The sequence below is a fragment of the Pteronotus mesoamericanus genome, unplaced genomic scaffold (genome assembly GCF_021234165.1).
Source record: "Pteronotus mesoamericanus isolate MK-2021 breed Mesoamerican mustached bat unplaced genomic scaffold, CSHL_Meso_final contig_65, whole genome shotgun sequence".
Classification (NCBI taxonomy): Eukaryota; Metazoa; Chordata; class Mammalia; order Chiroptera; family Mormoopidae; genus Pteronotus; species Pteronotus mesoamericanus.
This window is the reverse complement of record NW_026555228.1, coordinates 6,696,231-6,768,319: the sequence shown is the minus strand read 5'-3', so window position 1 is coordinate 6,768,319 and position 72,089 is coordinate 6,696,231. Positions and strand designations below refer to the sequence as shown.

Sequence of the window (72,089 nt, the reverse complement as noted above, 5' to 3'; positions counted from 1 at the left end):
GAATCAAGGAGAGAGTGGGTAGGGATCTGGGACTCAAAGGGAAGGAAGACAATTAGCAGGAAGATGAAAAGAGCAAATGTTTAGTATACAAATATTTGTCATGCCATGCAGAAACTGTGATACAGAGATGAATTTGAACAAACAGAACCTGCCACGCACCCTCAGCCCGCCACACCTATCCTATACTCTCTGTCATTATCTCTGGTGATAGTTCTATTTCTGGAGCAGGCTTTCTAAATTCTTTTAGGCATTCAAGGGAGAGGTAAAAGCTCTTTTGGAGTCTCTTGGGCTTTGATTTTCTTTAGCTCAAATTAGTCCACATCCCGATGTGTCACATTCTGGGGAGACTTGTTCTAACCCCTTCAATGACATCTTAGGTTCTATGGGAAAGTCTGGGAAAATCCAGGTGCTCCGTCAAATATTTCCAGTATTTTTTTTTATAGGTTGCACATAGTGAATAGAAGAGACTTGGTGAAGAAAGAAGAGTAAGAACAATAATGGTTACAAAATCTATCTGGAGTCAATTTTTAGGTAATGGCATTATCTATCAGAGAAGGAAGCTATCTTTCAAGTCTACTTTTCAAGTTGCTTTGACATATGCAACTCATAATTGATCACTTTTTACCTGGTGTCTGAAGTTCTGCTAAAAAATTATCAGAGGCATGCACTTGAATTGTCTTGATTTGCTGGATGGGATAATTACCTGTGATGATTTTTAATTATACTTGTGAGGACTCTACAGGAAGCCGAATATAGTTATGGAGTTAACCTTTTAATTAGTTTGGTTGTTATTAACAGAAGGTAATCAGAAAAAGTGTGGAGGGCAAGGTCAAATTCACCTTCTCAGGCATTACAGTGCAGATGCAGCCCCATGGAAAATACTGCTCATGGGCTAAAGATTTGGGTCCTCCTACATTAAATCCTATAGGTACTAATTTAAGGAAGATGTTTCTAGCTTCTTACAAGTTTTGAAGCTTCTTTGAGTGTACATCAAGGCAATTATGAAAGACCAGCCACTCAGACTTGATATTGGCTTTAAGCCCAGATGCCTAATACCAAAAGGCTCAAGTGTGTAAGGAAGTGTGTGCAAAGTTCATTGAGATACTTTTTGAGACTGTTTGTTTTTTCTTTTGCCACATTTATACATTTATCTTTTCATCTTTGTATCCCCTGTGCCTAGATCAAGGTCTTGCACAGAGTTCACAGGAAACAAATGTTCACAGATTTAAAAAAAAATTATTTTTATTTATTTATTTTTAGAGAGAAGAGAAGAGAGAAAGAGAGGTACAGAAACATTGATATGAGAGATATACATGTATTGGTTGCCTCTCACAGGCCCACAACTGGGCACCTGGCTCGCAACCCAGGCAAGTGCCCTGACTGGGAATCAAACCAGTGACCTGATGGTTCGTAGGCCAGCACTCAATCCACTGAACCGCACCACCCAGGATTGTTCACAGATATTTTTAATGGGCAAGTTCTCCTAAAGTTTTAAATTATATTCACTACATGTAGAGTAGTAATGACCCATTTTTTTTTCCCTGGAGGAAAAAACCGCATGCATTTGACATCAGAATTTTAAGTTCTTATTAAAAATTCATGTTCATATTGAAGGGAACCAGAATTTGCCACCCCAAAATATGCCTCTTTGGCATAAGGATTATCTTGAGCTGGTTATTTTTAAGAAACTGCAAAAAGAGGAGAAGCTCTGAAATTTGAGTAAAAGTTGCATGGAGGTTTCAAATAATTTACCCCAGATCATTGTTAGTACAAGTAGGTTGACAGCAGATGTTGAGATCAAATTTTGGTTTACTGAAGTTTTTCACTGAATGGCTAGGCTCATCTTACACAGTAAGGTCCAGAATTTCATCTAGAAAGACAAGAACTAGTGTTCTGTTAAATTTCAATGTGATAGTTTAGATTTCAGGAAAGGTACAGCCATCCGTATAGTCAATTGTTTTGGTCATGTTTTACAGGTTTGTAATAGGAAGACCCTGTTTCTTATCTACATTGCCCTCTGAGGCACAAGCGTTTTGATGTCAGGGCATTTATCTTATTCATTGTTTCATCTCCTGGACCTTGAACATTGCCTGATACATAGTAGATGCATAATAAGCATTTGTTGAATAAGTGAGGGAAGAAATGCATAAATGAATGGATGACTAAAGAACAGCACAATTATTTTCCCCAACCAATATTCATTCCCTTAATTTGTACTGTGGTGTTGCTAGCTATCAAAATCTTTGAAAATGGAATGTAAACCTTAGTTTTCCAGAACTCTATCTACTGCACAGTGAGAAATATGTTCACTTTCCCCATGTACACGCACATGCACGTTTGCCTACACTGATGAAGAACGTGCACAATTCATTCTCCTGGGGGAGAAATCAATCAAGAGTGTTTGTTTTCACTGTGAACGTCACCAGGAAGAAGATTGTTGCTGCGCGTTTACAGATGAAATGTTTAAGGAGCAGATGTAGATAATTTGGGTTTGTGCTTCTAGATCACAGAAATCTGCAATCACTTTAGAGACAGCAAGTCTATTGTGTTTCTGTTTGTTTTAACCTGACACCTAAGCTTTACTTGTTCCAATATCATTTTAATACTATTCCCTTGCCAAGGTCAGCTGTGAAAATCTCTTGGTGTTGGGAGTAAACATTAATCACAGGCATAACTTTCACTGGAGTGGACGCAAGCCTGGCTACTGTTGACTCTTCAGGCATCTGCTGTAGAGCAGAAAACACTGATTGGGTACTGAGGGTGTATTAGCCATCTCTTGGCTGCCTAATGAATTACCCTGAAACTGAGCAGCTTAATAAAACAAATACTTATTACCTCATAATTCCTGTGAGTCAGGAATATGGACATGGCCTAGCTGATATTCTCGTTCAGAATCTGTGAGAGGGTCAAGAACAAAGTACTGGCTGAGACTACAGTTATCTCAAGGCCTGATGGCTTCTATATTCACGCACATGGTCGTTGGTTGGATTCAGTGTTGGACTGAGGTCCTCTGTCCCTTCATGGCTGTTGACCAGAGGCAGCCCTCAGCTTCTTGCCAAGTGGTCCTTTCCATAGAACAGCTCACAGGACAACTGGACTCATGAGAGTGGGCAAGAAGAACCAGCGAGAGAGCAGAATCAGATTGGAAGTCACAGCTTTTATAATATAATCACTGAAGTGACATTGCATTGCTTTTGCCATGTTCTGTTCCTTAAGAGCCAATCACTTGGTCCAGCCCACACTCAAGGAAAAGGGATCACAGGAGGGCATGAATACATATCAAGAAGGGAGAATCATTGGGAACCATTTTAGAAGCTGTCATCACAGTAGACTTAGATTTCAGTCAAGTAACAGTAGTCAGTAGTGTGACACTGGTACATTATTTTGCTGATTGGTCTTCTTGTTTGCAAAATTAGGGACTGAGCTCCTTTTCGTGTCCACAAGATGTTAATAAATGTATTTTACTTCTGGGATGGATCTATTGGATATTACTAAAGACATTAAATATTATTTAGTGTGTTCATTAGGCTTTTTTACTTCAAGGATTAAGATCTCCCTCAAGATACTACAAGGAAAGTGCTTATCTGTAGTTAGGAACCAGGAATCTGAACTGCAAGGGGAGGCGTCAGGTGACTCTGGGAAGCTACTCCTGCTTGCTTCTCTGAGGAGCCTTTTCCAGGGCATTTTTCCTTTGGTTTGAGTCCACTCCTTTCTACTCTGCTTTATATCTTCCCCTCCACACATAACTTTTGCTGACTAAGTTTCTGTTTTCTCACTATTGTAATTTGTCTTGATCACTCATGACCTGAAATCTACCTTCTGACATTTTATATATGCATCCTTTCAACAACTAAGGAATGAGTTCCATATCTTCCGGTGTAAATTCCTGAAATAGATAATTTTAGTGTTCCAGATCATCTTTCTATGACCAGCTTCCTTGAAGGTGGGAAGGCCCACTGTGATTGTGCCCCCATCCTCTGCTGTTTCAAACACCATATATCTGTGTAGGAACAAATCCAAGGATTACCGCTGGTGGGTCCAAAATGCTTCTGCTTCCATTTGAGCTGTTTTCATTTTTTTATTGATTAAAAAATATTGCACAATAAGATAAAAATCTAGAAAGGAGTTCATGTACATTATCCGTGTCAAATGATGAGTGATTTGTTCAATTGAGGAATTTTGGTAAATATGACATTCTGACCCTCCCCATCCCTCTCCCCGTCCCAATACACTAAGGATAGAATTATCTCAAGTACATTATGTGAGAAGGTTCCAATTCATTTCAGTAATTGAGAATTTCGAGTGATTTCAAACTTTCCAATTGATTTTAGCTATGTTGAAACTTTTAAGTCTCTGTTGGTTTCCCAGCTTCTAGTGGAACTCACAGCAGAAAATCACTGAGAACATATTTACTGTGGAGGGAGCGTGGAGTGTTCCTCTCACACACTTCAGTCTCCTATCCAATTAGGAACCAACATGTTTTTACATTTTCCTCCTGTTGTTGAAAATAAAAGTCTGGCCCCCAACGTAATTTCATGGATGTGTTACCCTTGTAATTAAATGAAGATTCATTAATCCTTTTTTCGTCTTTGCTTATTCATATTTTTCTTTTAAAATCCCTCCAGGCTTCATTTCTTCCAGAAAATGTTTTGCAACTTGATTCCTTAGTTGAATTTAAAATCAATTTATGCTTCTAGCATTCCCCGCCGCCCCCAATTGAGTATTTTGATTATAGTATTCTCGTTTTATGACTGAGAAAACTGAGGCTGACAGTCTAAGTTAGCTCCCCAACATCATACAGCTAGTGAGTGGCAGAGCTGTGATTGGAGTCTGTTTCCTCATTCCAGATTTAAGTACCTTTGTATTTTAATCAATCAATTAACAAGGTATTATTCAGTATCTTTTCAGTTATGGGGTAGGACTTGTTTATGTGCTATAAGATATAGCAAGTGAAATGAGAATTTTTGTTTTAAGAAAAAGCCCTCAAGTCTGTGGGACCTCAATTTCATAGCAACATCTCCCACTGTTGTATGTGTGGGTATCCACTGATCAAATGTGGAAAGTTCTATTATGTTTATTTTATCAAATTCAAATATATCTTCTTGCTATTTAAGCCAGTCCACCATATCCTGTTGCTTCCAGCCCATCCACTCCTCAGACAGCCCAGACTCCTTACTCCCAAATACACCATGCCCTTTCCCCTTTCCACCTTTGTTCATGCTTTCTCTCCTTCTTTTCACCCACTAAAGACATTTGTATTCCCTATCAGGAATCTTTTTCCCTTGTGTGGTTCGCCATCCCCTGTAGTGATCAAGTGATGTTCTTTAGGTTAGCATGTGTGTAACAGGCAAAATGTTTCTTTTATCCTTGCCTTATACTGCTCTCTAATGGTTCATGGGTAAAACCCCAGCCCCTAACTAGATGAGAGGCTCCTTAAGGGCAATAAGGATGATAGTAGTTTCTTTTGTGACCCTCACAATTCCTGGCTCCAAAAATTGAATTTGGACCCTGGCTGGTGTGGCTCAGGTGGTTGAAATTTCATCCTATTAACTGAAAGGTCATGTGTTCAATTCTCAGTCAGGGGCATGTACCTAGGTTCAGGGTTTGGTCCTCAGATGGGGCACATACGAGAGGCAGCCCATTGATGTTTCTCTGTCACATCAAGGCTTCCCTCTCTCTCTCTCTTTGAATTCCCCTCTCTGAGCATGTGCTCGAGTGAGGATAAAAAAAAATAGCAAATTTGGAAATTAGCATAGAAGGAGACTTGAGTTGAGGTGCTGAGCACATAATACAATATACAGATGATGTATTAAAGAGCTGTATACCTGTAACCTATACAATTTTATTAACCAATGTTACCCCAATAAATTCAATTTGGAAAAAGAAGACTCCTATAAGGTTTGTATTGAGGTCACAGAATAGCAGAAATGACAGGGTGAACCTACCCTTGGATAAGACAGACTAACTAGGAAATGTGGCTTAGGAAATATTACTAATTTCTTCACTCACTCATTCACTCGTCTTTTTACTTAATCATCAATGTGCTATTATACTCTAGGTACTGGTCTAACCCTGCTGATAAAGAGAAATGAAAGAACTGAATAACATGATTCTTACCCTCTTGACGCTTGGAGTTGCCCAAGAAAAAGTAAGTTCATACAATTTTGGGTGGATATTTCTACATGTTAACTTCTAAAATTTTTCTTGTTAACTCTTACTTTTCTCCTGCCCGTTTAATTAAATAGGCAGCTGTGTTTTCATTTCTTTGATGGATGTGTATGGAAAGGGTTGAAAAACACAAGTAGGCCACATACTGTTCTGCCTTTAGTTCTTCAAAAGCCTTAGTCATAGGCTCTCTGATATCCTGAGGAGGTTAGCCAGTTATCAGGGAAGGCAAAGAGGACTTACCTTGAATTTCCAGCTATATTTAAAGTTTTAGAAAAGCAGAAAAAAAAGGTTCTTCTCCTTCCTGGGCTAGAAATTAATTTCCATGGAATTATGGGGTTGGAAAAGGGATGACAAAGAGAGAGATCCCAAGGATTTTGGAGTAGCTCAGATTCACAAACTGCCTCCCAGCTGTTATGTTGGCAAAACCCTAAGGGTGTTTGGCTCAAGGGTGTGTTTTACAGATGAAAGTAGAAAACTATGCCCTCATCCCAATGGCAATGCTGTTGGAGATAGGGGATGACTCCGCACAACCCTCCATGGACCATGACTGGAGATTAGATGGTTGTTCTAAGTCCTTCTCACCCCTTCCTTCCAGTCAATGTTTTGTCAGAAGACCCAAGAAGCCCAACACATTTTGGGGAACACGTGGGGAAGTGCGGTTTTAGTAATCCATTAGCCTATTAGAATGGGAATTTTAAATCAGAAATTAAGTTGAAATAGAATAACAATAATGAAGAAGTGGTAGTTTACATACCTTTGCTGCTATGAACTGAAGTATATGTCTGCTCTGTATTTTAGTGTCACATCGCCATCTGTCAAAATGTTCCCTTTGGGCAACCCAAAGATTAATTCGAATTCCCCTTCTTGTAAGCTTAGCAGGGAGTGGTAGAAATAAATATTCTTAAAAACTTTAAGAAGTCACTCACTGGCTGACATGGCGTAACTGGTGTCACTATACTCCGATGGTCCACACTCTCCTCAAATGAAATTCCTTAAACTATTGCCTGAAAATCCATTACCAAACAATTGAGACACAATGTATTAAAAATCTACTGAAACCAAAGCATTTTATAAAATTCAGACTTACTGAGTAGTGATGACCAGTTTAGGGAGTAGCACGTAACTAGTTGTCATGTTCTTTTGGTGGCTTTGAGGGATGTCCTGTGGGCTATTATGATACATGTTTTTTTTGTGTTTTTTTGTTTTTCCTACAAAATCCTCAACCTTTGGACATTTTTGAAAAAACAAAAAGTGTAGCCCAGCTGTTTAAAGTTAGCATAGATGATATCCATTTCTCTCACCTTCTGAGTTGTACACTTGTTTGTATGTATTACCTCAGATATAAGAAGACTCTCTTAGCATGTTTATGGCAGCCACCAGAATGTAGGCCTCCTGTGCATGGCTGGCAATTCCACTTGGAAATCTAGGATATGAATGTGATTCTCACGGGAGATAGGTCATTTTTAAAGTTTTCCACCCCAGCAGATTATACCAATACTGTGTTCTCACATCAGGTATCCCTCCAGCCCAACCCCTGACAAAAGTCTATTAGTCAGCTGTCAAAAGTCAAAACAGAACATATTTATCAAATGGAGGAAGATTTATTCCTAGTTAATGAATATTTCATCTCTAGACCTACATTGTTCTGAACATATCCCTGAGCTCATTCATTATGTATAGAAACTGCTTTGCTTAGAATCACATTTACTCCAAAGGAAGGATTTACACGGCAAACTTGAGTGAACACTCTAATATGGGCACAATCAGCTGCCTTAGTGAAGAGGGAAAGAATATTTACATTTAAAAAAGCTATTTTAAAATTTTATTATGCTTGTCGACTTTATCTGCATTTAGCCTCTCCTTTACGGAAAAATGAAATATTCACAGTCTCATCTTATTATATGAGTTGAGTGTTTAAATACGAGTATTATTGTAATTTACAAGTCATAATCCCATCTTTAGCACATTAGTCTCTCCAAAGGCTTGTTTCTGTTTAAATAAGATTTTGTTCCTCCTGACTCTTCCACCTACGGCCCCATCCCAGAATCAGTGTGTGTGTGTGTGTGTGTGTGTGTGTGTGTGTGTGTGTGTGCGCACGCGCGTGCGCACGTCTATTAGTGTAATATAAGAGAACGTCTATCAAACATATCAAAGAGAACTGAGTGAACCTTGGGCAAGAAATACAAAAGACAAAATAAACAAATGGGACTACATCAAACTAAAAAGTTTTTGCATAGCAAAGAAAACCATCAAGCAAATGAAAAGACAGCCTACTGAATGGGAAAACATTCACCAATGATACATCCAATAAGGGGTTATTATCAAAAATTTATGACAAACTCATACAACTCAACACCTCCCTAAAAAATCCAATTTAAAAATTGGCAGAGAACCTGAGTAGACACTTCTCCAAAGAGGACATATAGATGACCAATAGACATAAGAAAAGATGCTAAATGCCACTAGTTATTAGTGAAATGCAAATTTAAAGCACAATGAGGTATTTCCTCACACCTGTCAGAATGGCTCTCATCAATAAATCAACAAACAAGTGCTGGCAAGGATGTGGAGAAGGAGGAACCCTTTGGACTGTTGGTGGGAATGCAGGCTGGTGTAGCCTCTGTAGAAAACATTGTGAAATTTCCCTAAAAAGTTAAAAATAGAACTGCCTTATGACCCACCTATTGCACTTCTGGGTATATATCCAAAGAAACCCTAAACACTAATTGAAAGTAATATGTGCACCCCTGTGGTCATTGTAGCATTATTTATAATTGTCAAGATTTGGAAGCAACCCAAGTGCCCAGCGATAGATGAATGGATAAATAAGTGGTGCTGCATATACACAATGGAATACCACTCAGCCATAAAAAGAATGAAATCTTACCATTTGTGACAGTATGGATGGACCTAGAGGGTGTTATGTGGAAGGAAATAAGTCAGACAGAAACAGAATGATGCCAGGTACTTTCACTAATATTTGGAATTGAAAGAGCAACATAAGTGAAACAAAATAGAAATATATTCCCAGAAACAGAGAACAGACTTATGGTTTCCAGAGGAGAGGAGGGTTAGGGGACTGGGTTAAAAAGTGAAGGGATAGAGGAGTACAGATCAATAGTTACAGAAGAGTCTCAGGGATATAAAGTACAGCATAGCGAATATGGTCAATAATACTATAATAACTAAGTATCAAGTGAACTGGGTATGGAAGTACTGGGGGAATGCTTTGGAAAATATATGATTGTCTAACCACTATGCTGTATACCTGAAACAAATTCAAAATAATATTGAATGTAAACTGTAATTTTAAAAAAATTGAGCATAGTTTTGAAGATTGTTTTTGGTCTTATTGGGACCTAATACAGTAGTTATTATTTCTTAAATTTTGAAACACTTATAAAAGCAGAGTATACTGCCTTAGTCCAGAGTAGGGAAACACACAGACACCACATATATGACGCATGTAAACTTAGATGACCATCACATCATGCGGCTGCAAACCCGACTTTCCGGCCAGGGTGCTTCAGTATGTTGTCATTTTCTCGCAGGTTTGGGCTCTCAATATTGTGGTTACAGATCATAAACATGGTTTATAATGTAATTTTCTCCAAATTTTGGTTGGTGAAACCAAGTGACCAGGAATATATGAGTTAATTGGGGGGGCTATAATCCAATATGGGAATGTTAATGGCTTCTAATCCTTCCAAATGAAGTCATGTCGTATCCGAGCTAATAGGCCATCTTGAAAAGATCCCAAGAACCAGATCTCTGGGCAATGGTTTACAAACTAGACAGCATCTGTTCAGGTTATTTTTTGTCTCAAGTAAGGAAACAAATTAAAAATTGCTGTTTTGAGAAAAAATGATAATAAAGCATTCTGAGTTTCATGTATTTGTAAAGGGCTAATTCTTACTTTAGTTCTCAAATATGTCTGTTGTCATCTTTGCAGGCTTTTCAAAATACTGCAGTATAACAGAGTCAATAAAGTGCACTAATCTTAAGTGTACAACTTGATGAATTTTTATGACGCAGGCCAAGATAGAGAACATTTCCAGCACCGTGGAAATCTTCCATGTGCCCCTTCCCAGTCAGTACTCTGTCTCCAGAGATAACCAGTGTTCTGACCAGCTATCAGTAGTGATCAGCTTTGTCTATGCATGAAATTCATAAAAAGGAAATCATGTAGTATGTACTATAATGTGCCTGGCATCTTCCACTCATCATTAATTCCGTGAGGGCCATCAGTGTCCCTGTATGTTGTTGCCATTCTCTTTTTATTGTTTTGTAGTATTTTATAATATGAATACACCACAGTTTATCTTTATCCTGTGCAGAGGCATTTCAGGTTTTTCCAGTTTGGACTTTTATAAATAAGGCTGCTATAAATAAGTTTTCACATATATTTGGAACACATATGTACTCATTTTTCTTGGTTCTATACCTAGGAGTTGAATTGGTGCTCACATAGTAGACATGATTAGCTTAAGTAGATACTGTCAGTATCTAAAAGCAGCTTCGCCAATTTACCCTGCCACCGATAATGTGTACGGAAGTTCAATTGCTCTATGTCCATGCTACCACTTTACTATCAATGTTATTAATTTTGGCTATTTTATTTAGTGTCTAGTAATATCTCATTGGGGTTTAAACTTGCCCTTCCCTGAAGATTAAGAAACTGTACACTTTTTCATCCCCTAATCAGCTATTTGAATATTCTCTTTGTAAAATGCCTGTTCAAATCTTTTGCTCATTTGTAAATGTAGTCATTTGTCTTTTTCTTATTGGTTTGTAAGAGTTATTTATATATTCTGAATATGAGTCATTTTGTTTGTATAAAATTTTTTCTTTGTGGTTTTCCTTTTCAATATCTTAAAGGTATCACTTGCTAAAAAAAGTTCTTAATTTTACTCAATTTCAACATTTCAATATTTTCGTTTGTGATTAGTGTTTTATGTACCACTTTAATGAAAAAAATGCATCTTTTCCAGTTTCACTCTTAAAATACAAACATTGAAGAATATAAAATTATACACAAAAATAATGTAAGAATTGAATTCCAGCAAAGAAACCATTAACAAAATGAAAAGACAACACACTGAATAGGAGAAGATATTTTCCAATGATATATCTAATAGGGGGTTAATAGGCAAAACTTATGAAGAACTTATAGAACTTAACACACACACACACACACACACACACACAATCACACACAATCACACAAAAATCCAATTAAAAAATTTGGGAAAGACCTGAATAGACACTTCTCCAAAGAGGACGTACAGATGGCCCATAAGCATATGAAAAGATGCTCAACAGTATTAATCATCAGAGAGATACAAATTAAAATCACAATGAGATAAGACCTTACAGTGGTCAATATGACCATTATTAATAAATCAACAAACAACAAGTGTTGGTGAAGATGTGGAGAAAAGGGATTCTTAGTGCACTGTTAGTGGGAAAGCAGATTGATGTAGCCACTGTCGAAATCAGTATGGAGTTTTCTCAAAATATTAAAAATGGAACTCCCTTATGACCCAGGTATTTTACTTCTGGAATGTATTTGAAGATATCTGAAACACTAATTTGAAAGAATATATGCATTCTTATGTTCATTGCAGCATAATTTGCAATTTCCAAAACTTGGAAGCAGCCCAAGTGCCCATTAATAAATGAGTGGATTAAAAAAGTAGCGGTACATTTACGCAACAGAATACTACTTGGCTCTAAAAAAGAAGGAAATCTTATCTTTTGCAAATAGCATTGATGAATCTGGAGAATATTATGCTAAGTGAAATAAGCCAGTCAGAGAAAGACAAATACCATATGATTTCATATATTTATGGAACTTAATGAAAAAATAATCTAAAAAAATTAGAAACAGATTCACAGATACAGAGAACATTTTGACATTTGTTGGGGGATGGGTGGGCACTGAGTAAAAAATTGATTGGATTAAGCAAAAAAAAATACATAGATACAGAGAATGGTAATTACCAGAGGGAAAGGGGGATGGGGATAAAAGATGGTAAAGTAGGGGTAAGTGGTTGATGGAAGTTGACTTGACTTGAGGTGGTAAACACACAATACAATGTTCAAATTATGTATTATAGAATTGTACACTATATAACTTATTAACCAAGACACCTCAATGAATTCAACATAAATTTTTTTAAAAGATCAACATTCTTATTGATGTGGATAATCAGAAAACTTTAAAGTTCCATGAACTCCACTGAAATGCCTAAAATGTACAAGATGGACAACATGAAATGTTGTTGAGGATGTGGTGCAACCGAGAGAGTCTCCTTCCTGGCGGGAGTGTAAAATAGTACACTGACTTTGGAAACCACTTACCAGTTTTTTTATTAAAGTTAAACACTCACCCGCCCTATGACCATACATTTCTACTTCTGGGTTACTTAAGAGAAAGAAAAACATGTCCTGAAAAAGCCTTGTTCAAGAAATGTTTATAACAGAATTACGTATAATAGCTCCATGTTGGAACACCCCTGGGGTTATCGCCAGACGGACGGAAGTGTACGGGAAAGGCAGAATGAGATTGCTGGCGCCAGGAGAAAATGCCCTCTGTGCCCGAACCCTTGCCCCAGCCCCGACATACAAATCCCAGCATTCTACAAAGCGTCTTGGTGAACAGCGACGTTCCCAAGGCTCTAGGTAGTTACACCTAGACATCGTCCTTTAGACAGGGCATTTACACTTAAAGGAACTACGTGGTAGTTAAAAATCAGGTTCTAGAGGCAGAAATGCCTGGTTTAAAGTCCTAGATCCCTCAGTTAACAAGTTGATCCTGGGGAAGTTGCTCAATATTTTGTGCTTTAGCTTTTTAATAAGTGAGACACTAATTAACTGTGCCTACTTTGTAGGGTTTTGTTTGTTTAAAAGGTTTGCATCACGCTTGGCACATTGTAAGCTTTCAATAAGTGGTAGTCATTATTTCTATTATAAGTCTATATTTTGGGACACAATGATGTTAGCTATTTCTAATATTTGAATTTTGGGGGGTGAATAGTTTTACATAGATGCCATATATACTTATATAGTCACATGTATACACATACACTCAAATACATATGTGTCTATTTCTATCCACAGGTAAACACTTGCATGCATGGGGTTTCTCATGGATGCTAAACGTAGATGGCTAAGTTCTGTTAAGCTACGGTTAGTTCAGGGATGAATAGAAATCTGTGAAGTGCTAAAGTTATTTTGTAGATTTCCAACTTTAGTGATGATCAATTTTAGTTGGGTTTCCCCAGCTTTTCCCTATGCATAGGTAGTTGGCTTCCCAAGAACTGGACAGCCTTTCTAGTCATTTTGCTTTTCTCACTAGTTCTTGGTTCAGAGGTAATCATGGCTGCCAATATCAGTCCTCCCCAACAGTGCTCTGGCCATAGGGCCACTAAAGAACCACAGTGAATAGTTATTTAACTATTGTTAATTATTACCTCTTAAAAGGGGGGCTGTTTTAAAGATACCCCAATATACCATAACTCTGAAGTCTAAACAGTGATAATGTTTTTCATGAAAAATAGCTGAGTGTGGCTGTTCTTTAGATTATGGGCCTTTAACAAAGGGACGATGAGAAAAACCAAGGAGAAGGGTGATGGAGGATGTCAGGGTAGAAAAAGATGGCGACTTTAAACAATTTTTTTTTTTAGTAAGTTGCATGTTTGAATTTTACAAAACTATATAACCATATGAATCACTTCTATGGGCCCTTTCAGGGCCTTGGAAGGAGCCATTGTAAGTGTGGGACCCAAAGGCTTAAGTTCCTTTAGTCACGCCACCTGTGCCCCCTGATTCCCAGTCATCGAGACAGTTGCAGTTTTCAGTTGTTGATCCTAAGGAATGGCTCTCTAATGGTGCAGAGTGGTGGGAGAACAGTGTTAGGATTCTTTTGCTAGGTCTTGGGCATAGTCAGTGTCTGAAACCACAGGGCCAGTACAATGCTTTTCACAGAAGAGTTGATCAGGAAATTTGTGTTGTATGAGGGAGGAAACTGAATTCCACTCCCAGGAAGACAGGGATGGTTAACATGACTTGGTTAAGTGACTTGAGTGAACAAATGAATGATACTAGAACCGTGCATAGCAGTGATATTAACAAAGGCCTTTTTTTGTGTAGAAGAGATTGGCAAACTTCAGCTTGTTGGGAGGTGGGTCTAATCTAGCCTGTTGCTTAGTTTTTCTAAAGTTTTATTCGAATACAGCCATACTCATTTGTGTACTTATTGTCCAGACTGTTTTCTTGTTATAAGAGCAAAGGTGAGTAGCTACAAAAGAGACCACACAGTACATAAAACCCAAGATGACTACTATCTGGCCTTTTATTAGAAAAGTTTGACTACTGACATATATTTTGACTTCCTGTGAGGGAAGTCAAGTCACATATTATCTGCACATAGCAGGTAAAAGAAAAAACATCCAAGACCAGGAAAGTTAAATTTCTTTGTCTGATTAGCGTATAGCATGTAAAGAGTCAAAGCTGAATCTAAGTGTTGGGACCAATTCAGGTGCGCCACAAATGAAAGCTCCTGCACCACTTGTAAGTGAGCCAGGTGAGGAAACTTCAGACATGGAAAGCTTCTCTCAGATGAGATCAGTAGATGAAGCCAACATCAATGTGTACACTAAGGCTTGTGGCCAGGTGTTTTTGGAGTTCCACTCATCCCTGAGACCCTACTATTTAATTCACTCCAGCTGCTTCCAACTACCAGTGTCTAGATTTCTTGAAATGTAAGGCAAGTCTGCTCATGCCAGATCTGTCCAGGAAAAGTCCAGCCATTGTTAATTTAATGAGAATGGTTTGCACCACATCGATGTAACCTAGTAGCCAAGGAGAGTGGACTGGAATGTGCTGCATGAACAATGATGACTTCAGTGCAGCAGTCAGTGTGGGTGACATAGACACTGTTCAATGATCATGTGTACTGTGTGCCGTCACATTCAAAATGACTGAGTGAGTGAAGCAACAAATCTGCATCAAATTTTACATTAAGCTTGAGCATTCCTCCGTGGAAACTATTTGGAGGATTCAGAAGGCGACTGGATTGAGCAACTGGGGATGGGCAGCTTCATCATCATGATGCGCCTGCTTGTGCATCATGTCTCTTGCAGTATTTTGGCAAAACATCAAGATACCCAGATGACTCAGCCGTCCTGTTACCAATATTTGGTGCCCTGCAACTTCTGGCTTTTCCCAAAATTAAAATCACCTTCGAAAGGGAAGAGATTTCAGACCATCGATGAAATTTAGGAAAATATGACAGGGCAGCTGCTGACGATGGTGAGAGCTGTGTGAGGTCCCAGGGTGCCTCCTTTGTATCTTGTATCTTCAAGAAGTGTTTGTATTTTTCATAATGTATGGCTGGATAATTCCTGGACAGCCTTTGTACACAGGTCAGGCCCAAATTTCTAGGAAAGAATACCTCCCAGGAGCAGCCAACGATGGAAAAGAGTTAGTTTATAAATATCTGAGCTCCCTTGCCCCTTGGTTAAATAATCTGAGGCATGAGTTTTATACCACTTCCCAGAGTTTCCCTGTAGGATTATGCTCTAGTTGCCCACAGCGGACGTTGGCTTGATAGTGCACTTTTGTTTGGCTGCCTTCTCTCCCTTTTTACATATCCCTTCTCTCCTTCCAGCATTATCTGCACCTTCCAGATAAAATACTACTTGCTCTTAAATTTTTCTCCAAGATTCTGATTCTGGGACAGCCCAAGCCAAGACAGGATTCAGTGAATGGAAACACTCTTAGACAAAAGCAAATATTTGACCTCATGCTGATAGCTGAACATGCTGTTTCAAAGGGGGAAGATCAGTCATTAAGATGGGGTTAATCTCTCGTGGGTCATCCTATTAACCTGGCTACTAGTTTACTGAGGGAGGGCTCACGTTCCCGATAGTCCCTGGTCCTGGTTAAGCCTCCTGCCATGTGGGGAGGGATGTGTGCGTCAGCCAAGACATAGGCGGCTGCTGCTGAAGTGGAAAATAGTGTAATGTCATCAATCAATGCCTTACACATGCTCTCAGCCGAAGGGCAATTAGTGTTACTCAGGGTGAAAACTAATATAAGGCTGCAGATGAATGGGTTATTGAAGAGACTATCAAATCAGCCTGGCTGTTACAAGTGACTAGAGGCAGCGGGAGTGCTGCTCGTCTGTGCTCAGCAACAGTTAGTGTTGAGCAGCCTTCTGTCTCAGGCTTGGAAGGGGTCATTGCACTGATGAGAAGATTAGTCAGTTTACTACTTTCTGTCTTCTGCATTATCCCCTCAACAGACTCGGGAAATAAGATTCGTCTACTCATGTGGCTATGGCCATATTCTCTTTTAAAAGCAAGAATATTGAGTCTCTTCAACATAGTCATAATATGTTTTTCAAGCTTTTTCCTATTATGTCTGTCTTTGACTGTCTCACCTTGTCAGTATTTTTATCTTCTTCCTCCCTTTGGCTCCTTGTCCCCCAAACCCTATCTCCCCATCTCCCTCTGTCTGCTTCTATCTTTCATATTTCCCTCACTTCCAGTGCCTATCTCTTTACATCATTTTTTGATATGCTTCTCTTTTCCCTCTCCTAGATGCTCTGTCTCTAGTGTTCCTTCTGCCCCTCTGCCTGTTTCAAAGCCCGACTCCTGAAGTTCTCCACCTGCATAGACTGTCTGCTTCTCTATCTTTATCAAAGCCCTGCCATACGTGCTAAACTCAGGCAGTGGGATAGCAGGAAGTTCAGCCACCTTTTAGAAATAGGTGCTAAGTGTTGTCTCCTCTGTTTGCCTAGAGAGGCAGGAGAAAAAGTGGTGAAGGGTGAAGGTAACTGTCAAGGTCTGCAGTTCAGTACCGGCTAGGGCTGTGGTTTATTGGCTGTGGTTCATAGGTGGGCCTCCGTGAAGAGACCTGGCTGAATTTGTGATAGCTCTGATATCAACACAAGACTGAGACCCAGAATCCCCCAACAACCCTGTTCTGTATCATCAGCCCAAGAGGAGAAGTACTAAAAACCTGCTGGAAAGCAGCAAGAAGAGAGAATTCCCTCTCAAACTATCAAAATGATCTTGCAAACTAAAATTCCGAAGAAAGTGAATAAATTGTGTGCAGTTGACCAAAATCATCAGTCAAAACACTAACTCACTGAAGGTGAAATTGAAATAAAAGAGTAGCTTAAAAAAAAGACTTGGTTATAAATATGCCTAAGATAATACGTTAAAAATAAGGTTTCATAAAGTGAACAGAAAATTATAAAACAAAGCAGATTTAAAAGACTGAGAGTATGTAGATATAAAATGATCAAAACAGTAAACTGAATTAAAAATATAGTTGCTCAAACTAAAGATAATATAGAATAGATCCTCAATAGGTAGGATAAAATGAAACCTAGACATATTTTAAGAGAATTTGTGAATTGGAAGAAAAAGTCTTGAATAATTCATCCAGAATACAGCATATAGATACTGATACCAACTATAAAAGAATAGGTGTTATGGAAAAAGACTGAGAATACAGAGGTATAACACAGTTTCCATGAGAAAAAAAAGGGAAGTTGAGGAAGGATTATTTAAGGAAATATTGATGAAAAACATTGATAATTGAAGAAAGATTTGAGTCTTCAAGACAAAGTTCACTTTGCAGCTGAGCATGATAGATAAAATTATGCCCACCCTAAGACACATTGTATTTTGAATGAATAACAGCAAGGATAACCAAATAGAAAAGACAGATATATATGTAACGATTGGAGAGTAGACTTCTGGTTAACAAAAATAGTTGCAAGTATACAGTGAGGTAATACATTCAAGCTTGAAACTTATCTGCATATAAATTCTCATTTAAGAGTGAGGAAAAAATAAAAATATTTTCAGATTTACAATGTCTGAATTTATGACTCACAGGCCCTTGCTGAAAGAAATATTTAAGTATATACTTTGGCAAGAAGAGAATTGAACACAGAGAATGCTTAAGATCTATGAAAAAACAATCAATAAATAAATTGAAAAAGTATTAGTAAGTTCAATTAATAACAAAAGGTAATAATTGTTTATGAACAAGAGTAAAAGTAAATCTTGAAGCAACAGTAAAATGATGGGTATTATTAAGTGCACAGTTAAAGCATATGGAAAAGACTTTGTCTTAGGAAATATAAGTAAAACTGACTAACTTTGGCTTAGAAAACATTATACTTAAATTTGTTTATACAAGTTAATGGGTACACTCTAAAGTATATAAAAAGAAGTTCAAATACAAAATAATAAAAATAAATTTAAATGAGTTAAATTCACCCAGTAAAAGATATAGACTGTGAGGCTGAATTACAAACAAAAATCCCATGTGCTACCTTTTAAAGAAAATCTCAAACAAAACCACCCCTAAAGGTGTAAAACAAAGAAATACATCAGATTAATATTAATCAATTAAAACTTGGTAGCAATAACAATATGCAAAGTGGAATTTAATTTAAAAGCATTGCTAAAAATAAACATTACAATAATGGTAAAAATCCACTGGAAATAATAGAAGGGAATGATAAAGGAACTTAATGTGATGAATAAAGGTCTACTAAAAATCTGCAGAAACATCACCTCTATTAATTTTTATTATTGTGTAATGTTATTTGTAAAGTATAAAATATGCATGCAATTAAATATGGGCAAATCAAGTAACAGATTTTTATTTTTTATTATTATTATTTTTTCTTTTTCCTTTATGTTGAATTTATTGGGGTGACACTGGTTAACAAAATTATATGGGTTTTAGGTGCACAACTCTTTTTTTTTTAATTTATTTACTTTTCAAATACATTTGTCTCTGCCTTCCCCCCATCACTTTCCCTTGCCTCTTCCCTCCCCCAAGTAACAGATTTTTAAAAGAGAACTTATCATCACTCTCGCACAGAGGCCTGCCCTTTGTTAGTCATATGACCTGGATACTTATATGCCTATTTGACTCATTGTGCTTTAGAGTGGTGATTGCATCCACAAAAGGTGTTTGATTTCCACAAAAATCTGAAAGTAAATCAAAATTAAAGGAAACATGGGCTTAACTTTTTTACTTTGCAAATCTCAGCATCAGTTACTTTCCATATGATTTTCTGCTGGTAAATGGATTTTTCCAATTATTATAAAAATATTATTGTGTAGTTGACATTGACCCTATTTGTTTGCATCAATACTAAAACCTTTTTTGGAAAGAAAGATATCTCATATAAAATTAATAAGTAAGTGTCTTAATGGGAGAGTTTTGCAACATCATAAATTGAAGTCTCAGGATTAATATCTACAATATACAAGGAAGTCATGCAAATCAATAAAATAAAGGAGAGATAGAAAAATCTGCATATTGTATGAAAAAAGGAAGTCACAGAAAAAGAATTCTAAGTGGGCAAACAGGAAGAGATGCTCAACCTCACTAGTATCAGAGAAATGCAAAGTAAAACGGAAATGCACCTTATTCGTATTTTATTGCCAAAAATAAAATCTAAAAAAAAAAAATGCCCAGTGTTTGAAAAGAGCTGAGGGAAAAAAATCCTCATGCAGTGTCAAGCGAAGATTTAGACTGTTTGGCAGCCGTTGTGGATAAAAATAGTGGTGTCCTGAGTGAAATTATGCACAGTCTTTATGAACTAGCAATCCCGCTCCTTTGTATAGAATGTAGATACACCTTTATATAGATCTAAGATGGTTTCTGAATAAGCTTGTTCATAGGAGCATTGTTTCAGAAAAGAAAGAATTAGAGCAACCTTGCTGTCTATCAATGGAGAGAAGTGGAAAAATGGAATATATACTATTAAGGAATTAAAAGCAATTGCATTATGAAAAGATCTTAGAAGTAAGTCTGAAGTTTAAAAAAAAGAAACATGATATCTACAAGACAATACAATACCACTGTACAAGTTTTTTAAAAAGATTTTATTTATTTTTAGGGATGGAGAGAAACAGTGTCTGGTTGCCTCCTGCACGCCCCCTACCGGAGACCTAGCCTACAGCCCAGGCCTGCGCCCTGACTGGGAATCCCAAGTGGTGACCCTTTGGTTCACAGGCTGGCGCTCTATCTGCTGAGCCACACCAGCCAGGGCCCATTGTACAAATTTAAACACATAGATTTTATAGTTTGCCAAGTTGCATTTATATATGTCAAACTTTTGTTCCTGGGATAGATTACACTTTGTCACAGTATATAATCATTTTTAATTTAATTTTTGTTTTTATTTAATTTTTTTTACTTTTAAGAGATAGGAAGTGAGGGAGAAAGAGATGGTGAGAAACTTCCATGCGAGAGAGAAACTTCAATTGGCTGTCTTTGGCACGTGGACTGAAGGCGCAGGAGCCAGGGCCCCGCACGTTGGGAAAGAGGGCATACTTCATTGTTTCTTTATTTTTTTCTCTATTATGTGCTTCATTCATTTCTGTCTAATCTTCATTATTGCCTTAATTCTGTGTGTTCTGTGTTCAGTTTGCTCTTCTATTACTAGTTAAGATCTCCTTTCCTACCCTTTTAAGCTGTACTGATTCTATGGAAAGTATTACATGTCCTTTTCTTTTGAATCTTCCAATCTCCTGCTTACTTGGTATTCAAAATAAGTTTTGTTAGTACCACATCTCTAAGGCGGAATCAGTCACAGTCTGGAAGGAATTTACTTCCAGCCTCCACTCTTGTCCCGTTATAATCATAGTTTTAGCTGCTAGCTTAAATTGGATGCCTATGGTCTGTTTCACAGTTCACATTCTTTTGTTTAGAAAATTCCCTGAGAAAGACTAATTTTATTTTTATTTTATTTTTATTTTATAAGCGTCTAGAATTCCATGGTCCACTATCCACGTTCCTAAGGTTACTGCCAGCTTCTCATCCACTGATTTTCACTTATTCCATGGTGGTAAATCCTGATCCATTGAGTTTTTGCTCTTCCTTTGGAAAGCAGGGTGTTTGTGGTGCCTTTGAAGCATCTTTCCCATCATTCCTTTCCCTGTATGCTTCCAGGTCAAGGTTGACCACAAGAGAAAGTTGCATGAGATTTAAATGTTTACAAGTTAAGCAGCAGCTATGTTTAGCAGCTATATTTACAAATCAGCTGTCAAGCCAGGAATTTACAGGCCAGGTAAGTTGTCCCTGATCCGCTTGCTGCCCTTGTCAGCAGAGGGCAGCACCTGGACAATGCTCATTCAGCTCCAGAGAGGTTCCCTCCTTGGAGCTCTCTGGAGCAAGTGCTAGCCAGATTCTCCTGAAGGTTACCTACGGCACTGAGGTTGGAGTATCAGACAGATGCTCGTTCCAACGTTTCTTTCCTTTCACCTATGCCCAGCTCACCTCCAATTGCTGGTCTGACTGAACTACAGTGACTTCCTGCTCAACTTATAGATGCCAAGAAAAACAGCCTTTCATGCAGTGCTCTGCCATCTCCACAATAAACTCTATAATAAATTCCTTACTCTACAGCGCCATGATGCTTCTACCTCTCTGTTTAATTCGTTTTTTTCTCCTAGAAATTATTTTACCTCTTCTCATTAATGACTTTAGAGAATAAGCTGTTACTGTATTATTTGGTACAGAAGCATTGAAATTTTATATATTTTGTGCCATAAGTTAAACATCAGTATTAAAATGTGATTGAATCATCTTGAGGAAAATCTCTTCATTTTTCAAGTGCTAGGAAATTTTTTTTCCTCAGGGAAAGTGGTCTGCTGAATGGAAGCCTCTGAAATTGTTGGTGATGTATATTGATTCAGCAACTCTAATAATCAGATTTCTGGTGAAATGCTACATGGCTGTCCTGAGACACCCTTGGCCAGGTTCTCTCTTGTGGGAACTTAGATCATCCTGAATTGCCCTAATTTATCTTCACACTCAATATAGAATTTGTGGTTTTTCCATTTTTGTGGGACACAAATAGGATAGGAAATTGGGACATTTTCCCTCATACTTAACTAAAGTCCCACTGTGTGCATGCTCCCAGAGACAGTTTATCTGTACCGCACTGAATAAAACATGTACTACTTAAATATCCCTGTGAAAGTTTTCTCTCAGCGCAGAGATGGTGCCACCTTGCTGTAGTGATGTCATTTTTACATTGACAGGGACCTAACAATTAGACCCTCCTCTCATGAAGCAATAGAATTGCATCTGGTTGCTACTGTATCCCATATTTTCTGCCACCTACACTCTCTGAGGAATTCATCCTTTCCTGGGAAAAACACTCAGGGTTCATTAATCCCCCACGTGTCTCAATCTCAGCACTATGCACACTTGGGGCTAGGTAATTCTTTGTTATGGGGAACTGTTTAGTAGCATCTGAAGCCTCTACCCACTAGATCCCAGTAGTGCCTCCCTCCCTGAGTTGTGACAACCAAAACATTGCCAAATGTACCCAGGCATCGGGGCAGGGGGTGGGTGGCAGAGGCAGAATCAGCCTTGGTTGGGAACTACTGAGTATTGTGATTCAGACACACTTCCTTTGACAGGGGTTGGAGGGAGAAGACATCTCACAAGTGGAAGGCTTAAGTCATGATAGCAATGATCTGGATACTGATTAATATTGTTTGGGGAAGAGAATAAAGAGACAGCAGGTATTCCTTAGGGGCCCCTATGCAAAGCCAATGTTCTGAGCTGTATTACTGCTAAGTGAGTTGGGTAAAGATGGTATTGGATGCCATCTTTTTGTAAGTGCCAGAATTTGTATGATTCTCTGTGCTTCTTTGTCTCAGCTTTCCCAGGGGAGTAAATAAATTGAACCTGAGAGTTGCTAATTATGTTCCTTGACTACATGATAAGAGTTAACAATAGGAAAGTAACCAGTTTCAAAGTTATTATGCAAAAAAAAAAATATTGCCTTTGGACTTTGGTTTCTAGAAATAAGATAGGGAAAATTTCCAGATTGACCCTCCTGTTCAAAACAATATATAGAAAGGCTATCAACCTTGTTAGTCAACATGGAAATGCAAAATAAAACCCCAACGAGACATCACTACACATCAAATGAACTAGAGAAAAATTAAGAAGTGGAAAAGTTTCAAATGTTGGTGAAAGATACAGGTCAACATGCTCTCCCACTGTGGTGAAGATTAGTACCTGCACTTGGGAAAGAGCTAGATATCACCTAGAAAATTTGAATATGGCCATGCCCTATGATCCAGTATTTTTACTACTAGATAATAAACTTAGAAACCTTTTTCACAGGTTAAGCAGTAGATATGTACAAAAGTTTTTGTAACAGCAATAAACAACTCAAATATTGTCCAAAGTGGATAAATCCATTGTGGTATATTAATATATTGAAATTCTCATTGCTATACAGTAATGAGAATGAAGAAACTAGAACCACGTGGGTGAGTACCATAAACATAACTGAGATCAGAGAAAGCAAGTTGGTGGTGATTTTCCACAATGTAGTTCCATTTATATAAAGTTCAAAAGCAGGCAAAACTGGACAAAGCTTTAGATTGTTTACGAATACGTTCAAAGTTGGGAAACAAAGTAAGAAACAAGTCATACAAAATTCAGAACAGAGGTTACCTCTGGGGTAGTGTCTTAGCTTAAAATGCTATAACAAATCACCATAGACTGGGGAGCTTAACCACAAGTATTTATTTTTTTAGCTCTAGAGGCTGGGAAGCCCACAGTCACAGTACCTGCAGACTCCATGGTGGTGAGGCCTGTCCTCCCGCCTTGTTGATGGCTGTCTTCTCATTATGTCCCTACAAGATGGGCAGAGAAGGCCAGCTGTCTTCTTCTTCAGACAAGGACACTAATTCCATCATGGGGGCTCCACCCTCATGCCCTAATTACCTCCTCAATGGTCTTACATCTAAATATCATGACGTTCGGGCTTTGACATATGAATAGGGGGCGGGGCACAATAATGCAGTCCATAGCAGGTAGGAAGGGAGATGCCATTGGGGAAGGATGACTGAGGGTTACTGGGGTGCTGGCTGTGTTCTGTTTCTTAATCTACATGTGGGTACATAGGTGTTCACATAATTATTCTTCAAGCTCTTTCAGGGGTGTCCAACCTGGGACACGTGGGCCACATGCAGCCCAGGATGGCCGTGAATACAGCCCAACAAAAAGTCATAAATTTACTTAAAACATTATGAGGTTTTTGGGGGGGGGGCGGTTATGTGTTGCAATGTATTTCATGTGTGTCCCAAGACAAGTCTTCTCCAAAGTGGCCCAGGGACGCCAAAAGATTGGACACCCCTACTACATGTTTCGTATGGTTTTTTGTGTTCACTATAGATTTCAGAGTAAAAAAGGAAGGGTGATACAAAAATCCATCTGGATAATCTCAGTGCATTGATGTCTTGAATTTCTGACTCTGTTTATTGTAAAAGAAACAAAATTAACCTTAACCCAGAAAAGAAAGACCAGCTGGATTTGTCAAACTCCTGTTTTTCCCTGCTAGTCTTGTGATTAAGGGTTCTCATTCTTTGGAGAATCTGAACATCAGAGGATCCCAAGATACTTTATTCCTAAGCTGTTGGCCTGCTTGGGAGGGGAACTGTGTCTTGTTCACCTTCGCTTCGCCCGTGCAGAAAGTCCACGTGCCAGGAGCCCACTGCCTCCCGAATAATGTGCGGAGAGTTGAATCAAAGGGCCCAATGAGAAGTTGTGGAGGGAAACACTCCTGCGCTAGGAGTCCTTCTCTCTGCTCCTTCACTCTCTGCTCCCAGAACGGCCCACCCTTCAAAGTTCATGCTCACAGCTTCACCCTTCTATTCGTTCTTTTCTGATTTCTGTTTGAAGGAAAGTCCTCCTCCCAATCTTATTTCTGTTTCCATTTGCCCATTTTTGAGTATTTGGATATGCTGATCACACCCACTTCTCTTTGCCACTCTTTGGCTGCATATTGGGTTGGTTTAAAGACTGATAGGATGAGTGTCTCATTGGGAAAGAAATTTCATAATGCGTCTGCTTTACCTGGCCCCCCAAAAAGCTGACTTGAGGGAACTTTGTTCTATCATACTGACATGTAAAAATATTCACATGAGCCTGGGATGGACTTTTCCCTTCCTCATCGGTGCTCTTAGCAACTTCCTAAGACCTAGTGCATGAAACACCTGCAGAAAGCAGATGCTCTCTGAGGCCACTGGAGAGTGCTGTGTGATCTGACATCATGCTTGCTGCAGGGAATATGTCGGGAAGGAGGGAGGGGATGAGGATGGGACTCTACTTTCTCTCCTGTGTGGCCTGAGCACCTCCATGAGCCAGGTCCTCGCCTTGAGCTTGGCAGCACTTTTCAGTTGTGGGACTTATTCTTTTTACCTCGAGACATGATGGCTGTAGTTAGGGGCAGCAGGCGGGCGTGTGGCAGCGGGAGGGCACCTGGAGGAGGACAAGCGGGTGTGAGCTTCTTCAGCAGGGCTGTGTTCTAGGACAAGGCAAGGTCAGCCTGTCCCCCAAACGCCCTGCAGAGGAAGTTACTGTGGGCCTTGGACTGCAGCCTGTCAGCCCCGCTTAGGGTTGCCTGGAAGAACAGCAGGCCTCGTAGTGGGGATCCTCTCTTCTGTGGTGGGGGGGGGCCTCTCAGTTTGTAGCCAGCACTGACTCCCCTCTGCTGTGCTGAAGTTGATGCCTCAAATCTGACTTTCTCCTCTTTGGGATCTCTAAGAGAAATAGAAGGGACGCCTCTCTCCTCCATGCCTGCCAGGGCCAGCAGCGCAGAGGGAGCTCTCTGTCCTGGGCCAGCGGGGACTGTCCTGCTGCCCTGAGTGCATAGGCCTCTGAACACGGACCTGGGCTCCCTGCCTTCCTGGAGGGGCAGCTGGAAGTACACTGCAACCAGCTCCTCCTGCTGGGGCCCCGGGACTGACAGTAGGGCTCGGGCTCCGGAGGGCCCTCCTTTTGGAGACACGTTCCCTGGTTAGCGCTCAGGTTCCTCACCAGGAGTGCGCCTATGACCCCGGTCTCTTCTTCTTGGCAGAATTGGGAGCACCTCCTTTGACCGAGGTCCTCTCCTCCCAGGAGACCTCCTGGGCACAAGTCAGGCCATGGATCTGTCCATCTTCTCAGGGCTGAGAGCAGGTGTGGCACTGGGCAGTCCCCTTGGTGACGGGAAGAATGATCTACTCAGTTTACATTCCGGGTTCCCACCTAGATACCTGGCCAGCCCTAGAGCTCCCCTTTCTACCTCCTGAGTTCTTGCCCCTCAGACTGAGTTCCTACCTTCTGGATTCTCTGAAGAGAAGGTCAAGGTGGGACACCGGGGTACCCCTTATACCAAGGCCGGTTGTCCCCATGACTCTCTGGGCAAAAAGGAAGGGCTCCTGAGCTAAGGGCCCTGCCCTGGGCATTCCAGAACATGTGAGGTTCTGTATGAACCTCTCTGCTCGTGGGGTCCCCTCATGTCATTGGGGTCCTAGCCTTGGCTCTTTTCATTCCAGGGTCTCCACCCCTGTAGCACCGGGGCCACCCCAACTAGACTAAAGCCCTCTTCCCGTGATGCTCCAGGTAGAAAAGCGTGTGCTCCTCAGCCTGACACCTCTTTCCAGGGCCTCCCAGAGTGGCCAGCAGGGGTGAGGGTATGTGTTGAGATTTGTGGGTACTGCTATATTCTGGGGTGAGTAGTTCCCTCACTCCTCATTGACCATTCTCACCTTGACACCTGAGCAGTTTTCATTAGGCCCAATATTGGGATGGCACCCTCACCTGACCTGAGACTACGCTCCTGTCAGATCAAGGTCCTTACCTTCTGGGGACCACCACGTTGGAAGTCAGTGTGAGGAACTCCGTCCACAGCTGTTCCAAACCTGCAAGTAGGGACAAGGGCAGGACTCTATACTACCCCATTGGTCTGGTTAGGTCCTTCCCCCATTCCTCGTTCAGGGTCCTCTCCTTGAAGTGTATCAGAGGCTGGCATTCCTCCCTCTACTGACTTGACGTCGCCACTCCGTAGACCAAGGCTTTCTGTTCCTGAGAACCCGGAAGGACGAGGGATTGACCAGCCCTGCTGAGGCCCTATGAATCTGAGGGCAGCTGTGGGTTAGATATGTGAGACCATCTATATCCTAGGGTGTCAATCTTCCCAGTCCTCCTACATACTGATCCACATTTTGGCTCCAGCCTAGATTAAAGATTTCCTGGGGAATGCTCCATCCCTGCAAACTGGAGAAGTTTTCCTACTGTAAACCTTGCATATGGAACCGGTGTCACAGGAGTGATGCCCAATGGAGATGCTACAGTCCAAGGCAAGACGCCCAGGACAGAGGGTGGCCTGTCAGGGGAAAAGCCGGCTGATCTCTTCCTTCCTTTCTCCAAGCAGACTTAGCCTCTGATGTCACTTTGGTTCTAATAAATTGACTTTCTACAAGGCAGGGGTGGACAGCCATCATTTTGTGAGCCCCTGTTTTTTCAGTTGGTCTGACATTATATAAGTAGGTGATCGTATTGTCACTGAATATTTTTCTCCTTCTTTCTGTATACCACCCATTTTTTGGATGTTTTTATTGCTCTGTGTATTCCAAACAAGTAGTTAATACACTGAGCCACCTTTTTATTGCCTGAGAAACATCCCAAGTAGTGAAAGGACATGTATATTATGACATACAGTATGTGTGTCAGGCTGGGAGAGTGTGGGTCTGAAGGAATACAGACCACGGGTTTAGTACTGGCTCTGCTACTTCCCAGCTATGTGAACTGAGGCTCATTAGCAGAGTCTGGGAGCCTCTGGTTAGGCAGGTATGAAGCATGTATGTCAGGCCATGCCGTCTGGAATGCGTGCTGTGAACCCAGCACAGTGCCTGGCACATATTGAGATTTTTATTTTATTTTATTTTATTTTATTTTTTTAGAATGGCAGAATAATCAATTTCTATCCACATTATATATAATTTTATGTAATCAGAGAAGAATATCTTGGCTCAAATGGCAGGAAAATCAACTGTTGTCCCTACTAATCCCATACTAAGTTTCCTGGAATTATGAGAATGACATCAGTTATTAGGGAAACTTATGTGTACTAATATATATATTAGTGACCACTTGACCAAAGTCATAATCAGAATGCCCTCTGTACATTTGTTATTTATTTACCAAGTTTTATCTTAAAATACACTCTTTTTAATGACATGACTTTGCATTTAGAGTTGCTGATGTCAGTTGGAAATAGCATGCTATCACCTCACCAAAGGGGTGAATAAATATCAGGGTAACTGAGAGCAGATATTATCATTTTCCTCAACCTTATTAAAATTGCAAGTTTGTGGAACAATTTTAACCAACAAAGATAACTCTTTTAAAAAAAACAAAATAAATTTCAATGTAAATAATAAAAATAATGAAGTGTTTTTTCCTCATCAACTCTCTGAATGTTAGGTTATGCTCAAAGCTCCTAGTATATATCTTGGCCTATTTAAAAAATTTAATTTTTATTGTAGTTTTTTCCCCACTACCATTTATCTCCCTGATACACCCCTCCCCCCAACAATCTCCACACTGTTGTCCATGTCCATGAGTCCTCTTTACTTTTTGCTCAATCCCTCTACTCCCTCACCTCCATCCATACTAGCTGTCATCGTACTCTCCTTCTATGAGTCCGTCCCCATTTTCCCTGTTAGTTCAGTTTCTTCATTAGATTCCACATATGAGTGAAATCATATGGTATTTGTCTTTCTCTGACTGACTTATTTCACTTAGCGTAATGTTCTCCGGGTCCATTCATACTGACACAAAAAAATATGGAACGCTTCACGAATTTATGTGTCATCCTTGCGCAGGGGCCATGCTAATCTTCTCTGTATTGTTCCAATTTTAGTATATGTGCTGCTGAAACGAGCACCATGTTGAGATTTTTAAATGGCAGTTCCTACCATGATTATTTTGACCTCATCCAATACCGTGTACCACAGTGAGATTTATTTTTTTTCCTAATCAAGGAGTGGTCAAAGAATAAGCATCATTCTTGGAAAAACAAAAACCATAAAACCCAAATCAGCCGAAGTTGTTGTTAGTAAATAAAACTAAGTCATATTTCTGCATTAGTGATCCTTCATTTGATGTGAGCATTCAGTAGATTTTCTCAGATGCAGTGTGAAGCTTCTAAAGGTATGCAAAGCACCAACAACCTTCGTTTCCCACAGCTCCACATGCATTTAACCCATCCCCATTTTCATTCGCTCCAACTCCTCCAAAGATGTAGCCCTCACTTAGAGTTTGCCACATCACATAGAAGAATGCCATACTTGGGTTCCCTTTTCATGGAGCGGACTAGGTACCTGGACCTCCCAAGCAAGGACAAATTGGGCCAGCCCCTTGTATTGGGGTGTTGGCGCTGGGCTGCTCTGGTCTGGAACCTCCTCCCTCCTTATTTTGTCTGTGTATTTTCCTTTAAGGCTGAGTGTGGCTCTCGCCATGCTCCTTATGTGAGAGCTTCCCCTGGGCTCTCAAATGTTATTGGCAGGGGCTGAATATTCTTTTTCTACACCTCCACAGAATTAATTAACATGTTGTTTGAGGAACAAAAGAGAAAGTGCACAGGAGTTCTAATTTGTGACAATTTAATTTCTCCCACATTCTTGAATAAATTAAGCAAATACAGGTGTATGTCTTTTAATTTTACAAAAAGAAAGAGTAAGAGGAATGAGGAAAATGAAGAATTAACCACCTTTTACTTTTATTTTTCACTGTTTCATTATCCCAACTATTTCACTGTTGGATTCTTCTATATTTTAAAGAAAATTCCTCTCCAATGCTCTTTGTTTTGGTACTGGACCACAATAAAACATGCAAGGACTATCAACTTGTTTTTACAAAATACAAAACTCTCAAACTTGATGTGTGAGTTGTGTTATTCATAAAGTTAGATTCTGAATCTAAAGAAGCCATTTTAAAAGGAACACATCAGAAAAATGAGGGGGAAAGGTAAATTTTTTAATTACTAATGAAACCAAAAACACAGTGAAGAGATATATTGTGCTCTCTCCAGCCTCACCTTGCGGACGTGTGCCCCCCGCCCCCCCACCACTCAGAAGGTTGACAGCCATTTTCAACTTCTAGGCAAGTACTCTGCCTCAGGCTTAACTAGCGCTGGGAGGAACTGCTGGTCTCGTTCCTGGAGCGGGGCCTCGCTGCAGCTTTGGTTCTGGCTCGCTCTTCCTCATCTCTCAACGCCTCCTCATACCAGCTCTGGAAGGCAGTGGGATCTGTATTATTGACTTCGGCCCAATGTTCCAGGACTTTCATCTTATTTCATCATGGGCTCTTGGGTCCCATAGGAATTCGTAGCGTGGAGGATCACTGTTGGGCACCTGCTGGTACTTGAGCAATTTTTGCTGCACCAAATCTGTAGTGATGAGCTTCCTGGGCTCCCCAAAGATGAGGTGCCTCCTCCCAGGATAGAGCCCCTTCCTATCCAAGAATTTCCACATCTCTTCCTCAGGGACACGGTTGCCATTGAAGAAGATTATGCCTGGGAGAGGCATCAGGATTCCATTCTTGGGAAAGTCCATGCCGCCATCGCAGAGACTCCATTCATTGGTAAGATCCAGTTTGCTGACAAGGATATAAGAGTGACGTGTAGGGTCAATTTCCTTTAGGTCAAGGCCAAAGGCCAGCTCCATGTGCTAAGCAGTTCTCTTGAAGAATTCAGGAAATAGTGCTCTGTACTTCTTGTCGATAATCTTCAGCATTTCTTTGTAATGGGCTCTTTCATTTTATACTTGTGCATGAAAACCTGCACTAACAGGCCCATTTTCCTGGTTAGAAGATCTTCTCTAGAGCTTGCTAAGGAGGGCAAGGCCCAGCAGGAACTTGGATTTTCCTCTCTTTGGCTCTTGGCACATTCACCAGAACTTACACAGGAAATGGTTGCATCAGGAGAACTAGAGGCCCGGGCTCCCTGAGATTTCTCTGGAGCTCCTGCAGCAGGTGGGCTGGGTGGCGTAGCCCCAGACACAAGTGAGGGGGACAAGGGAACCTCTTCTGCCCCTGCTGCAGAGGCTCGAGAACCCCCAAGACCATGGTCTTCACCTCAGGTCTGGTGTCGTTTCTCCCAGGCATGTAGCTTACTCTTCTTACCATGAGACATGACTGTGGTTAAGAACAGCAGGCAGGAGTGTGATGGGAAAGCAGGTGACACAAACACCTGGAGGAGGATAAGAGGGTACAAATACCTTCCATAGGGAGATGGCATTGTGGCTTTAAGAATGGCCCTCTGTAAGAGTCTGTGGAAAGGTCCATTAAGGAAAAAAATGCAAGCTCTCCAGAGGTGGAACATAGTGAATGAGGCAGGAATGGCAGCAAGAGACATGAGGCTGGAGAGGTCAGTGGGGGCCAAACCACAAGGGTTTTTTGTAAATTATATTAAGGAATTTTGATTTTATTCTAAGGAAACTTGGGAGCCAGAAGAAAGTATAGAGCAGAGGTTTTATAAACATTTTTCTAAAGATTTGGAGAATTAGGGAGCCCTGGCTGGTGTGGCTCAGTGGACTGAGTGCTGGCCTGCGAACCAGAAGGTCACCGGTTCAAATCCCGGTCAAGGCACACTCCTGAGTTGTGGGCCAGGTCTCTTGCCCATCACTGTTTCTCTCCCTCTTTTTCTCCTTCACTGCACCTGTCTGTAAAAATGAATAAATAAAATATTTAAAAATATATAGATTGGATAATTAGGGAAATGAATCAGGTGACTATCATTGTAATCTTTGCAATGGACAACTGTTGACCAGCAAAGATGAGTGGAAGTGGTATTTCTCTTAGGTGGCAGGAGAAATAGGGGATATCATTAGGGGAGGGGGAATCCAAGATGATATTTGAGAAAACTGGGCAAATGATTGAGTCTGTAAGAATAGAAAAGAGCAACAGAGAATGCCCTAGCTGTTGTGTATCATTTACATAAAATTAAATATGAAAACAGCAAAAGACCAGTTAAAAACAAACAAACAAAAAAAATGGTCCACTGTAGGTGTCCTGTAGGGTACCATAGCATGACCCCACAGGATTCCTGTTCTGACCAGCGTGTCCCCTGAGGACCCTGTGGAGGCATTAGGGTGCACCTCAACCTGGAAACTTCTGAGAGCTGGCAAGAGTGGGGCACTGGGTGATTATGCTGACCATATTCGGAATCTCCACCTTAATACCTAACTAGTCCTAGAAGTCCCGCACCCTCTGGCTGGAGTTTGTGCCCCTTGGACCAAGATCCTCACCTTTCAGGTGAGCAAGTGAGAGTGAGCCACATCAACCAAGACTGTAAGGGACCTCCAAGGACTGACAGATAAGATTGTATGGGGTTTGCAAGGGCTAGCATCAGGGGCAGGACTGTTTGGGACCCCACCGATGTGTGTCAAAGCCTGGGACTCCTCTCCATTGTTTTGGATCTGGCAGCCTCAAACCTGAACTCGGTTGCCTTAGATTCGAGAAAGGAAGTATAGGAACACTGCCTGGTGTTCCCAGTCCTGGTCCCCCTTCTTTTTGAGGAGAGGTCCCCTTCTTAGCACTCAGGGTGTCTCCAGAACTCCAGTTAGAGATGAGACCATGCTTTCTCTTTCAACAGAACTGTGGCTGAACTAGTAAGACCAAGGCCCTCCTCTCCATGGTGCCATCCACACAGAAGCCCAATCATCATACTGGGGCCTCCCACAGCTAATGGTAAAGCAGAACTTCCTGGGGCTTCCCTTGGTTATGGGCAGGATAGTCGCTTCAGTTCACAATTAGGGTCATTATCTTCATACCTGACCAGTTTTCGAAGTCAGCTCTCCACTGACTGGAGGTAATATGTCTCAGTCAAAGTTTTTCACGTTACTGATAGTTCCAAGGCGGAAGTCAGTGAGCCACTTCTGGCCAATGCTGCTAGGGGTCTCAAAGGGCTGTCAGTAAAGACAGTTCTTCGGACTCTTCAGATAACAGTCTGAACCTGCAGTCGTCCTTCCACTGATTTGAGTCTGCCAATTTTTCATCGTCTTTGAGTCCCTAGAAGGGAAAGTGAGGGCTATTGACATCTGACTAGCCCTGCGTTGGCCTCTCATGCTTGTTGGCAGGGGCGGGGTTCTAAGAGATCTTGTCTTTTGCAAAGAGATCTTCTCTTTAGTATTAAGGGCCCTCAACTAAACTGCAGTTAAGACCTAATCTCCTAGCTCTATACAACCTGGCTTGATCTCTTCCTACTGAGGCGCTCCTCTACTAAGATCTTCCAGGCAAAAATGAGGAGCCCCCAAGCTGAGCGCTATGCTTGGCTTAGACTACACACAGAACACAGGGAATGTGTGACCCTCTGTCCTGATGGGGTTCCTTAATATCACTAGCTCCTCACCTTGACTTCTGTTACCTCTGGTTGTCCTCGTACTGATGAACTGGAGCCCACTCCCAAATCCCAATGCTTTCTTCTCTGTGAGATCCTGCAAGTGGCAATGAGGAGGCTCCTCAACCTGACGATTCTGCTTGGACCTCTCAGGTTGTGGGGAGGGGACAGAACTTTGTGGTGTCTTCTCTGTTTGAGTGTGGGTAGTTCCCTCATTCCTCCCTAAAAATTCATCCACCTTGACACCTGACTACTATTGGGACTCCACTCTTGGAGGACCTGAAGCCCTTACCCTCTGGGAATATAGAATGAAAAGTCAGTGTGAGCTGGATCCAGCCATAATTGTTCCAGACCTCCACTGGTGGAGAGCTGGGGCAGCTAAAGGATCCCATTTTTCAGGTCTCCTAGGTACTCAATAGGCCTTGGAAAGCCATAAGCTGGCCTCTGAAGGTTGTCTACATTCTGGAGTGTTGGTCTTCTCAGTCTTGCTACTTTGGGGTCCTCTTGTGGCTCATGTCTCCTTTATTAAAAGCTTCCTGAGAAATGCCATGTCACTTCAAACTGTTGAGAAGACAATGCTTCCTTGTCCCGGTGTTATGAGACCTGAGGAAGCAGTACTTAAGGGCAAGAAGCCCAGGATGGGTGGTGGTCTGCCAGAGAAAAAATTAACTGACCTCTTCTCTTCGCCAAGCAAATTTAACCTCTTATGTAACTTCAGTTCTAATAGAGTGACTTTCAACAAAGCAGGGGTGGAGACCCATGATTTTGTGAGTCCCTGTCTGTTCAGGTGATCTGACATTTCATTTATAGATGATCGTGTGGTCACCAAATACTATCTTTTTTCCTTTTTATATTGATATTGTTATTACTCTGGCTGTATATGCCAATCCAGTACTTAGTACCCAGTCTTTCTTCTTACTTCCTGAGATACATTTTAGAAAAGGAGAAGAAAAATGAATTAAGAGATATAAGGCTGGGCTTAGTGGGATAATGTAGGAAGAGTTTTGTTATAAATAAGGCATTTTGGGGGCTGTGCATAACAAAGCTTACTTTTCTCTTTGCATGTCTTTTACCAGCATATTACCTAATTAAAATGAACTCTCCCGCTGTGGGCTATCGGTGATTGTCCTCCCTCCCCTCCACCATTCATATGTTGAAATCCTAGCCCCCCAGGTTATGGTATGAGGATGCAGGGCTTTTGAGAAGTGATGAGATCTTGAGAGTGGGGTCCTTATGAATGAGGATATTGCCCTTATAAATGCAGCTCCAGGAATTTCTCTTGTGGTTCCACTGTGTGATACACAGTGAGAAGATGCCCTCTCTGAATCGAGAAATGGGCTCTTGCCAGACACTGAACCTGCCTGTCCCTTGATCTCAGACTTCCCAACATCCAGAACTGTGAGAAATAAATATTTTAGTTTATAGGCTACCCAGTCAATGGTATTTTTGTTATCATAGCCTGAATAGACTGAGACACCTTAGAAGAAGTTTGACCACCTAGAGTGATTGATGTGCATTAAGGAGCTCTCAGAAGGCTCACCTGTATGCGGTTATAGGTCAGGGAGCCATGGTTACTTTCTCTCATGTCTGGAGGAGGCATAATATTTCAATAACGGTGAATTGTCAACATTAGCTGGTGCTGCTAGTTAGGGTGCTCTCCTACGGTTTGGGTTTACAAATTGGAAAGCTGCCTCTTACAGTCACTGACCTCTGTTCAGACACCGGCACCTTATTAACCTTCTCAAGATGCTCACCAGCCCATAGCATGGTAGAAGGGAATCCATGTCCAGTTGAAAAATTAGTGCTGGCATAAGAATGCATTTTCACTGTTGATGAGTGACTTTGTGTACTGCAAATGGAAATTGTTTGACAGTTTTATTTGGAATGATAACTACGGTAAATATTAATATATGCCTAAAAGGCAGAATTGATAAATTGTCACTGAATACGTTACTATGCTTTCAATTCTGAGTCAGGGAAATATCTTACTTATTCAAAAGTTATATACATATTTTATTTTTTAAATAGTTTATTGTTTATGCTGCTACAGTTGTCCCAATTTTTCCCTCTTTGCTCTCTTATATCCAGTCTTCCCCGCGGTTCCATAGTCAATCCCTACACCATTGTCCTTCATATAAATACGTATTTTAAAAGTTTGATGAAAAAAAACTCTAGTGTTCTGAGGAATCACCTGGGGTGCTTGTTTTAAAATGCAGATATTTAAAAAGTCCTTACCTGAGGACATGCTTAGAGGGGAAAGGAGGGAAAGAAAGAGAGAGGAACACCGATGTGAGAGAGAAACATTCATCCGTTGTCTGTCTTATGCGCCCCAACCTAGGACCAAACCCACAACCTAGGAATGTGCCCTGACTGGAAACTAACCCATGGCCTTTCAGTTTATGGGACAATGCTCCTACCAACTAAACCACACCCACACAGGTCAAGGCTTAAAATGCAGATTTTTCAGGCCACACTCCCAGGTATTCTAAGGCAATAAAGAATGGGGAAATCTGCATTTTGCAATAAGCATTCTGGGTGATTCTGATGTAGATGGTTCCAGAACCAAGGAACTGTAGTGCATATGACCACAGACTACATTCATGCAACAGATATATCTTTATTGAACACTGAATACAGGCATTTGTCCATGTAATAGATAATGCTTTAGTACATTAAGAAATAAAACATATTTCTTATCTTCTATGACTTGAATATTCAGCTTACTACACTGGATTTGACTTAATGTCATACAAACCATGTACAATATGATAGAAGCTTTGGAAACATTTCTTGAAAAATAAGAATACAATAAAGGAGCACACTTCATAGACAGAATTTTAGATGATCACACAGTTAAGTTTGCACTTTTGAAAGGACCTGAATCATTCATATTAATATTGTGAATTTCTTATAGATTATTCACTAGTTAAGGAGTCTAGACAAAGCCAGACTATGACATTATTTATACTAAGTACCACACCTGGAACTTGTTCTGAGTTATTTAACACAGAGCACATTTTTAATACAATAAATATTTACAGTTAACAGTAACAAGTACAATGATAACTTACAAAATATGGGTCTAATATTTAAAACAAAACAGAACATACCATTAATCAAGTCTGTGCCATCTATTTTTACAACTCAATGAATTGATCATTTCAACAAATTCTATTACCCACACCCCTGCTGCTTGGATGCAAGAATGGCCATGTTTGAATCAGTTTATCTAGGTTCCAGGGGAAAAAAAACTTTTTAAAATAATTTTTTTAAAGAAAAACAGCTTTACTTTCTTAATGTTGTACATGATCAATATGGATGTATCAATAGCAATAGCTAAAACTGAAGCAAAGTAATGAAAACATTTGGATTCGCAACAGGCCCAAATTATATAATATACCTTGAACACTGAAATTTTTAGTTATACCAAAATTTTCAGGCTTGTCTGGGAATTAATGAGGTGTTGAATGTGTGAAGTTTTACTGTCTATTTAAATGACCCTTTAAAAAGACCATAAAATTATGTGAGTCCTTCCATGTCATTATATGGCTCTGGGAATAAACTTTAAGTGGGGAAAACAAGGAAAATAATCTTCTAGAATGTGAGCATAGAGAGGGTAGAGAGTGGTGGTGTCTGAGTCTGCGATAGGGCACTTTGGGCTAGGCACTCCAACCTGAGCTCTGGACTTGGTGATCCCCTAGCCCAGGAGAGATGATCTGTTAGAGGCTTTTCAGTAGCCTGGGTCTCCAGGCTCTGGGAAATCATCCATTGTCATATGTTACTCTTTGTGAGGGGAAGAAGGGGAGTGGGTGTTTGCATTTCTTCCTGAACCCTTTTCTCCAACTAATCCTCATTCGAAGAAGGGTTTATGGATTGACTGTTCTCACTTGGGCCCTCTCTCGGCACAAGGTGTTTTTTCACCTTCGATTAGTCACAACCAGCAGCGTGGAATTCATCCCAGAGCTGCCATTTGCAATTGAATTGTATTTCTGGAGCCAAGGGATTTCCTTTCCCACCTATTTGTGCCTCATTTCAGTCTCTGCCTGCAGTGAGTCCTTGACTTTGGTGCTTAGAAACATCTTTGATGCCCTTTGTGTATATTCTTTGACTTTATCACTAGTTCAGACCTTAGGACAAAGTCTAGAGCAGGGAACAGGACTGTTAGGTATTGTGAATGTAATTTCTCACATGGCCTAATTTTGGGAAGCAATGCTGAGTAGCAGAATGGATTTAAGAGAGATCCAGGTCCACAGTAATGCTCTGCCGTGCAACTGTGCCATGTGACGTTGGGATCAGGAAGTAACCTCCCTGAGCCTCAGCTTCATCATCTGCACACTCTTTAAGGTACTCATGAGGATAAATAGCTGGGTGCACACTGTGCTTGGCATGTTACTAGTGCTTGATGAAGTGGAGCCCCTTTTTTCTAGGACTTCTAGAGCCAAAAAACTCCATTGAGGTTTCAGACAAATGCGACCCGTTTTGTAGCTTGTGTTTTTGCTCCCCAGGTTCCTGCCTGCCTTATCTTAGCCTTCCACTTCATTGTGATGCAGAATGCTCTTCCCACTAATGTGCCTCTCCTAGGGCAACCAACAATGACTCTGATCATTCCTTTGTGCCAAGTTAAACAGATTTGCTTTGGGGATGACAGATTATCCTGTAACTGGGAAAGCCATGATCAGTTCTGTTCTGCAGTAACACATAAAGAGCCATGAGAATGAATGCAATCGGGTTGAGTTGAACCTCATGAAATCACATTTTGTAGGCAAATATAGTCCAGTGTCTTCAGTTTCACATGTTTCAGCCTCATAGTTTCATGGGCCTTTTAATCTAATAATAATGTCACTAGTAAATGTCATTTGCAAAATTCCATGGTCAATGACGTAAAGCAGCTCTTTGGTTAGCAGGGAAGGCTTGGATTAGATGAAACAATGAGTATAAAAAAGTGTTTGTAGACCATGAACTCTAGGTAAATGCAAAGTATTTTTAAACTTAATTGTGCACATGTAATATTATAACCCAGGGGCTCGTAAACTTTTAAAAATTTAGATAAATTCCACGGACTGCATTTTTAAAAATGAAGCTTCACAAGAGAAAAGTCTGTTCTCACCGTGCTATTTGTTGGTTGCTCTCTATATATTCAGCTGGAATATAGCCACAGGAACATATCCAGGTGAGAGCTGAGAGGAATGACCATCCGATCCAGAATAAAGTAGAGGTTGTTAGGGCGTGGCTTCATTGAATAGCTCACACAAAGCCTGGTCCCAGGAGAGTGAATAATGTTGCTGTCAGCTGTTAATCCATTTCATGAAAATTTAGCCAAACAATAGACAAATGTGCAAAATGTGATCCATTTTTCCCAGGAACCCAGGGTTAATTCTAAGCTACTCTCTAATGGTAAGTACCTCCTGGTGTAGATGTGAAGGATCCAAAAAACAAGAAAGTTTGCATTCATCGCCACACAAGTGCATACTATTCATTCCTCTCTCATATAGTCAGGTTCTCAGGGTGATCATCCCTATCTGGCTTCTGGAAAAAGTGACTTAGCTACTTTTTAATCCACAGATTGAGGATGTCATTCACCATGTAGTCCCCAAACAAAGCTAATCTCTATTACAGAAGCCATTTAGTGCACGGATAGACTTTGAAACCAATAACTGACTGCTAGTTTTGGCATAAACAAAGATTTTATCACTTAAGTGTGCCCATGACCTATACACAAGTTCAGTTATTTTTGTTCAATATGCATTTTCATAATAAGCTGAGCTTGCTTCATGTGAGTAGCCTCTAAACTGTTTATTTACCTAAAGGTTCTCCATCCTTCAAGATGAAACCAAATTGTTTATAGGACAAAGCAGGAAATCCCGGACTTGTTAATGAGGCAGAAGGCCAGGTTCAGTCGGGGAGTAAGCACAGCCAGGACAACATGGTTTAGCCATCCCCATTTATAGGAATCATCAAATCAACAACAGGGAGGGGCCTTGTCTTCACGGAGCTGGGAGGATCGACTTGCTGTGGAATATTGCTCCTACCAGCCGCTGCACCTTCCCTGCCAGCAGCAGCCATTGGTGGGAAGGCTGCTTTGTTTATTGCTTAATCTATCACTATTGAGCTGCCTGCCTCGGGGAGGCTCAATTTAAGATAGATTGAAAGGTAGTGTCTGTCAATTGAATAAACACAGATGGTTTTCCAGAGCAAAAATTGATTTTTTTTTCCTCGCCAAAGAAATAAGTGCTAAACATGATTATCTTTGGAAGCCAGGCGTGAAATGTCTTAGTTCTAAGCCTCTGCCACACTCCACCTTAGAAGAGAGGTGGTACCACATCAGAGTGTGGGTCTCTCTGTGATTTTAGGTTCTTGAAGTAAAATAAAAATTTGACTTCCTTAGAGAAGGGCCCAGTTAAGTCCACCCCAGTTAGCTTTGAGCCAATCCATCCGTTGATGCACACAATAGTTTTATCAGTCCTAGGTCACCTGCTGGCAAATACCTCCTCCAACCCTTTCACATAAGAGTCCCAGAGGTTGTAGGGTTTGCCTACAAACACATGGTTATACCTAGACTTCAGTATCTTCAGTGTTTGGCCAGAAGGTACCATGTTATGATGGTAACTGAAGGAGACATTAAGATGAGTCCTACTCCCCATATGTTTTTGGAAGAAGGTAGATCAGAGATGCTTTAACAAGTTATGCTAGGTACCCAGAATGCTATATACCTTAACAACTAACTAGAAATGAAATCACTTACACTCAAGAGTTGTAAAGAAAGCCAAGGGTAAAATTGTGGAGCAGTGGTTCAAAACAGGTGCATGGAGGTTGAAGAAGGGTTAATAGGAAGAGTACTCTTTGTATAATAAGGAGATTGAGCAATGTGTTTTCTTTTGCCTCTTTCAGCTCTAATTTGAAAACATAACACACTAATGGGACATCATTCATACAAATCATTCCAAGGAGTCCCTGGAAGTTATGGGACAGTCTGTCTCCTTCCACTCCAGGTAGATGTGAATGTGGAATGGTGGTTGAGTGATTTGTAAGGGTTACAGAAGTGGGGCAACCGTGAGTAAGTGGGCTCCATAAATGCTTGCTTGCTTTAGTTAGTGAGTGAGTTAGTTAGTCAGTCAGTTAGTCCTCACCCAAAGACATGCTCATTGATTTTAAAGAGAGGGGAAGAAAAGGAGAGGAACATTGATGGGAGAGAAACATTGATCAGTTGCCTCTTGCGTGCACCCTGACTGGGGACCCAACCTACAACCCAGGAATGCACCCTGACTGGGAATCAAACTCGCGACCTTCCGGTTTATGGGACAACACTCCAACCAACTGAGCTATACTGGCCAGGAGTATATGCTTTAGACATAGAACTAGAAACAATGATGAGACTAAGAGGATGTTAGCAATAGAAGAGACTTTAGCACTGTCTTCTCATTCTAGAGATGAAAAATATGAGTCTAGAGGAGGGATGTTGATAGCCAAGGTCATTTAGTTAGAGCCAGAGTTTGAAGGTCAAGCTAAAAATCTTGGTTCTTTCAGCTACACTATTTGTCTTGCTTTTGAAATTGTCTAGTGTAATTGTGGACTACCAAGAAAACAGGTGTGTCCAGTATATAAGTGCATGCAGCAAACAGAAGTGAAGCAGTTTCACTCCAGCTAATACAACTGTAAACTCAAACCTTTACAACTGTCTTGGTCCTAACTTCTAAAGTTCTGCAGACACTGAGTGTTTCTTTGAATCAAGAGACAAAAGTCTTTTAATATGTGTCATGTGGAAAAGAGAGCTGATTGTTCTGTCTCACTTGGATAGAGAATACCAGAACCATAATGGTTTTAGGATTAAGGTATGCACATTAGGGCATATTTACAGAATTTGCATTTATTCAAAATGGGTTAACATGTTTGCAATCTATTAAACTGGCCTGTACTTGAGAGGAAAAAAACAATAAAAAACTTGATTCAGGTTTCTAAAGTAAGATTGTCAAATCCTTTTACTTGGAAGAAGATCTAAGTCCAGCATCTTTCTGCACATGGGTTGCTTTGTAAATACTCTTCTTAAGTAGAAACTTAATATATCTGTAGCTGTTTTTAATCAGTTTTTAAAGCTAAGCTCCCCATAACTGTTATACATATTTAGATAGAAATACATATCACTGAAATTGTATTCATTTCCTCCCACTAACTTTAGGTGAGGTACTCATTAAATGTAACATGTTTTCTTTTCACCCAGATGTGATCCTTTTTCTTTTCTCCTTGGAAACTACTGCCTCAATGTTGCGGACATGGACATCCAAATCCAAGTAAGTACATTTGACTGAAAATCTTGTCTACCAAAAATGAACGTTATACTTTATGCACTTACAATGTTTGATGAATTGATAACATGATCGATTCCCCTCCCCGCAAAAGGGATTCTTTTCTCCTATGGTGGAACTGATTACAGCCAGGGAACATCAGAAAGAACTTCTATTAAGTTAGAATTCAGAATGTGAGATATTACTCCACAGCCGCACATGGATCTTTACATATGTGTCTATGTGTTTGGTTGTGTTTTTGCCTTCAAATGATATCTTGAGTGTTTCTTCTATGTCCTCAGTAATGTCCAACACTTGCATTTGTCTTAAATTGGCTCCTGGTGTTATTAATTTGGGGACTGTCCTTCATATATGAAACTCTTTCATAGGTTTGGCTTTTCATGTTGTGTCAAAAAGTTTCTTACTTTGTGATTATAAATATTCCTTAAATATGACTCAAATCACATTTTTTAAAAGAACCAGCCCTTGCTCAAGAAATGACAAGGTGCAGTCTTTCACAACGTGGACATTCAACATATAATTTCATCTGCTATATAAGTTTGGTTCTTCATATAGTGTCTATGACTTAATTGGCCACACCTGTGTATCAGGACTTGCTGCTTAAAATAATTATGTTCTATTTGGTCCCTTTTCTTAAAAAAAAAAATTCGCTCTACATCAGGAGCAGTATTCACAGGTCAAAGTGGAAAAGGTAAGTCTTGGTGGACCTTGCAAACTTAATAGCGATCCTTTTAGTCTTCTCGCCAACCCATGGATACCACTCCTGGGCCTTACAAAGGGTCTTTAGAGGGTACAGAGACACTGACAGATGTGAGGGTTTATTACCAGCCACAAAGCAAAACCAGGAGTACCGGGGGCCAGGATCAAGGGTCAGCCTAGACGTACCCCTCATGACAGATGTTGCCATTGATAAGGCTGAAAGTGGCCGCGGAAGGGTTGGTACTCTTGAAGGAGGTCATGCAGGTGGTACTTCTGCCAGTGCTGTGAGACCGGGTCAACAGGCCAGGGCGGCAACAGAGGAGCTGGGTGTTGAATTGCTTCCTGAAACTCTTGCTCAGTAGGTAGAGGGCAAAAGGGTTGACACAGGAGTTGGTGAAGGCCAGGAGGCGGGCGCAGATACTGGTGACGAAGTGGAGCATGGAAGTGTCCACCTTGGAGTAGTGGTAGGAGCGGTACAGGTAGATGACATGGTTAGGAAGCCAGCAGAAGGCAAAGAGGCCCACGAACACCAGCACTGTCTTGGCGAGGCGCTTCCGGGATTCGATCTGAGGAGAGAGTTACACACAGAGAGGATAGAGGGACCAAGGGACAGTGTGGAAGGATTGCCACCGAGAGACAAAGGTTCAGACAGAGAAAGACCAGGAAAAAGAATTAGGGAAAGGGAAAAGCTCGTAAAGCCATGGAAAAAGAGTTCAATAGGAGAAAGGGGGCCAGAGAGAATCAGATAAATGAGAGAAAAGCATCAGAAGCAGATAGAAAAAGGGAAAAAGTCCAAAACACAGAAATGGAAAAGCCAGAAAGCAGAAATGCATGAGGCAGAATACAATTAGACCATGCCACTAAGAACAGATCTTTAAGCAAAGTTGATTACACGCTTGGATGGACTGCACGCCGAAATTCTAGTAAGTGCTCTCTTTTTTCTCAGGAGGGCATTGGTACAGTTTATCAGCCATGTGACTTCATGTCTTTCTCCCCAGCTAAAAATCTCTTATTCCCTCTGATGCTCAAAAATGTCAACTTTGTTCGTTCTCAATGGACAAACCAAGATAATTAGCTATTATTATTATTATTATTTATTATGATTATTTTTTAGCCTCAAGTTATTTCTGGACTATACTATTCAGGAAGGCCCTTACTGCAAGGGGAAGTACCTTTCTCATTAAAGAATTTGGGATGCGATGTACATTCACTATTGAGAGGTCTTTCAAGTGGGAGGAGAGTTTCATTGAGATCTGCCATTCTCTCCTTACAATTAAGATCTCCCCCACCCCCAGAAAAAAAGAACTCTGAAGGGTGAAGCTTCCGACTGAGTCCGCTGTACATTGAAATGGATGGGGAATCTTTCTGTTTCTCCATCATTAATACATAATCTACATTTGGAGTGGAAGGAAAGATCTGACAAAAAGGAGGAAGCCAGAGCCTCTGGTTTCTACTGGTCTTCCCTCAAGGATGAAATTACAGGGGGTTACATGGATGGGCAAGGGCGTCCTACACAGAGGAAGGGCATCCTGCTTTTTGGGCAGTCTGGGGTGTACATATGCTCTCTTTTGCAGTCTTCTAACAGCTTTACAACCTAGGGGTTATTAGTCTATATTGTGGATAAGGGAATCGAGGCTCAGGGAAGGTAAATCATAAAACCTGGATTTGAAAGTAAATCAGTGGCAGCCAGTCCTAATCAAGCTACTTCTTTTTCTTCAACCACTCTCATTTTCCTGCCCCCTCTGCTTTTTCCCCATGTGGAAATCCTCTTCCTATCCAAACCACGTGATTCGAATTTAAAGAAGTCACATCCCTCTGAGCCTCAACATTTTATTTTTTTAAAACAACAATAACAAAACAATACTTTTTCAGATATTTCTCAAAAAGAAACCCATACTCTAAATCCTTCAGGTTCTCAACACTTCCCTAGCTTAGATCTTTAATAAGAGAATGAGTTTATACAGAGCGCCTGAATTCCTGGTCGTCTGTAGCTAGGAACTTCCATTTACCATCTGGAAGCAGATCCCTCACCTCCTCTAATTGTAGAATCAGGTGATGTGATCACCCAAATACCACACCTGTCAGTGGGGTTCAAAAGAAATGCAAGGGATCAAATCCCCAAGGAGGAAATTAATCAATCCTAAGCACCCACCTGCTTCTTGACATGTATATTCCCTTCCACAGGCAGATTGTAAGCACTCTGGATCAGATTTTTGGCAATAAAGTAGTAGTAGACAGAAATGATCGACAGTGGGATGATGTAGAAGATCAGAAAGGAAGCCGTGGAGTGGATTTTGGGGTGCAGCTCATTAGAGTGTGGGTATGGTGCACAGCTAATGAAGGTCTGATTGGTGCTTTCCTCATGAAAAGGGTGTAGATCCGAAAACACAGCTTCTGGGATGGCCAGCAGCATGGAGATGATCCAGATCAATGCAGCTTTGAGGCAGATCTTCATCAGGGCATGAGAGGCTTGGATATCCATTGGCCGGACAATGGCTTTGTACCTGGGACAGGAACGAGCAAATGTTCTGCGTAAATTGCCTAATATTACTATGGATAGCAGGACTTGGAATTGGGTGAGGCGATCTAGGCACCTGGGTGCAATAGTTAAGGAGTTATTCACTCTCAGCTTCGTGCCGGTGCCAGCTCTGTACACAACCCTGACAGTGGTTGGCCACGTAAATGTTGTACCCCACATCCCTCACTCACCTTATTCTAGTCCTGCCTGTGAATGATACCTTCCCCTTTCTCCAGCAGTAACATTCCGTCCCTATTCTCTCTAGATTTTAAGATTAATTCTGAGTAATGACGAAGCTCCTTTCATTTCTCTTATTAAATCATAGGAATTAATAATAAATCATGTTTTAAGAAGGGCACAGGGACAGGAAGGTAGGCTGTTTTTTTTTGTTTTTTGTTTTGGCAAAGCCTTCATTTTGAGTATTCAGATGCTATGTAGGGAAACTTAAGTCATTGAGTATTTACATATATGCCTTTTCTCTTTTTCAAAATATATAGAATGAATACTCTGCTGAAAAATTTGTACACAGGAGCATTCCTGTAATTATCAAAATAATTTTTCTCCAGTCCCATTTTCTTTCAGCCTCATCTTCTCTTATTTAGGTCTTTCTTGGTTCCTGTGCTACATGTGCCCTTGTCTTGGATCAAGTGTTCCGGGAAGCAGACACTGAGATGAAATCAGGAGGATAAACAGTTTATTGGGGAGTAATACCTATGAACGGGGAAAGGGAAGGAAGCAGGATTGGGCAAAGGGAGGTATCAGACCCTGATGCCGATGTGATAAAGTTTACACCAGTTAATGTAACCAATCACCTTAGCTTGCCTGAAAATTCCCCAGTTTTTGCACTGAAAGTCTTCTATGCTGGGAAATCTCTGACTCCTCGCGTACTGAAACTGCTGGTCACCCTACCTGAGCTCAGTGGGAAGCTTGCGAGCAAAGGTTGCCCAATGGAGGAGTCCTGTCTTGGGAAGACATGGTCAGCCCCTTCTGTCATCACCTTGCTTAGCTGACAGTTAGGGCCACCCAAAAAGAGTGTGACCTCAGTTAGAACCTGATTCAGTCACTGGGCAGGAATTGCCCAAGAAGAGCATGACCATATCTTGAAAGATGAAGTAGAGGCTGAAGGAGGTGACAGCTGGAGGTTGTCAGGTAACCACAGTCCCTGCAGCTGGACAGCAAGTCATTTCTTCAAGGGAAGTCTGAGTTGAGCATTTCCATGTGTGCCCCTGCTCCTCACACAATGCCCTGCAGTGTGGGCTGCACACCTGTTTTGTGTGCACTTGTCTGAGAACCCACTACACGATGAGGTCCTGGTCAGCGAGGAGCGTGTCTTTTCCATGTTGGCATCTGCCAGCATTGTGATTTGTACACACTCCACAAACATTTGTTCAATTGAACATGAGCTGCCATAGTGTGGAAGTTGATATAAGTTGGGACCAACTAAGTGCAAGGGTGTACATTGCTGGAAATGGTGTGTTGAAACTGGATTTTACCTATGATACTCTTTTATAGCACGGACTTCAATGAAGGAGGAACACTTATTTCTGCTTGTTTCTATGTTGATTAAGCCTCCATTGAGTTACCATTATTGGCTGCACCCTGACTCCTCACTCGCTTTCCTCCTCCCTCCAGGGCAGGGGGGTGATTTATTAAGTGGTGAGTTTGAGGAAAAGAATCTGACATGTTCATTGGGCTCAGAGAGGCCTATGGTTGTCTAACTGTCCCTGACTACGAGAATGGCACTCCTAAAATAGGAAATCAGAGTGCCTGCAAGATCATTATTGCTGAGGACCTAAGTCACATTCTCCAATAGCTTTATCAGACACAGACCAATCATTTTTTATTGTTCTCTTTCTGATTTCTTTATCTAGCTCTCTGTCCCCAGCTCAGGTAAGGAAGAGAGGACTAGCATTTGCTGGGCATCCCCAGTACTCCAGAACAACACTAGAGATCTACTTCAGTGCGCCTGGGTTTGCTTTCCACCCATATTTGTATTCATTCATTTTAAACAATTGAAGAAAATAGAAATTTCTTTGAACTTTCCAGCACTTTCTCTAGTCCCTAGTTATTTCAAACACTTTTATTCCTAGTTCAGAATGTAGGCAAGGAATTGGTATCTTTATTAAAGGTATGCAAATATCTTTACCCGAAGACATACCTATATGACTAAAGATATCCCTAATAAATTAATTAAAGATAAAGTGATAATGATAACTTCTATCTGCATTTTCTGGCAGAGAGCAGTCATCGGCACCACTAGCTCTCCAAGTGAAGGTGACTCACTCATACATGAGTCAGAATTAGAGTGAATGGCTTACCTTCTGTGTTGGGAATCTTGTATTCCTAAGTGCAAAATGCCATGAGACCTACTGAGCTGCTATGTCAAAGTACATCCTTTAAAGTATAAAAGACTGTATAAAATCATTTTTATAGTTTTTCAAAAAGAATAATTTGAATCTAAACCTAATTAAGCCTCTAGGTCTATGTATCAGTTTTCAAGAAAAGTGGGGGTAGAAGAACCTGTTAAATGGTGCCATGAAGATATAAATCCTGAACTGGAAAATTCTACAGGTATAATGACCCCATTTTTCCAATAAATATATAGCATAAAAAATCAGGGAGAATGATTACAGACAGATTGAGATGTGTAAGACATCAATCAAGTGTAATGTATCTATTTTGGATTTTGATTCAAACGAAACAACCTATTTCTGAGACCATTGAGGAAAATCAAACATAGATTGCATACTGTTGATATCAAGGAATTATTTTTACTTTTTATTTTTTTAATCCTCCCCTGAGGACACTTTTTCATTGCTTTTGAGAAAGAGAGAGAGAGAGAGAGAAACATTGTTGTAAGAGAAACACCAACTCGTTGCCTCCCATACATGCCGTGACTGCAGATCGAACCCACAACCTTTTGGTATATGGGATGATGCTCCAACCAACTGAGCCACATGGCCAGGGCCAAAGGAATTATTTTTAATGTATTGGGTGTGAGAATGGCATTGTGATTGTGTTTTAAAAAGACTTTATTTATTAATAACCTACCCTATAGGCAAAGATTTCTTGGACAGAATGCAAAAGACACTAACTGTGCTTTAGTTTGAAAAAAAACCAACCCTAAAATAGTTATTAGTGAAATAATATAATGTCTATGACATACTTTTAAATATTTAGACAAATTCATATATTACTTGTGTAATTAAAAATAAGTTTAAATGCATTGCAAATAATTTTCTGTTGTGGAATATTCATAAAGTATCAAAGAAGTTAAAGAAATCTCATTTAGTAAGCTCTTGCCTTGCACCAAACAGAGAATAGCATATACATTATCTCATGTATGTTCCAGACAACTCCAACAGGTAGGTGCTATTTTCCCCATTCTACAGGTGACAAATTGAAGCTCAGTTTCAGAAGTGGTGGGGTCAACATTCAATTTATGACCAAGTCTTTTCAGGGTACCATAGCTCTTTCAGAAGAAAGCTTTGGGTAAATTTTTCCTACAGGCAGATAAACAGATCAGATGCTTCCCAAATGTGTATGGGACAAACCAAATGTTCCATAGAAGTCTAATGGTTCTATAGAGCATGAAACATATCATCAATGTATTTGTTCTTCCAGTTTAGACTGCTCTACTCAGAGCTCCCAATGCAGGGAGACACCACTGGGTAATTCTCATTTAAGAGTGATGGCTGGTTGGACTGGAGTAGATATTCAATCTAAACCAGCCAACAAACTACCTAGCTAGCTACTAAAGACTGTCTCTTACTCTTAAGCATTTAAATTGGAAAATAGAGAGGATGTAGTCGGTCAATGATAGATGTAAGAAAAACCAAAATTTTGGTGTCAAGGAATGTATTAGGGCAGCCACATTTTAACCATGAGCAAGATAGATAAGCAGATCGGGTAGATTGAAAGAAAGAGAAAGAATGAGGCAGAAAACAAAGAAGCTGAGATGATGTGGCCCTAAGTCATACAGAGTGTTCTTGGTTCCTGGCCCATGAACCACTTTTGAATGTACAAGAGGCCTCCTGTTATAAACTTAATAAGTCTTCCATCTCCTTTTCACTTGAATTAGTGTGAGTGGCTTCTGTTCTTTACCAACAAAAGAGCCTTATCTAGAACAATTAGTCATGGTGGTCACTTAAAGTTATCATCAGATACATTTCCAGTATCAGTTTGCATAGATCATCCCCCATTTGCAAGCCATCTGAAAGAATGAGCTGTCAACTTTCAATTATACTTAAGAGATAGTCAATAGATTAGTCTTAGTCTATCTCTTGATCCTAAATTCTCCATCGCTTTTCTGTCTCCTTCCTTTCTTCATGCCCAATCCGAGTCTCTATTCATCTGAATCCTACCCTTCTAAATTCCAGCTTTTAAGTATCATGTTGATGAAGCTTTTGCTGGCCAGTCTAGACCTCAATTACTCCCATTTTTTCTCCTAACCTGTTTAATTTTATGACAGGATTATTGACTCCTCATTTTATGCTTACTACGCACTATCTTGAATTGTTTTCTAGCTTTCCATGGGTCTGTCTTTTCTACCTGACTTTTTCATAAGTTTCCTGAAGATGGAAGCTTTTATCTTCTCCTCTTCCCTTGTTTCTGTATCTCTAAAAAACATTCCAGGTCCGTTGTCCTACATACCATTTATTTCAAAGTAGGGGCTTAGCAAATACTTTCCAATTAATTGATCAATAATATGGACTTGCAGATGTCTCTTATTTACAAGTCCTCATAAATGAGAGAACAGATCCACTTTTACATACTTAGAAAGCATCATTCTTCCCTAGAGTGACAAGTTCACTCCTCTGGTAATATGGGGCTCGAGACAATTGCTTCTCACTTCGGAAAACATCTGTGCTTCATTTTTTAATTGCAAACATTGAAAAGGTCAGAAATGTTCTCTGTCACAAGATTAATGTGTGAAAGCTATTCTTGGCAAGTATAAGTAGTTGGCTCCTACGCCCACAGTTGGAAGGAAAACTTTGCCCACAGAAAGGTATATTTTTTATTCAGATATGAGCAGTTTGTTTATTTTTAAGGATCCAGCTTTTCAGCCCCTATTTGTCCATAATCACCTTGGGAGGTCAGTAGGAGTTGTCGAACAACCGTATTTTTTAACCCCCATTATAATCCTAAGGCACACTACCTAGAGAGGACTGAAGTGAAAAGAAAACTAAACGAATTAAATGGTCTCTAGGGTAATTGACACATCGTCAGCATTTACATTAGAATTCTCATACCTAATAACATTTGACAAGACTGTTAAACATTGGCTTTATTTCCTCCTGAGAATACCAGCAAGAACTTTTCTGAAGAAATGTGAGGCAATTATATGCTGGTTTGTAAAATGAGTACTCAGACCAATGGAATCTTATCTCCCTTTGCACCATTACTCTCCAAATGCAGAGCTGGCTGGTCTGGGCGCCTGTGCACCCGTTATCTTTAAGTGTGTAACAGATTACAGTCATCCTTCCCTGTTCTTCCCTCCAGGCCAGATAACTCCAATGCTTTGTTTCACTGCTTTTAAAATAGTCCAGTTTCCTCTGGGTCTTGGGAGCAGAGAGATCTGATTCTTAATGGTAATTCTACCAACTAACCTTTTGGTCTCGAACAAATCACAGACTCCTTGCACCTCAATATTCTCATCCCTGAACAGGAGATAATTTTCGCAACTTGAAATGTAATAACTGATTCAGACAAAATGGATGAAGCTAGCGAGGGAGAGGTTTTAGGAAACACAATATTCATATAGTCGCAAGAGTCTCCCTACAGATTTTTATCTAATTGCGAAAGGGAAAATGGACCTTTATGATGGGGAAATCTGGAGGTTATCCCTTTAATCAAGTGGTCAGACCCAGGGTGAACTTGTCCATTAGCCAAAGTAGGCACAAAATCTGGGGCCCATGATATCTTTAGAGGATTGGGAAAATGTTTTAATTTCTTTTAAAATCAGAAGAAAAAATGAGTATAATCCATCTTGAATTATATTAGTCCCTATGCCAAACAATTATACAATATAATTCTTAATATTTTTTATGGAGAAAGGTTCCCATGAAGGTAAAAGGGCCAACACCTGCGAAATTCATAATGTAAATGCCCTGATCAAATTGGGCATCAACAACAGTGGGATAACCTGAGATCATGTGCCTCCTGATGCAATGCAATGGGCAGAACATGACATTGCCTATGCAGTATTCTTGCCCCATTTTCTAAAACTTGAATCCAACTATGAGGAAACAATCAGACAAATCTAAATCTGGCATATTCTACAAAATAAGTCGCTTGTATTCATTTTTTTTTAGAAGAATGTAAGGGAGCTACTGTTGTACCCTTAAAAAGATTAAAGATATTACAAGCAATATTTTTTGCAATGTATGCTTATATCAAATCATTATGTTATACACCTTAAACTTACCCAATGTTATATGTCAATTATATCTCAATAAAACTGAGGCGGGGGAGACATATAACAACCAAATGCAATGCATATGTTTTGATTTGATTCTGGAATTTTTTTTTTTAAAGCTATGAAATATATTTTTAGGACAATGGGGGGAATTTGATTATGGTTACATACTAGATGGTATTAAGGAATTATTGCTAGTTTCATTAGGTGTGATAATGGCACTTGTGTTACATAGAAGAGTGCCCTTGTTCTTAGCAAATGCATACTGAAATAAATAGGAAAAAGTCAGGGTGCTTGCCCCTTACTTTTCAGAGTTTAGCAAAACAAAACAAAACAAACATATATGTGTGTATGTGTGTGTGTGTGTATGTATATACATACATATGTACACAAGTATATATACTAGAAAAAGAACAAGAACAAAATCTAGGAAATGTTAATTGTTGAATGTATTTTTTTAATTTTTTTGAAATTTTTTTTATTGTTCAATTAGTTGTCCCCATTTCCCCCCATTACTCTCCCCTGCCCTACCCACCCCCATCTTCAATCCCCCCCACCATCGTCTTTGAATTTTTTTTTTAAGATTATATTTATTTTCAGAGAGAGGGGAAGGGAGGGAGAAAGAGAAGGAAAGAAACATCAATGTGTGGTTGCCTGTCGCACGGCCCCTACCAGGGACCTGGCCTGCAATCCAGGCCTGTTCCCTGCACTGGGAATCAAACAAGTGATGTTTTGGTTCACAGGCCAGCGCTCAATCCACTGAGCCACACCAGCCAGGGCTAAATGAAATCTTAAAAAAAAAAAAAAAAGTGAAGGCACAGTTGTGGGATATGAGGGATGCAGAAGCTGAGGTATAAAATAGGAAGAGAGATGCAAGCAATTGTTGGCCATCTGATGGTGCTTTGGCAGAAGAAGTTGGGCAAGTATTATTGAACCTTGGACCCAAACGGTTTTCAGCTGGATGATCTAATTCCAAAGCCCGGTGCTAATCTTATAGGGAGCCAGCCATCAGGAGGGGTATAATCAGAATGAAATATTACAGTTGCCAGTGGGTAGGTTTAAAATGACAAAGGAAAGCAGTCACCAGTTAAATTTCAGTAGGTGTGCAAACATCCTGGCACAAGTTGTTCCTAGGCCATTCCTCAAGAATGTTATGGAGGGAAAGAACATATATTTATAACTTGTTAGACCTTTTCAACAATTTATGAGCCAAAAAGTTTGAAGACTGTTTATAAATCCCACTTCCAAATTGTAGTTAGACATGGCCTGCATTTGCTCTACCGCATAGCACAGAAGATACACAGAGAATGGGGGGAAATCACTCATGCTCTGGGGTGGAAGGCGTAACAGCCTCGGAGTCATAAACTGTCTTCGTAAATTGTCATTCATCCTCAAACAGATACAGAGATAGGATTTGGGTGCAAGTAGTTTTTTTGGGAGGGGATTCCAGAAAGCACAGGAAGTATACCACTTTGGGCAAGTTGAACAGAGGCCTGCCGGGGACCTCCACGAGAGAGTGTGGTGAGCAAGATTTCAGAACTGTGCCACCAAAAGGTGAGGAGACTGGGGTGTTTGCCCACCAACAGCCATTGCTTTTTTGCCTGAGATTTTATCCTGAAGTATTAATTCTGTGGCATTCCAACTATGGCCCAAACATCACCAGGCCCTTGGCCAGACATCACCCTGGGTCAGAAAAACACAGGAAGCCCAGGTCCGCTAGTGACCTCTGGTGTACAAGGGATACAGGAGGGCCACCAACAGCATCCACTATGTACATTCTTCTCCAGATTCAGTCAGTTTATTAAACATATCTATAGAAAATAGAATATCAGATAATTTCAGTTTTTAAATGTATTTAAAATGATTGGGGATAAAAATAGAATTTCTAAATTATCTCAAGGAAACACATTCCTTTTTTTTTTCCAAAATAAGAATTGTTAAATCTCAAATACCGTTATGTCATATGAATCACTGTGTCTAATTATAAAGATTTAACGGCACTATATATTTAAATAACCCTGGGTGAGAGGCTTTATACATGGTGAAATCATGACCCATCTTTGGAGTTTATTGGGTCCAGTAGCCCAGGAGGTTGATCCTGGTGGTGTTGGGGGAGGTACCACTGACTGGGTGGAGACTGGGAGCCCTGCATTCTACTCCCATTTCCATAATTAGCTATTTTTGCCTAAGCGTGCTATCTTGATTTATTATTTTTTTTATTTAACAAAAACTTATATAGCACTTACTAAGTGCCTAGTACAGCTCTTAACACTCTCCAAGAATTAACTTTTTGAATTCCTCGTAACAATACTAGGAAGTAGGTACTACTGTTGTCATCCTCCTCTTACAGATGTAGAAACTAAGGCACAAAGAGGTTGCATAACTTGCCCAAGGTCACACAGCTACCAAGTGGCAGAGCTAGGGTTTGAACAGAGGCCCCGTGGCCCCTGTGTCCACACTTAAAACCACGAGACTTAAATGCCTCCATTTTTTTCATCTGTGAATCAGAACTAATGATACCAACCTTACTTATATAAAGAAGAGCTAAATGAGGTGTTTCTAAGGCAGTTTGAAAACTGGGAAACACTATTTAAATGAAAGCTTATTATTGCGTTTCCTGAAAAGGAAGAACTGTCCAATAAATATCAAGTAAGTGGTCGAGATTTCAACACTACCGTTGTGGCTCCCTTATGAACATAAGTAATAATCATGCTGATGGTGCAGTCACTCTTTGACTAGGAAGTATAACATTTTGCAAAGAATATGACACATTATTTCATTTCATCATTACAAAAATTACAATAGTTCTATGATATATTAAAGATAAATACCCTTATTCCCATTTTATAGATCAGAAAACTGAAGCTTGCAAGGTGATTTGCCCAAAATCACTCAGTAAACACAAGAACCTGGGCTCAAATTCACACATTTCTTCAAATTGAGTGCTTTTGAATTTATCCTCATTATAAATAGTGCTATACTAATTGTCACCTCCAAAAATTAGTAAATAAAAGATAGAAAGGGAGGGAGGGAGGAAGGAAGGAAAAGAAAAAGGAAGGAGAAATTCATACCCATTATTGTCTATTGACTATTGACTATTAATAGTAATTATTGACTATTAGACAATAATGTGTATGAGTTTCATGTTGGGAAGATGAAACCTATTTGGGTGATGATTGTGCAACAATATGAATGTACTTAATGCCACTGATGTGTAAACTTAAAAATTATTAAAATGATAAATTTTATGTTATATATATTTTACCAAAATAAAATGAAAGAAGACAGAGAAACAGGATGGAAAGAAGGAAGAGTTGGTATATTTGCCACCATGCAACTGTGAGGGGATTTTAACCAACTAAAAAATTTTGCTCTAAGTCAGCAAAAACATCCACAATAAAAGTAGTCGAAAGGTAATGAGTTACTTTGAATGACTTTTTTTCAGTTAAAAATTTAATTTAAAAGTGCTATGTGGAATCGAAAGAACAATATAAACAAAAAAAACAGCAGAAACAGACTCACAGATACAGAGAACAGACTGATGGTTGCCAGAGGAGAGCAGAGTTGAGGAGTTGGGTGAAAAAAGTGAAGGGACTGAGATACAAAGTAGTCACGGGGACATAAAGTCCAGCACAGGGAATATAGTCGATAATATTGTAATAACTGTGTATGGTGCCAGGTGGGCACTTGACATATTAGGGGAGGGGGACACTTTGTAAAGTCTGTGATTGTCTAACAACTATGATGTACACTGAACTAATACAAAATACTATTGAATATAAACTGTAGTTGGGAAAAAAATCCGAAGAAATGCATAGAAATGGTAGATAACTGACATAAAATGAGGAAGGATACTATGCTCAGACTTACTACATTTGTCTGTTGGTTTTTAATAGGTTTTTTTAGTTTAAAGCAACTGAAGTGTAAAATGGAGTTAATGTAAACAAAAATAATATATGAGAGGATAAAACAACTGTAGGACATTTACACAATGGAATACTACTCGACCATAAAAAAGAAGAAAATTTTAGCCTTTGGGACAGCATGGATGGACCTGGAGAACATTATGCTAAGTGAAATACGCCAGTTAGAGAAAGACAAATAGCATATGATCTCACTGATACGTAGAATCTTTGAACTAAGAAGCGAAATAGAGACAAACTCAGAGAGAGCAGGCTGCCAGCTCTTGGTGGGGGGTAGGGGGCGGAGGGCTCTAGTGAAAGGAAAAAGGACTCATGGACATGGACAACGGTGTGGTGATTGCAAGGGATGGTATAAGAGGGATAAATGGTAATGGAAATAATACAATAAAGAAGAATTCGTAGCTCAAAAAAAAGTGCTAACAGCTCATTATAAAAATTTAGACAGTAGAAAATTCTAAAAACAAAGAAGAAAATTATCCGTAAGTCTTACATGTCATGTTTTGATACATTGCGTTCCAATTTTCCTTTGTCTTTTTTACAGAACTGAGAGCATGCAACTGCATCGTCTTCTTAAGCATTTCAGTCTCACACAGATGCCCATAACCCTCTAGCCAGCAGGCGGCACTCTGCAGATGCTGGCTCTCCTCTCTGGGCACCATGTCCATTCAGCTCCAAAGAGCCTTGGTGGTCACTAGAGGGCAACGTCCGTGCATTTACAGATTCTTTCTAGGATTAGCTCCAGACAACACATCCTGCCTAAATGAAAGAAAGCGCCCCTATTCCTCCAAAACTAGAGCATCTAACAACCATAAACATATCTTAAGCACCTACTTTTGCATGGTTCCATACTAGGTACAAAAGAGGTCAAGAAGCATAAGCCCTGGACACTCAGTGACATTTTCTCTTATTCCATTCTGGAAGCTAAAAAGGTTCATGCGTCCTGGGTCACAGGACTGTGAGTTTCTTAATAGTCAGGTCTATGTCTTACTCATTTTATGCCCATTTCATTTATTGAACAAAGCCATAATTAAAACAAAAAATCTAGAGCTGTGCACCAAATTTGGCCTGTAATCTCTTTCAGATGAGGAAAAGGGCTCAAGATCCTCAAGATAACCTGGTCCTCTCCTGCCCCCCTCCTAGCCAAACACTCCTCTCCTGCTTATGTCAAAACACTCTGGATACCATCTTCTTAGCCTTTTCGAAGACATCTCCTAGGCCTAAACACTTTCTATTCCTCTAAGCATTTCAAGCCTGGAAGAATTCTTGGGGGTCCTCAGCAAATTCCACACTTTTAAGGTAACTTGCTTACATGAGCCTATGATGAAAAGACCTTAGCATGGTGCATGATAGGGAAACGTGGGGAGAAGGTAATGAGAAGTACAGTGTCCGTCTACATCTTTACTTCCTCGATGAGCAACAGGAAGGCTCTGCCCCCATGCCCAATGCCTGTGGGAGCTGGAATCCAGCTAAGCCTTGATTTAAAACTCTCTGATTCTCTTCTTTTCCACAACTGTTGGTATCACAGAGGACCCAGTAAACTCTGGAAAACATACATTGCTTAAAGATGTTGACTTGATTCTCAGTTTTTGGATGATCTAAAAGCTAATGTGCATGGTATGACAGTGCCTCGTATCCTAAAGCATCATACAGCTGTATGATTCCTATTGATCATAACCCTTAGGAAGTCTGTCTGGGCTCACTGACCAAGGCTCATGGATTCCCCTAGGTCCCATGCCATTAAAATAGGCAACTCGCACTGCTAAATGACCATCTCGGCACAGGCCTCTACATGAGAGACAGCAAACTAAGGCCCACTGGCCAGATCTGGCCCTCTGCCTGTTTTCATATGGCCCATGAGCTAAGAATGGTTTTTACGTTTTGAATGGTTGGGGGAAATTCAGAAGAAGAATAATATTTTGTGACACATAAAAATTACATGAGATTCACATTTTGGTGCCCATAAATAAGGTTTTACTGGAGCACAGCCATGCCATCCCTGTTTGTTTATATAAAATCTGTGGCTGCTTTTGTGCTATAATGGTAGGGATAAGTGGTTGCAACAGAGATCTTCTAGCCTACAAAACCAAAAATATTTACCATGTCCTTTTAAAGAAAAAGCTTACCAGCATTTTACATATGTGCTCTGAACATGTGAACATGGCTAACATTTCTGTCCTTCTCTGCCTGTCTTCACCAAAGCTGTTGCTTCCTTCTCTCTCTTTTTTTTTTTCTTTAAGATTTTATTTATTTTTAGAGAGGGGAAGAGAAGGAGAGAAACATCAATGTGTGGTTGCCTTTCCCACGCCCCCTGCTGGGGACCTTCCCTGCAACCCAGGGATATGCCCTACACTGGGAATTGAACCTGTGACCCTTTGGTTTGCAGGCTGGCGCTCAATCCACTGAACCACACCAGCCAAGGCTATTCCTTCCTTCTTTAAATGGAGGAAAGCCCATTTTCCATTTCACACAGCACCAACTGTTAGGCCTATTAATTTGTGGTAATGAAGATACTAGGCTACTGACATCTGCCATTGGACTTTCAGTATTCAGCACTCATTGTTCAGGATCCTTAGGCAATTTATCTGTACATTTAAGTCCTAATTTAGTATCTCAGACTTTGTTTGGCCGTATGGATTAAAAGTCCCTGGCCATTAAGGATTTAAAATCCAGTCAGGGAAACAAGATATACCCAGGTAAAGACATTAAAGAATAATAAAATGAGCCCTGGCTGGTGTGGCTCAGTGGACTGAATCCCGGCCTGCGAACCCAAGGGTCACTGGTTCAATTCCCAGTCAGGGCACATGCCTGGTTGTGGGCCACATCCCCAGTAGGGGCCGTGCGTGAGGCAAGCAACAGATGTATCTGTCACACATCGATGCTTCTCCTCCTCTCTCTCCCTCTCTTCCCCCTCTCTAAAAATAAAGAGAAATAACAATAAAGTGATACATATGTATTTTCCCCTTTGTGAAGCACTTTTAGAATAAGTGATGATAGGTCAGTATATGAATGGATGTTAGGATGGTACAGACATATGAGTACATGTTTAATTGCAAACCTGTTTTTTATATAACTATGGAATATAAAACTTAGAAATCATCAAGTTTCATTTCCTTAACTTAAAGAGCCTAGATCTCTGGATCCGCACTTCAGTTATATTTGGCTCCAGCACTTTGGATTCTCAGTGAAGTGAAGTCTTTTGAAAGAACAAGTAAAGAATGGTTAAAACTAAATATTTACTACACTGAAGCCATCTTTTGAACCTTCAATTTCACCTCTGTTGACAATTTAGAAAAGATGCCACATTCTGATTGTCCATTTTCCAAGCACTTAGAGCGGAAAGGAAAAAGAAAATAAAAGTCTTAAAAATCTATTTAGATCACCATCTATTTTAAAAAAATAAGCATTTCCCAAATGTTCTCATAGAGAAAATACTGTAATTTTGTTTTTACATAATTTTATATTGTTCTTAAATTGTGTTGAAAGTATTTCTCATAACAGAGGCCTGACCCTGATATGAAATTGCCTGACAATAAAAGCCACCACCAAAAGGAAAACAGAAACCTTGAAAAGCTTAAGACTGCATGTAGTTGTTCTACTTATATGTAGAAAGTATAAAGAAAAAAGCGAGTCACGTGGACATCTTATTGTCATGGTAAATTCTCACACAGAAATAAATTTCTTTATGTGTTGCATTTCGCATTTCCCCCTATTTCTTTCCTATGTAATCTTTAGCTGTCACCACTGGTCAATTGGTTCCCACCAACTGATGATCCAATACTAAAAAAAAAAAAGAAGAAAAAAGTAGTAAAGAAGTGAAGTTTAAAGAAAGGTACCTTAGGAATATTTTAGCTCTTTCCGTCCTATGAAATTTCAGCAGTTATCAATCACCACATAACCAAATGTCGGCTCTAGCTCCTGCTTACTGGGGCTAAGAGTCCTGGCCTAGTTGAAAGATACCAGAGCTTTGATGTACCTACAACACTTGGCGGTGTCCGCTGCTTCAGGCCCCCGCTGAGATTCCTGCCTTTCTCACTTTGAAGTTAGCCAGAGCTTACTTTCCTGAATCTAAATCGCAGAGATAATCTGAGCCTCTGAATGCTGATCCCATGGGTCTGACCAGGTAGTTCTGTACTCTTTAAAGGAACTGGGATGTGGGTAGCTTCGAGGGCAGAGGGCAGAAGGTCAGATCCGTAAGAGAGGTGGTATAGGATTTTCCACTTTTGTTAATGGCAAACTAGCTTGTAGCTGACCAACTCGACTGAGATGGCAAGCTAGAAAACCTCTTTGAAAACATCAGAGAAATAGCAAGGCAGTTAGGATTTGAGGGGCCAAAATCCTGGGGAGAAGGGAAATGCAAAGAAGTGAAGCTGTTATTCAGCATTATTTCCTGCTCAAGGCATTTCCCAAATTACAGCAGCAGCATAGAAACAGCTGAGTGGAGCTTCAGGCAGTTTTAGGATAAAGGGGGACAATAAATGGAGGTGAGGGCCAGCCTGCGAGAGGAGTCCAGGTAAACAACCCAGGCTTTAGTTGAAATGCACCAAGGGGTGCATCCTAGTAGTGGCGGTGAGCTGGAAATACACCCACTGGCACAAAGACCCAAGCCCAGTCTCCAGTCTGCTCCATCCCCGATTGGATGAGATATACAGGCACCTCCCAAATGCCTGAAAGAAGTAAAAGCTAATCTCTTCTGGAAGATAATACTATCCAGAGCCTCAAATTATTTATAGCTCTTCATATACAAAATCAGGTAGTCAAAAATTGCCTCTTATACCAGGAAGTAAAACTGAATGGCCCTAAAAAAAAAAGAAGAAAATATATAATTGAAAAAGACTTTGAGAGGTTCCACATATTAAGGTTGCCAGAGAGGGATTTTACAATATATGGGAGCTAATTAAAGAAATTAGATGACCAGATGTAACCAAATAGAAACTCTAGAATTGCAGTATACTATACCTGAACTTAAGAATTAAATGGGAGCTTCAGAAGCAGACTAGACACAGTTGAAGAGAAGATTAAAGAGCTGAAAATGGCCAGACTGACTACAATGAGGAAAAGGAATAGAAAACACAGAAAAGGGAGTAGGAATTTCATGGGACATGGTCAAGTGATGAAATGAAATTTTGCTTAAAATAGTTTTTGGTAACAGAGGCCTCACCCTAGCATAAAATTTCCTGTCTCAATAAAAGCAAAAACAACCACAGGGGGGAAAAAACTCAAAAAGCTGAAAGTTAACCTGTAGTTTTTCTATTTATATGTAGACAGAATAGAAAAGGAGAGGAGAAACAGAAAGGGACAGAAGCAATGTTTGAATATCTAATGGTTGCGGATTTTCCAAAATCAGCTAAAGTCTTCCAAGCTACAGATTTAAGAAAAGCTATAAATCTCAAACAGGAAAATACAAGGAAAACCATACTCAGATGCTTTAGAATGATGCTGCTGAAAGCCAAAGATAAGGAGAAAATTTTTTTAATCTGTCAAGAAGAAAAAAATCAATAATTTTAAAGGAGCAACAATAAAACTGATATCTGACTTCACAGCGCAAGTCAGAGGACAATAATTCAAAGTGTGAAAGATAAGAAGGCCAGCCTAGAAACCTATGCTCAGCAAAGATATCTTTCCCCAAATTACATAAAATAAAGACATTTTCAGACAAAAACAGAAGATGTATCTCCCTTAGATGTATACTAAATGAAATACTGAAGGGCGTCCTTTGGGCAGAAGTAAAATGATCTCTGATGAAGCCAGAGAAGCAGGAAGGAATGGAGAACAACAGGAAAGGTAAATGCTGGAATAAGTGTAAATCTAAAGGTAAATATGTAAGTAAAGGTAGAGTATATAAAAACAATAAACATGATGTCTTGTAGGTTTTAAAATATAGAGAGAATTAAAATATGGAATAACAATAACAAAAAAAGGACAGAAGGGAATTAAAATGAGGTTCAAGCGCCCTATTATCCTTCCATTGTCTGAGAAGTGGGAAAGTTCCAATTGATAGTAAATTCCAAAAAGTCAAGGATACATGTTGTAAACTCTAGGGTAGCCCCTCAAAGAATACTATTAAGAGCTTGTAGAATTAACAAGTTCATGAGGGGGTGAAGAATAAAATAATTAAAGTATTTAATTAATTTAAAAGAAGGCAAGAAGAGAGGGAAAAAGGAGTATGAAACAGGTGAGAACTATAAAAACCAAAAGAAAAGATGGTAGGTTTAAATCCAAATATATTAGCAAAATTGAGTTTATTATGTCTGTTAGAAGTCAGGAACCTGCAGCTAAATTACAAATAGCAAATACATTTATGTAAAGTCACTCATGTATACCCACATAAATACCAACGGTGATGAAGATAACTTAAAACTCATAATGCAAGGACATCCATGGCAAATAGGTTAATGGACATCATCAATTTAATGAGTATTTAAGATTATTCAAGGCACATGAGAGCTTGAAATGCTGTGCAACTTTACAGCCCATACAGGAAAGAAGCTTGAGAGTGGCTTTCTCAAATAATCCTAAGCATTTGATAATAATCCTAAATATTTATGTAACATTACTAATAATGAGTTATTAAACTAAAAGAAACTTTTCTAACCTGTCGTTAGTAAGTTAATTTTAATAGGCCTTGCTAACACTGACTTATCTTTCTAATTTCTCTATAGAAAAGGATATTTCCAAACCATTGTCATTTTAAGAGAGAAATGAGGATGAAGCCAAAATGTTAAGAAAACAAGTGTGGTAAACATGTGTCAAGCAGTTAACAGATGTTATTTTTCTGGATTTTGTGACATTTGTAGAATTTATCAACTCATTTAAATTTGTAACTTATTGTGATCTGTAATCTAATATATGATTTCTAAATATTTTAAAACATTCACTTCTCTCCCTAACTTTGTATTCATGATTTTATTTGCTTTACTTAAAAACTACTCCCCAAACAGTCACCATGAAACCCGCATGAGGTCTTGTCATCAAGGGTTGAAACCACTGTTTTACTGCAGTCTGTTAGCCATCAGAGGAAACAAATACGATTTATAGACCATAACCCAATCATCCAGGTTTGCGCGATAAAACCTACCGGAATTCATTCATTCCTTTATTCCTTCCTTCATGTATCCATCCATTTGAGGCAGGATAGTAAGAAGCAAGAAAAATCCCTTGGCATGTGGAACGGGGAAACGGAGGCAGCTGACTCGGACCGACCCCCTCCAGCACCCTGACTCTCCCGCCTCCTTCCTTTCCCATCCACTCCTTTAAGCATTAAGCCCTCAGGACAATGAGGTTCTCATCAGCATTAAATAAACTTAGGAACAAAGCCTCAGGTCTGTTGACCGCAGAGACGGAGTTCTGGTCAAACTAGAGACAACATCTAGGCCTCAGTTTCATTTCAGCCCCAGGCCCTGAAAAGCAGCAAAACCAGACGAAGATACACCGTGGCTGACAGCAGGACCAGCTGCAACAACTAATGACCCCCTTATCCTAGCACTGACCAAGCAGTGCAGACCATGACCCTGACCCTAAATTTTGATGAATCAGCCTATTAAAGGACCTATCTGGAAAGCTGATGAATAGTCTATTGAGATCTTCCACTGTGACCTCTCCTAAAATTCCTGCCTTTACAAAACAGATAAAAACCCTTAAAACAAAGGATTCAGTGCACGCTCTCTGTCTAGAGCATGCCCATGCCTTCTGTCTTCAGGCGCGTATCTTTGCTTTCTTTTTCCTAAACTCTAAGGGTCCCCACTAGACTTGCAACTAGGGGAGAAGTGGGCAGCTCATCCCAGGCTAATCCCCTGAACCTGTCTCCAAGGGCTCTCCTTTTGCCTCTAACTTGTTTTCTGCGCGCAGGAAGCTCAGCTGGCGCATTTCTGCCTCGGTTACTGTCTTTCTAAAAGGCCAAGGCAGCTCTCTGAGTAGCCTAACCGATTCTTCTCTTCGAATGTACTTTTGCTTTGCATGCTAAATAAACTTCCTCTTGCGCTAGAGTTCTTGGCTCTGAATTCTTTGTCAAACTCAAAAAACCAAGAGTTGACATCACCTGTAACACATTCATGTATTCAATGAACACTTACCAAGCACCTACAACAGGTTAGAATCTGTTCCAGTGCCAGAGAATATGTTAATGAATGAGATAGCCTCCCATTTGTGGGGAGCTTGTATTCTAGTGGTGGAAAACAGACAGTAAAGAAGTGAACAAACAAATGAACAAAGTAATTCTCAAGAAAATAATACCGGATTATTTTTACCTAAGAAAAATAAAGATATGCATCCGTACAAAAATTGTATGTGAATGTTTGTGACAGTTTTATTCATCATCCAAAACTGAAGCCAGTCCTAATGCCCATTAACTGAAGAATAAATCGTGGTGTAGCCATGCAATGGGATACTACTTAGCAATAAAAAAGAATGAACTACTTAAATGTGCAACAACATCAACTAAAGAAGCCAAACTCAAAGGACCACATACTGTATTACATTATTCATGTGATATTCTAGAAAAGATTAGGAGCTAGGGGTGCAGGAAGGGCATGAGAGAAGTTGGGGGATAATGAAAGTGTTCTGGGTCATGATTGTGGCGGTGGTGGTTTTATAACTATATGAGTTTGTCAAAATTCATAGAGTTTTGTACACCTAAAAATTTACTGAATGTAAATTACGCCTCAATCTAAAAAAAAAACAGTGGATGATAGAATAACGTTGGTCATTCGCTTGGATTGAGTAGCCAATGAAGATCCTGTATAGAAGGTGACCTGTCATGTGTAAAATGAATCAGCAGCTTAGGGGTTTTGAAGAAAATCAAATTATTTTAAGTAGCAGCAAACATCAGATATTAACCACCAGAATTTCAAAGATGAATGTAACAAAAAAACTTTGGGAGGCAGACAAAGAGGAATGGAGATTTTTTTTTCTTTCATTCTGTAAAACATGTATTTTAAGAGAGAATTTATGCAAACCCCACATACCAGGAGGATTTACAAGTGCAAAAATGCAAATTTAGTCTATTTACAAAGGATGTTATTGACAAGCACAGTTCAATAAACCTCACCAGGGAGCCCTTTCAAACTGAACTAGGTTTCATGATCAAGTCTGTGCTTTTTGTTCTTTGCTTCCATGCATATTAAGTTGCCAGAAATGATACTTAATTAATCACATAAAAGTCTACACAGACAAGGTCAAAGTTCTTTGCTGCCCTTCTCTCCACAGCAAAATTGAAAAGGCTCCAATTAAAAGAGCCTTTCTGGGAAACCCCACTTCCATTGCACCTGCCCTCTGAGCATTCACAGAGGCTGCCAGAAGCTGTGACAGATCCTTCACTGTGGGGAGACAGGAGTTAAGTCTCCTTCCAGAGAGGCAACATATTCCTCACAAAAATCATGTTATAGAAAAATTATGACCTCATGGCTCATGAAAACTTTCCAAGAGAGGGACAAGAAATTAATCTGCCTTTTCTTGTGGGAAATGATGTCTCCTTGGAATGAGTGGAGCTGGGCCTCTAGAGTAGTAGAGGAACTTTGAAGTTACTGGGTGATCTCTAGAAAGGGGTCTTCCGTCAAAACAGTGGATCTTGGGGTAGGGAGCTCCCGCTTCCCAGAGAAGGAAAATAGTATCGGACTCTGTTTTGATGGTTTCTGAAGAAAAGTTTCCAATTCTCCTGAAGCTAACTGGGATGTGGAATGAGGACAATAGGGTTCTAGTCAGACTCTATTCTGAATTTGTTGTGACAAGACCAAATTTCATCATTTCTTTTGGTGTCTGTGGCAAACAAGTTGTCTATTATGATTTATAAGAAATATGTATTTGGTCATTCAGATGACCAAAATATGTTTTTCATATATCCTGTCTTTGTGCACAGATTCTAGCTCACAACTCATGGAATTTTTGGAATTTCCCAAGTGTTGAGTGTGATGCAGGTGTCTTTTGTCATGTTAATGAGATGAATTTTGGAAAGCACTGAAAGATGAGAGCTGGTCACCAAGAGACCCAATCATGTGATTGGCAGGTTGAAACTTTAAGTCCTACCCTCCCCTACCCCTTTCCCCCCACCTCCAGGAAGAGGGGAGGGGCTGGAGGTTGAATCAATTGCCAAGGGCCAATAATGTAATCAATCGTGACTGTAATGAAGCATCCATAACAATTCAATGGGACAGCTTCTGGGGTAGTGAACACTCGAAGATGTGGCCAGATTGGTTCACTGGAGAGCCTATAGATGCTCCATGCTCTTTACCCATACCTTACCCTGAGTTATATTCTTTCATAGTAAACTAGTGATCTAGAAAGGAAAATGTTTTTCTGAGTTCCGTGAGCCACTCTAGCAAATTAGTCAAACCAAGGAAAGGGTATTTATAGCCACTTGGTCAGAAGCATAGGTAATGATCTGGACTTGTGACTGGTGTCTGAAGTCGGGGGGTGGGGGGCAGTGGGTGTTGCAGCCTTGTAGGAGTGAGCCATCAACCTTGAATTTGATACTATCTCCAGCTAGATTGTGTCAGAATTGAGTCGAATTCTCAGATAACCAGTTGGTATTCTGAGAATTGCTTGTTGGAGGTGTGTGGAACCCCCTCTTCCAATTGCAAATTGAGTCTCAGAACACCATCTACAAGGGCTCGAACTTTATTTGTAGCCATTGGATGGACTTCATCATTTTGTTAGTGCTCAAACACCAACCAAGCTGTGTTTATTGACCTCTTACTAGATGAAAGACCCTGCTGTCGTAGAAGACAGAATTCATGGAGCTTTGCATGTGATTATGGAAGTAGAAAACACATCTATAAAAAGGACCTAGCAATACAAGGCAGGATAGGTTTGGTATTTAATGAACAGGCAAAAGCATCTTGGGAAGGGAAAAAGAAAATATCAGTGAACATTTCATAGAAGAGAAGGCTCTTCTTGAAGTGAGCCTTGAAGGCTTGCTCGGACTTGGACAAATGGAGGGAATAGAGCCTGGCCATCAGGGAAGGAGAAATGAAGACAGAGTGTGGAGAATTCAGGTGGCACATATGCAAGACAATGAGGAGCAGAGTTGAGCTAGAGCAGTGTCTGTTCTGGCAAGTCTTAGGATAGGAAGTTAGAAAGACAGACTGCGGGCGGAAGAGGACCTGGCCAAAGAGAATAGAAGGATCAGACAGAAGTTCATTATGTAGACCGGGAAAGTGAACTCCACATGTATTTTTCAGGTCTCAAAACCTCATCAATGGGAAGCCTAAATTCCCCAAGCCCGTGGCTGGTGATTGTATTGCACTGACTGGAGACTGGAAAAGCTTATGCAGCTGGGAGGCATTTGATATTTGCTTATCTGAGGAATTTCTGATATCCTCAATGAGTGAGAGCAGCTAACATGGATCTTGATTGAGAAAGAGATTTGGACCCCAAGGCACAGAGCAAACTCTCTTCTGCACTGTCCAATAGAACTTTCTGCAATGATGGAAATGTTCTGTATCTCCACTGTCCAGTAGAGTCACATATTGCTACTGAGCACTTGACATGTGGTTTGTGTGACTACAGAACTGAAATTTTTATTTTATTTAAGTTAAATTTAAATAACTACATGTGGTTAGTGGCTCGCATGTTGGACCTTGCAGCTCTAGGTGTCGGGAAAGGCTGAAAACTACACTGTCTCATAAATTCCTGGCAACAAATTCAAAGAATCTATACTTCATGAAGTCTGCGTAAATGTAACACTTTCCTGTTTCTTTAGACATTCCAAATTACAAGGGAAGGTGATCTTATGAACAGTCTTTTATGAGATCAAACCAGGAGCACATTACGGGAGAACTGCTATATCTGTCTGTCTTTAGGTTTCATTCCACCAGCTCTACCCTAGCAGAAGTAACCACTGCACAGTGATACTGAAGCAGGCACAACATAACCTGGGCATTATATGCCATCACCATTAAATCCAGCTTTAAACTTTAAACTTACTGGAAAAGAAAACACAAACTTTACTCACCCTTTTCCTGTTGAGGGTCAAATTCAGGTCTTAAATTCCATTTACACAATACTGAGGCACCTAGTACAGAGATGAGCATCTAGTAGGAAAGACCATTATGCAAAAAATATATCCATCCATCCAATCATTCACCTGTCTCTCCAACCACCCATCCACGCACCCATCTTCCCACCTATCCATTTATCTTTCCATCTATCCACCCCTCTATTCACTGACTCACAAAGAATAGCTTTCCTCTTATATACCTAAATAATGAGAGCCTAATAGAGAGGGATAGATAAGAAGCAGGTGACTGAATGATGCATTTTAAGAGTATGCTTTCAGAAAAGTTCCCCCCAAAATGGGGAAGATTAATAATAATGAGAAGAAAAAAAAGTATGCATAAATTAACCATAATTTTAATAAATATTTATTGACCACTCACTTGGTACAAGGAAGCATGTGAGGCACTGTGGAAGATATAAGAAATCTGTCCTTGACTTTCTTAATAATATACTTGAAAAATTAAAGCAATGAATAGATGAGGCTAAAAAAAGACAAATGAGTGAAATATTTCAAAACAGCAAGGTGAAAGATGTCGTAAGATAATTCACATCTCAGATAAGAAGTCTCACCTTTAGAAGGGGGTTAGGAAATGTGGGCTAGAATGGTCCAACTTAGGGCTTTAAGGGGGAGGCTTGAGCCAGATTCCAAAGGATAGGCAAAATGACAGATTTTTTAAAAGCCATAAATTTTAACACCTGGAAGAATCTCTGAAATAATCTAGTGCAACTCTATTATTTTATAGATAATTCAACTAAGGTCAGAGAGTTACTGACTTGGTCTGACTCCCTCTTACGGGTAGTAATGGCGGAAAAAAATCCAAAAGTGCAGGGCCCATCCCAAGCCACGTATCACATGGGCTGGGAAGCAGAGTGTTCTATTTAGGAAAGGGCAAAGCATTCTGGAGAATGAGCGTGACACAATATAAGCAAGGATGCAGAGCCAAGAACTCAGTGTAACCACTGTGTATGAGGGCATCAGTGTGTATGCAAAGGGAAGAAAGCATGAAAGGAGAGGGAGGGCAGGGACCTATCTGAAGGAGTTTGAATGCAAATCTGCAATTGGGTGGCTGTGCAAAAGCCAGGATTCTGGTTTCTGGGACTGTCTTGAAGTCTCCCTTTAACACAGTGGCATCAGTATGAACTTTTCTGCAAAAAATTTATCTTTTTAATGTTAACAAAGACTCAAATTTACTTGGGGAAATGGGGGGATGCAGAAGGGAGATTGGGAAGAGTGCTGGCATTGCTGGTCAACCTACAGGGAGCAGGGATGGATGATTATTGCTGTGCCTGTTGACACCTTAAAAGCCCTGATTGAGTAGATTTAGGATGGGGCTAAGAATCTGTATATTTTTAAAGCTCCTCAATGATCGTGATGATCAGACAGTTTGGAGGGTCTTCTGGATCACTCTTTTACCAATCTAGCCCTACAGACTACCGCTTTGGAAAACTCTTTGACAATATTTACTAAGTATATGCCCCTTATGATCTAGCAATTCCACTCCCAGACATGCCCAAGAGAAATAAATACTTACAGATGTTAAAAGGCATATATAAGAATATCCAGAGAAGGTTATTATCAATCCCAAATTGGAAACAACCCAATGCCTATTGGCATTGGTTAGCATGGATAAATAAATTGAGGTGTATTCATAAAATGGAATGCTACATGGCGATTCAAAAGTAGAAACCATTGCTACATACACCAAGATGGATGATTGTCACAAACATAATGAGAAGCATAACAAGTATAATCTGGCAAAAGTAATCTATGGTAATTGAACTCAGAATAGTGATTGCCTCTTTATGGGGGTGGGCATTGCCTGGGAAGGAGCATGAAAGAAACTCCTAGAGTGCTGCAACTGTTCCATACCTCCATCTGGGTCGTGGTTATGTTGTTACACAGACATGTGTAAAAATATATTAAACTGTACACTTACGGGTTCAGTGTATTGTATATAGATAACGCCTTATTGCCTTATTGAGAAGAAATAGATATTGTATATGTGTGGAGAGAGAGATATATATATTTGCCCTGCCAACCTCACGAGGTTGTTATAAGGTGCCAACATCTCCTAAAAATGAGATAAATAGATAAGTATAGTCTTACATTGTTTAAGTAGCTCAATGCCTATTCTTGTTGAAATTGGTTAGATGCACTACCTATGGTTCAGGTGATCCATCAGCCTTTTTAAGCCTTAGCAAAACCCAAAAAGTTAGTTATATGAAAGTTCATAGTAATTTCTGGACTTGGGAAGGACATGCAGTAACTATCAACTCACTGAGAACACAGTAGAGCTGACAAAGCATGCAACTCGGCTTTTGAAAGTGCCTTTTTGCTGATGGTGAATTTGGTCCGCTTCGAAACTCTGCCGAGGGGTTCTGTGCAGCTGCATCTTTACACCCCACGTCCTCACTTTCCTCTCTGCTCCCACTCCCCGCCCCCACCAGCAAAAGAGTAAACACCATCTGTACTACTGCTCTCACAGCCCCGGAAACAAAAATCTCATCTTCTCATCAAGAAAATTCCCCTCATCCTGAGGAGCCCTCAGCCACTGGTAACAAGCCCCAGACCTCCTGCCAGCTCCAAAGTTTGCCTGCCCTGAATCAACAGTCGGAACTGCTTGTGGGCAAATGTTCAGGGTCACAGAAGGCTGGATGTGAGGAGCGGGAATGGAGAGACCATGCCCAGCCGGTACGATGTGCAAACCTCATTTCCGGGCTGTTAGTTTTCACCCTTTGAAAAATGTCGTGTGTGCTGAGCAGTGTACTTCAGGCAGCTAAGTATAAACACATGTCTACAAATACTGATAACACTATCTTATTTGTCCATTACTCAACAAAGCCAGATCACCTGGGGACTGTTTGTTCCTCTACAAAATGAGAATCCAACACCACATGTATTACAATGTGGGACATTTTCTTTAGAGCATAAATTTTCAAGAGCTGCTTCTATGCCTTTCTTGGTACACTTTCAAATGCCTGTGTATCTTTAAAACCATAACATACTGTTGATTCACAAATAAAAATTTATTGTCTTTGGTTCACTGTACCAATTTTTCTTAATTTGACCATCTGGTCTATGATGTGTCTGGAGTCTATTCATTACTGTGTCCAGCTTCTGGAGCTCAGAAGTACATAAGATACATTCAGCAACCTGTGTGAATAGCCTGCAGGTACTTCCTGACTGGTTAATTCAAGCAGGTGTTCAAAAAATGAATACGAATTTTTAAGAATGAATAAATATAAATTGTTGACCAATAGGTTCACACAAGAAATGCAGTTCACAAATATGCATATTTACCAGAGTAAAACATTGTACCGACTCTCCTCAACCACCAGCCCAAAAACACTCCAAAGGCACTGTATATGGAAGTATAGTACCAAAGATATTAAAATTCAAAATCAATCTTGAATGGAGATTTCTCAAGAAAAAAAATCCAATAATGCTTGATTTCACTTAAGAGGTTCTTAGAAAAAACAGCACACAAACTGTTTGGTTACAGACAACCTAGTGTCAACAGTAAAAATAAAGTTAACAAAATCAGCTGTGAGAAAAGTTAGCTGGGGAAAATGAATTTCAGGGAAATGGCACTTAATTTCTCCTGTTGGTCATTTCTGAAAGAATATTTTGAACTAGAAGTACAGTGTGGCCTTTTTGTTCTCTGAAGACTTTGAATTGCTTCTAAGTAACATTTGCCTGAGGTTTAAACTCTATTAGTTGTGATTTTTCTTCCTCCCTGGTCAATTAAGTTCACAGGGAGGGAGAAGTTAGGAAAAATCCATGCTAAATCCATCTGTCCCCAGAAAATGTACCCCCATCTTACACTAAGATTTTTTTCTCACTTGCCCGATTTTTTGCCTGCCATCCATTCACTGTTCTTTCTTAAACCAGCACGTCAAACTCCAGAAGTAACCCTCGGAACAAAAACATGCCTGAAAGAGAATCTGAGTTTGAGTGAAACGTCCCTTTGTGCAAACAGCTCCGTCTGTCCCAACGTGGTAGCTCACTCACTGAGGCACCTGCCACCCTAAGAAAGAATGTAACTGTCCTCCAGGACTTACCTGTCTGCTGAGAGGGCCGTGAGTGTGAAGACCGACACCCCCACTGAGGTAAGCTGTATAAAGGGGATCAGCTTGCAGCCAATCCTGCCAAACAGCCATCTGTCGGCCAGGTACCTGCTGGCATCCACGGGAGCACACGTTACCAGGAGGAGCAGGTCTCCCAAAGCCAGGCTGGAGATGAACAGGTTTGGTACATTTCGCATGGACTTCACGGTACAAAAGATCTTGATCAGGGTGATGTTGCCAATGAGGCCTATCAGAATGATGACTCCATAAACTGCAGGGATGACATAGAGGATGCCCCGGTGGAACCAGTCCTCGCTCATGGGGAGATCCACACTGTGGTTGGAGATGTTGCAGGGCATGGTCTGAAGGAAGCAATCATTTAGAGCCATCCTCTAGATTCTTTCTTTCCCACCTAAAAAGTGTCCTGAGATGCTGTTTCTGAACTTTTGATTTTGCAGTTGGGTGAAGATGAGGACACAATCTCTGCTGGGCTCTTTGTCTTCTTTAATAAAAATACTCTGAGTACACAGCAGACTATGGCATTCCAAACTGTCTGTCACTATTTGGATGCTGGTGCTGCTCTGGTCTTAAAATGACCAGTGCCATACATTTCTAAGTTCAGCGAAGAAAAGGTTTAGAATTAAACCCACTCTGTATCAACTCTTTCTACCTCCATTCCAGTCTGAGTCTCCGTCGCTGCAGTTAACTAAGAACTTTGGGTCTGCTATTTTCACGCTGCATTTCCTGTCTTTCCTGATACTTAGAACCT

The 72,089-nt window shown here is 40.2% G+C and overlaps 2 protein-coding genes and 1 non-coding gene across 3 annotated transcripts; all 3 read right to left on the bottom strand.

The window, feature by feature from the left end:
• Positions 1 to 28,847: 28,847 nt before the first annotated feature.
• On the bottom strand, positions 28,848 to 28,954 carry LOC129076999 (U6 spliceosomal RNA). Its single transcript, XR_008529765.1, has one exon. It is a non-coding gene; the product is annotated as a U6 spliceosomal RNA (small nuclear RNA).
• A 1,241-nt stretch (positions 28,955 to 30,195) lies between these two features.
• Positions 30,196 to 34,991, bottom strand: MAGEB17 (MAGE family member B17). Its single transcript, XM_054580999.1, is given in 5 exon segments — positions 30,196 to 30,362; positions 30,365 to 30,805; positions 30,808 to 31,104; positions 31,192 to 31,258; positions 34,947 to 34,991. Coding segments are annotated over 5 exon segments (1,017 nt in total).
• Positions 34,992 to 42,581: 7,590 nt separating this feature from the next.
• Positions 42,582 to 71,709, bottom strand: GRPR (gastrin releasing peptide receptor). Its single transcript, XM_054581193.1, has 3 exons — positions 71,315 to 71,709; positions 44,558 to 44,909; positions 42,582 to 42,971 (listed from the first exon to the last, which is right to left on the bottom strand). The coding sequence occupies exons 1-3, from the start codon at positions 71,707 to 71,709 to the stop codon at positions 42,582 to 42,584; spliced, it is 1,137 nt and encodes a 378-aa protein (XP_054437168.1).
• Between the last annotated feature and the right edge of the window lie 380 nt (positions 71,710 to 72,089).

Bases quoted from the DNA above. Each gene is read 5' to 3' on its own strand.
- GRPR (XM_054581193.1), bottom strand. From the start codon at position 71,709: ATGGCTCTAAATGATTGCTTCCTTCAGACCATGCCCTGCAACATCTCC. The intron at 44,910-71,314 runs GTAAGTCCTGGA...TTCCTGTCCCAG, and splicing joins ACGGCCCTCTCAGCAGACAG to GTACAAAGCCATTGTCCGGC. The intron at 42,972-44,557 runs GTGGGTGCTTAG...CTCTCTCCTCAG, and splicing joins ATATACATGTCAAGAAGCAG to ATCGAATCCCGGAAGCGCCT.